Source organism: Cyprinodon tularosa, unplaced genomic scaffold (assembly GCF_016077235.1).
Source record: "Cyprinodon tularosa strain WSP-4 unplaced genomic scaffold, ASM1607723v1 ctg81, whole genome shotgun sequence".
Classification (NCBI taxonomy): Eukaryota; Metazoa; Chordata; class Actinopteri; order Cyprinodontiformes; family Cyprinodontidae; genus Cyprinodon; species Cyprinodon tularosa.
In genome coordinates, this window is record NW_024039574.1 from 1,966,299 (window position 1) to 2,038,387 (window position 72,089).

Here is a 72,089-nt window from a genome sequence, read left to right on the forward strand (position 1 = left end):
TAGAGTATCACCCTCCTTCTTAGCAAACAACACAATAACTTATGTTTTCTTCATGCAGAACTGTAAACACACAACCAAAATGATGAAAGTAATGTTAAAAGTTATAGTAAGGTTTAAGAATAGTCAGGCTACTTTAGGTTATTCAACCTAACTCACTTTGCATCACATTTTAAAAATGGGAGTCACATGATCATTCCATATAGGAAGGTGTTAAAGGGCCTTCATTTAGATTCCAGTTTAAGGGTTTACAGTGTGACAAAGGAAAGTTCAGTCATGGATGTACAAGCTGTGTTTCTTCATGTCTGCATCCATTCCACTCACATTAAAAACAGGTGATTACATGTGGGCAGTTGAGAAGTACATCAACAGTACTTTGTCAACACCGTCAGTCCAGTTCCAGTAAAAAAAAAAAAAAAAAACTATAACAAAACAAATAGTCAGTTGATTTTGTGCAATTCATGTTATAAACAGAATAATCCAGAGATTCCAGGGCTTTTCCCAAACAGCCAGACTTGTGGTTACAGAGCTTCTGTTTATTCCATCAATGCCTCCAATGTTGTAGTTCCTTTTAATTATTCCCGTCTGCCGTCTTATAGAGGAGTGGGCTGACCTCTGCCTGCAAGAAAAGCAAAAGTTTGGTCTCTTTGTGGCGTTGTCTACAGAAATCTTTCAGAAAACAGAAATGGGAGGCTTCAAGAAATCAAATTAGCTCTCACTAAACATTTTTATACCGTGATCCCAAGAGAAGAATAATTACTTTGTAAACTAGAGGCAGTTTGTTGGCATTGTATCAAATGATTCATACAGACTTATATTAAGATATTCAATCATTTATTTGGATCCATCCATCAATAAATATGTGCCAGGACAACAAACACATAAAAAAAAAATCCACCTGTTTTTCCACAGTATTAATGCCTGCAGGGAATTAATTTATAGGTCAAGGTTTATATCCGTGAATATATTTATAGTTTGAGTTGTTGAGAAGTGTTCTCAATCTAACTAGTTGGATTAAAAATAAGATTACATTTCCCTGGTTATGCCACTAGATGGAGCACTTGTCAAATTGAGACCTATAAAGTTTAAGACAGTCGTTAACTGAAAGAACAATGAAGTCTTAAAACTTTAAACATAGAGGCAACAAAAAAAATCCCATAGGAGAAAAATCATATTTTAGCAAAACAAATTGGATCAATTAAACAAGCTGACTGCTGTTAAAGCAGCAACTTCTTCCCCTGTTAGCAGTCGGACTGTCCTTATTTCAGGTAAAACCATTCTCCTGTGTTCAGACGGTCAAGAAAACAGTTTTCCACATAATTGAATGGACATTTTAAAGACAATATTTACTCAGCATAAATCAGATAGCTGCTTTTAACAAACTACACAAATACCAGATTCTTTATACTTTGGGTAAGTGTTTAAATATTTAACCTGCCTTCATGTGGTATCATAGTTATGGTAAATACCAAAAATCAAAATCAAAATTGCACATGAACACCGACCCATGTCATGATTTCTACTGGAGAACTGGAAATAAAATTTGTGATACCCGAGTTGCCAAGATGAGGTAAACTTTAACCTTTTAAACATGGCACAAAGCAGAGAAACTATTCTGGTGATTATTGCATTATTAAGTATTGTCTCTCATTGTCTTTGTATCCTACACGTACCGGTATATATTTTTTTAAATATATCAGCCTCTAAACTTGTAAAAATTTTTAAATGACCATAATTGTTTGCTTTTATCAGATGCTCGCTACAACACAGTCAATACCTGTTCCTGTAGCAGATGAACTAGGAAGTCTATTACTGACTTGTCAAAGCAACTGGTCAGGATAATCTTTTGATCCAACATGTGTCTCTTCTCTACCACAACAAAAGCACTTGAACACAATGTGCTGGTAATTTCCACTTTACAAATGTTAAGGATCATCTTTACCAGACCACATAAAGGCAGCATTAGAGCAATTAAACGTATTAATCGTTTGTTTCTTTAATGAATGATTTCCTACCTCTAGATGCAATGTAGCACTCATAGCAGCTCAACAGTCCATTGCGAATCCTGACGTCAGTCCCTGCCATGGCATCACCCAGCTGTCCTTTGCATACTCCACACTAAAAAAAAAAAAAAAATGCAACAAAAGATGGAAAGGTTATGACTAAAGAAAATAAAATAAATGCAACAAAAGATGGAAAGGTTATGCAATTAATTAATATTATTTTCTGTCACTTCATTAAGGACTTTTATATTTTGGTTATTGAAACCAAAACAAGTAATTTATTGAGTGCAGTCCATTTCCTGTGAAGCTAAATTCCGTAACTCCCCTTGGCATGCATACTAAAAGGTTGGTTATACTCACACAGCAGTGTGTCGCAGTGAGCTTTTCGCAGGTATGACGCAGATATTTTTGATTTATGCCCAATATTGAAGCGTGGTCTGCGCTATGTTATTCCACGCCACAAACGTAAGAGGGACAATCATGAACTAGCTGTGGGTCTAAGTAGGGCAGAGGCGGTGAGGAAGTGGGGGGAAATTTGTGCGACAATGAAGGGAAATGAGGGCAAAAAAGAGCTGGGATCCAGGTGTAAAAAAGGTCCCAGCGTTCTCACAAACCTCGCTCTTCTAGTTGGTTCATTTTCACAAGCCTTAAGCCCTCAGCCCTTGAAACATAGAAATAAGCTATACTGACTGTATCTATAGAGAAGGAAAAACGGTAAGAGGATTTCTAACCGTTTTAAATGTAGGTCATTTTCATTGTAGGCATTTTCAGAAATGCTTTTTCATGTTAAGAATGTGGCTGCATTACTTGACTCATAAATAAAATTAGTAATCAATCATCCTATTTGCATTTGGTAGGTATTTGCTGGGGTACATTTTGAAAAATAAATCTCAAATGTCTTTTTCTTTTTCATTTTAATTAAGTAAAAGGATGAGCAGTGTTAAAGAATAAAATGAAAATGCAACCGGATTATTGATTACTGATTTTATTTATGAGCCAAACAATGCAACCACATTCTTGAAATGAAAAAGCATGTCTAAAAATGCTTTTTCATTTAAAATATGGTAACGATTTGATTCCATACTTTAGAGGGTACTTTCAGGGTGTAGCCAATCTCCCAGTTTTTATCCCCACACTTTTAATTTGACCTTTAGATAGCTGGTTAAATTGTTCCACTAAGATACCAGAAACTCACTTAAAAAGTTAGTTTTTGCTTATAAACATAAATTATGTCAGTATTTTAGAACAAAAACATCCCATATCCCAGTGCAGAGGAAATCTGCTATTATTTATTTCTTTCTTTTTTCGGGTACTATACAATAAATGCTTGTTATATTGAAAATATCTTTTTCTTCTTATATTTGTTACTCTTTGGCAATTCAGAACAGAAACTAGATAAATCTTTGCCTAAATATAATTTTAAATGATCATTCAAATCTATTCAACTTCCAAGTTATTTAAAGAGTGCCAATTTACAACACGTCATCTCAAGGCACTTTACAAAGACAACCACTTTTACCGTGAGTCTGACTTCTACCTTGTCTGATTTCATCCTAAATATCATCGTTCTTATCCTAATATTATTGTCCCAGATGAAAAACCCAGTATGAAAACAGACCCTTCAGACAAAACGCACTCAACTCAATCCAACATCCTAAATGTTACCGAAGCATTATAAATCTTGTTTTTGGGGTCAGATTTTTGACCCTGCATAACGAGGCTAAATGGCAATAATACAAAAAGTTTAACCTAAATCAATAGAGAGTGTTGATGGTTAGATATAACAGCTTAGTAAACATAAACCATTTTGTGAGACAAACATGTCTAAACTACGTTTGTTTCTGATTATGGAGTAAGTATAGTAAATTTAAAACATGAGCGCTGTGGTATCAAACAGACCTTAAAACAGTGCATGTGGAAAAACAGCCCCAAAGTGTCGATGATCATAGCAGCTCCTCTTCCCAGAGGTTTTGAACATCCAGAACAGAGTCGCTTCCCACTGACGCACCTAAAACAATGACAGGAGGAAAAGAGCAGGAATGAGAAACAGACAACCGGATATTTTCAGGTGACTGTTAACATTATTACCTGCTGTGTGACGGAGGCTGGACCGATGAAGGAGAGAGGTCCCGGTTACTCGTTACAGCATCATGTGATCCTGATCTGAATTAAAGGTGAGAAGCAGTATGTTTTCATCGCTGATAAAAGAGGTCTGTATCTCAAATAAATGCCTTTTCTAGCTGTTCTTCATATTTGGTTTGCTTATAAGCTGCAGAGACAGAGGGCTGAAAATGATCCTCTGCTTTATACTGTGATCATTCATCTGCTCTCCTTTTAGTGCTTATAAATCAGTCTGAACATTACAAGTTCAAACAATATATATCTAGATTTAAATAGCTCTATTTGTCTAAATTTACCTGTAGCCATGGTAAAAAAAAAAAGACTCATTTTTGTACTTGAGAATTTTACAAATCAAGCATGATAAAATGGTTCAGGTCTCTTCCAGGTTCTAAGTTTTAACCTCAGTCATTCAAAAACTAACCACGGATTCACCACTGTAATTATATATCAAATATTCAATACATAATAACATACAAAAATGAAACATTTGTAAACATGAACAAATGCCACCTTTAGCAGCTTAAAATTAGTTGGGTAAGAAAGCTCTAGCCAAATGCTGCCAGTGTTCAAGTTGATTAATGGATCACTTTTATAGCCTAGATCGTAATTTAAACATGTTTTAATAACAATGCTAAAGAAAAAAGGCCTCAGCAAAAACATATGAAAAATCAATAATCTGAGAAGCCTTAAAAGGTCACCTTGAAACAATTTTAAGTTATCCAACAGATTATAGCAGGTGATAAAAATTATTAAGTGTTCCCAATTTTTCCAGGAGTGGATGTCCAGGTAAACTTACCCCAAGATCATACCCTAGAATAGTCAGAGAAACAAACAAACAAAAGATCCCTGTAGGATCCCTGGATTAGGATTAGCACATTGAATTTTAAAGTTTAGGACAAAGTTCTTAGATGATATCAAAATAAAAGATGACTGGTCACAAAGCATAGCCCTATGTCTCGAGAGAAACATATGGTATGTAAGCAGTGCCTCATAGGGCTGCAACTAACCAACATTTTGCAAATCGATTAATCTGTCGATTATTTTTTCAATTAATAATCGGATAGCAAAAGGTTCCTTAAAAAATATTTTTTAAGAAATGAAACCAGGTGAAACTAAAACCTTTTCACTTGAGGAGTTCTGGGTAGAGGATATTGACAGACCAAAATATTTTTTACATATTTTTTCTTTTTTTTTTATTTGGTATAATTGCTGCTCTAAGTGGGTTATTTTGTCAGCTAAAGGCATGTCTCTATACTCCAGTTGATGATTAATAGATTACAGAATTATTTGACGATTAGTTCAATAATCGATTCCTTACAATGAATCCGATAAATTGTTTCAGCCCTAGTGCCTCATCAGTGGAGGACAAAGATTTGTGAGGGGGTGACCATCCAGTCTGACATGAGCTTCTCTATATACCAATTTTATTTAAGAGTCACAAGTGAGGCAATAGCTTTGCAACATTTCATGATCCCAAACACAACAGCAAATCTTTAACTAACTGGATGAAAGTGTAAAGAATTAGGGTGCTGTAATAAAGCTGAGAAAGCCTCAGCAAGGCTGAAGTGATAAAAAATACAACAGATAAAATGAAACAGCATTTCTCAGGAGAGTGGAACAAACTTCTCCATAACCATGTGAACAACTGATTAAACAGCTAAAATAGATCGTTATTGCTCCTAAAAGAGGCTCATCAAGCTGTTCAATAATGTCCTGTAATTTTCAGTAGCAGCTTTTAGTCCATTTTCCCAAAGAAATGTTGAAAGTGAGGAAGCTATTGTACATTTTGTTCGTAAAGATCAGATTTAAACACATCTGTTAAAGACCAGACCAGCTGTATTATGTCCTGATGAGCATACTGTGGTGAATTCAGAATGCACCGTATCTTTACCATGACTGCAGGGGAAATGCTGTTAATGGGAAAAATAAAGGCGTCATTCATTTTTCGCTCACCTCCTAACAGCTTGTGTCTGGTTCAGCTGAGGGCCGCGGTCCAGAGATGCCGTCTTCCACATTTCCTGTTTATTTGGAGCCTGATCTTCAAATCCAGAGTCTATCACAAAACAAAACAACCAAATGTTTAACATTAACTGCCCTTTAGACAACTGGACATATCTCTGAGTGTGTTTACTTTATTCTCACCCTGGAAAAAATGCAGCTTGGATGAATGTTGATCCTGACTTCCGGATGGGATTTTCTGTCCATTTTGCTGCAGAGACACATTTTCTCCGTCTGCGGTGTTGTTGTTTTCTTCTGCATAAGAAGTTGTGTTTTCTGACCACTTCTGCATCAAGGCAGAGGGACTGAGAGGTGCAACAGTCTCTTCTAGAATTCGTCTTTCCTGGATGAATTGAGAGGATTGGAAACAGAAGGAGGAAAATCTAAGACAAACAGAGCAAGAACTAAAAAATTCTTTTTGTTTTCGTTTTTTAGGTGAGCGTTCCCACCTCTTCGTTGTGTTTTCTCTCCTCCTCCTCCACCTCCAGCTGGGCCTTTTCCCACTCTTTCTTTAGCTTCTCTTGTTCTTTCTGGTATTGCTCCTATTAGCAGGAACAGTTTATATTAAATAACTAAAAAACAAGGCGAAAACTAACACACGCAAATATAAAACAAAAGCATACAGCTCTGGTTAGATACACTGATCATGGACATCCGTGTCATGGTAATTATAAGTTTTCAAATACCTACACCGTTCTATTCACAATTTACTCTATGAGAGGATCTCATTCCAAGCATAAAATGCAACACCAGATAAATTGGGAAAGAAATTCTGGAAACAGTTCCTCTTATTCATAGCCCTTCAGTTCACAGCCTTGCTTACATCAGGGGTTCCCAGACATTTTAGCCAGGGACATTAGAAAAAGCCAATGCAACTTACTGGTGACACCCTAAAAATACATATAATTACATAATTCTATATCTAATTATACATATAAAATGAATTATATTTAATTTTGAATAAAGTATTTACTCTAAAATCACATTGAAATATTTAATTTGCCATTATAAATGCATTTGAAATATTTAATTGGACATTTTATTGTGCATTTAACAATTTAAGGTTATATTCAATATCTAAATTATGCATTGGATAAATAAATGTTACATCTACTAATTATATTATTATTTTAGTCATATTTAGGTCATCATTATATAGTCATATGAAAAGTTTGGGCACCTCTATTAAACTTAATTATTTTCATTTCTAAATATTTGGGTGTTTGCAACAGCTATTTTAGTTTTAGGTGCAAAGATTTTGGTACCCTCCTCATTTTATTGATTTGAATACTAACTACTTTTCACTGACTTACTGAAACACAAAATTGGTTTTGTAACTTCATTAAGATCTGAACCTCATAGCCAGGTCTATCCAATCATGAGAAAATGTATTTAAGGTGACCAGTTGCAAGTTGTTCTCCTGTTTGAATCTCTGAAGATCATCATGGGCACCGCAAACAACTCTCAGTTGATCTGAAAACAAAGATTGTTCAACGTAATCGTTGAGGGGAAGGTACAAAAAGTTGTCTCAGAGATTTAAACTGACAGTTTAGCCCAGAAGTGGCAGGCCAAGAAAAATATCAGAGAGGCAGAGAAGAAGAATGGTGAGAATGGTCAAGGACAACCCACAGATGGTGTCACTGTGAATCCTTTAACAATTCAGCGTACTTTGCACCAGGAGAAGCTGTATGGGAGAGTGATGAGACAGAAGCCTTTTCTGTAAGCACGCCACAAATAGAATCACTTGAGGTATGTAAATGCACATTTGGATGAGCCAGCTTCATTTTGGAATAAGGTCCTGTGGACTGATGAAACGATTGAGTTGTTTGGTCATAAAAAAAAGGCGTTATGCATGGCGGCAAAAAAACACAGCATTCCAAGATTTGGAAGATTTGAAAATTTGGTGGACGTCCCATCATGCTTTGGGGTTGCAATGCCAATGCTGGCACTGGGAATCTTGTTAAAGTTGAGGGTTGCATGGATTCCACTCAATAATTCTTGAGAGCAAAGTTCAAGAATCAGATATGAAGTTGAATTTATGCCAGTGATGGATCGCTTAGGCCGCTCCAAATCTATTCAGGCATTCATGCAGAGGAATAATTACAATGTTCTGGAATGGCCATACCAATCCCCAGAACTGAATATCATTGAAATTCTGTGGGATGATTTGAAATAGGCTGTCCATGCTCAGAGACCATCAAACTTAACTGAACTGGAATTGTTTTGCAAAGAAGAATGGTCAAAACTCCCTTCATCCTGGATCCAAGAACTCATTAAAAGCTACAGGAAGCGACTACAGGCTGTTGTTTTTGCAAAAGGAGAATCTACTAAATAATAATGTCTCTTTTTTTGCTGAGGTGCCCATATTTTTGCACCTGTCAAATTTTGTTTTAATGCAGACTGCACATTTTCTGTTAGTCCAATAAATCTCAATTCAATAGTGAAATATTACTGTGTCCATCAGTTATTAGATATACGTATCAAACTGAAACAGCTCTACAAACACCCAAATATTTAGAAATAAATATAATTAAAATTAATAGGGGTGCCTAAACTTTTCATATGACTGTATATACCTCAGGAATCACATCCTAATGACTTTTGACCCCCCCTACTTGATGCCCCCCATGGAGCACAACTGAATAACTAGGTACACTGCTTCCAGGAAATTAACAAACCAAGACTGGGTTATCCAAAACAAACAAACAAAAAACAGTATCTGTTTGTCATTTTTAATAATCTATAAACCTGCCTGTTGTTAAAAAAAAGCTCAAATGAATCTCCAAAAGTCCAACATTAGATCAACTTTAAGACCCATGATGAGTGTATATAACCTCCTGAACCGAGCTCTACAAAGAAACATCCAGAACATCTTTACTTTCCAAAGCACCTGCAGAGCCATGCACAAACACAACCTCGGTCTACAGTACCTTTAGGAGGCGCTCCTGCTCCTGCTGCCACCTTTCCAAGCGCTTACGCTCCTCATTGGGGTCCCAGACCCAGTGATTAACACGTTTAGCCAAGTTCAACATGGGGGTCTCAATCTAACCAGACCCGACCGACAACCACACCGACACAAACACACATATATACCAGAGCAAAAGGACAGAAAGAGAGGAAAGGTGAGGACACAAGTCTGCCTACAGCGACCACTGGAGACAAAGGGGTCAGGACGGGGTCAAATCTGAGGATGGAGCAGAAACAGAAAGGAGGAGACAGAGCTGAAACCTTCAGATACTTACGGTCACACTGCTCTCCTCTAGCCCCTCTGTGGAAAGATGGCACGCCATTAGAAAAAGAAAAATACAAAGAGACAGTTGTAAAGGTGAAGGATAAAGAAAAGCAGATTTACCTGACACAGCGGGAGAATATTCGTGCATGCTGGTGGGTGATTGTGCAAGTTCAACTTTCTCTTCCTCTGCTGGCGTCTCCAACTGTTCACTAGTCCCATCCTGAGTTACATTGAAATGAAATAAATCTCAAGAAAAGGAAAACGCACTTATAAACAGGTTGACGCTTGTTAAGATCCAGCAATAAACCACTCAAATCCTTCCTAACCACACTGGTGATCTGTTAAATGGGTTGTTCTTAGTTTAGCTGCTGTTTTTCTGTTCATGTAAATGACCTTTAAAATGGAAATGTTTAAACCCCACTGGAAAAACAATCTAGAAATAAGTAAAAATGTCTTAAATTGAGTGTATTTAACCATAATTTGAGTAGGTAAATAAGATAGTTTGCAAATGAAATGATTATTTTTACTCTTAAAATAAGATATTTAGATAATATGCACTTGAAATAAATTCTTATTTTAAGTATAAATTGTCTCTTTCCATTGGCAAAATGTCTCTTTTGCCTCCTCAGTCCAAGAACAAATGCATTTATTTTAAGAAAAGATTACTTATCTAGATTTAGATTTTTTCCAGTGCAGACACCTGCTTACATTATTTATCCCATACAGAGACGGAACCAAAGCAACTCTTTCCACCCATTTCTTTTCTCTACCTTAGGAGTGTATTAAATAAAACAACAAGATTATTTACATGTTAGTGTTTAGAAATTAAAGAGTAATTCACAGGTTGTGCAGACAGATGAGTCTACAGAGGGTTTTGAAGCATTCAGCCTTTTTGTTAAACAAGGCAGTTAAAACAACTGGGTTTTATAACGCCTTGCAAATGTGTTCATTGAACCTTTCTTTTTTTTTTTTTGCTAGCACAAACAATTGTATGTAACAGATCACCACACAGTACTTGTAAACTGGAGGGGAATAAAAGCTATTTGGTTTTCTGGGTATTTTCTGGAAGGTGTGGTATATATCTGCACCTTTATCAACAGGATAAATCTCTACCAGCTTTGATCTTCACTCTGTTCTAAACCTCCAATAAGCCTCCCATGAGATTTGACAAGCTTCCTGCTTATACACAGCATGAAGCTGCCACCACCATGTGTCACTGTGTGTTTAAAGTCATGTGCAGTGTTCTTTTTTCAGCCACAAAAAAGTTTGTCTGCGATTAAATCAGACCAAGATATGTTATCCAAAACGCTTGCTGTGGAAATATGTGGAAGTAGTTTTAAATTAACTTTTCGCCCTTAGAGAACAACACCAATTCTAGCTCAATGCTATTTCTGAGGACACTACCCTGTGAGTGAAGCATGACAGTAGCATGCATGAATCACAGTGGTCACCATTTGCACAGAGGAAGGAAAACTGCCCAGAATAGGAGAATATCTGAGATGATGAGAAAGACAAAGCATAGCAAATCCTTCCAGTGAGAAATTTCAGTGGAGGAAAGAACCTAAACACATCACAAAGCGGTCTAAAAGTCAATAAGATGTCCTGAAAGTCCAATAAATTATGAAGTCATGAAATATGAATAATCAATGAACCCTAGGAAAGAACTATTAAACCAAATCAATAAAATGCTGTAAAGCCAGTCACTATCAACAACAACAAAATTGTTATAAAGCTTTGTTTATGGATCCAACCTACAAGATGTTCAAAAAAACAAAGTAAAGCTTTAGAAATGTAAAAAAGTAGCTTGATTACCTGTCCGCTGTTCTGGACCTCTGAGTTAAGCGGTTCCACATGGGTCTTTGTAAGCTCTGTCACAATTGTGGTTCTGATGATACAGTTTCTTCCTGCCATCAGGGAGCTGATGGCAGAGCCTGAGGATGGGGCTGACTGTTCCTTCTGCAGTGGTTCCGGCTGCTCTGCAGTTTTTGGACTTTCCACAGTCTCTTCTGGAGGATCGGATTGTTCTGTCTGTTTGCAGGAAACATCTTTGTCTTCCTGTAGTGAGTCCTGAGGGGACGGGAAATCCTCTGTCGTTTCTCCATTTACCCGCACCGGTTCGTCCATCTGAACATGATACAGGACAAAAAACTTTCTGATTTAATAAGCAAGCAGCTAAATATCTTAAATTGTTCTCCCTTCACATTTTGTTGGTTGCTGTGAACACCAGCATGCTCTCTTTAATCGGTCTGGCTCTCTTTATGTACTCATGTGCAACCATGTTGTTGGGTGAGTTGGTATTTGTATCACCAAGCTATTTAAAGGTATAGAGGACGATCTTTTATTTCAGGGTTTATCATCTTAATAAGTGATCCTCCTAATTGTCAATCATTCTGGTTATGTTTACGTAAGGCCGTCCTTCGTGCTCATCCATATAGCAGTATATCCCAGAATGCTTTGCACGGAGAGCTCTCCTCGCAAAGCATCACGAGATTTGCTGTCACCGCAGCCCACTGTGGCCATTGGCTGTTGCTACCTGAAAGCGGCAACTAATAACAAAGATGGTGCATGCACCACGCAGTGGAGGCGCATTTATGTGACCAACGGGGAGCAAAAAGCAGTGATCATCTGTCCGAACGTTACATTTCTTTAGTATTTTTTCACATGAACTTCTTAACAACTCCACTGAGAAACAAACAATCCATTAAAGGAAAACCCTGAACGGGATAATAATCTGTTTCAATTAATGTCCTTTAGGCCTTTAAACTAGTACATTTTTGGGGCACCTTTTGATTTCATTCAACCCTATTTGTTCTAACTATATATTTGATAAATGTCCTCCTAGGTTAACTGGACCCTGTCTCAGGTTAATTAGATCATGATGGTTGACTAAATGCTAACATTGTCTTCAAAACCATTTGATTGCATATCTGTTGACATGTACATAATCTTTGTTACACTTAAGGTAAGAAAAGCTTGGAAACTATTAACCATGGTCTCGTTTTATATGTCGAAGAGATAATTTGACAGAGCAGTTTACTATTCTGAAATCCATGTTGTATTCAGACAGATATATATATAGTTCCTACCGTTTGGACCTGGACAGGTTTGTGTCCAAAGGGAGAGCTCTTGGGCGGGCAGTAGGGCTTTGCTACCAGCAGGGGGAGGGGTCTGGAAGGTGCAGACAGAGGAGAGGGGAGAATCTGATTGGGTTGTGCAGGTTGAGGCTGAGCACACTCGTACTGTGGCTGTGATGCTGCTGTGTCCGACGGTTTTTGAGGCTCAGGCTGTGGCTCTGTCATATGGGAAGGTAGATCAGGAAGTGGTTCTGATTGAGGCTTCTCTATTAGTGAGTTGGTCTCTGGTGTCAAACAACTGGTGTTGATGACACCAAGTTTCTCTTTTTCATGTGTACCCTCTGTGTTTACGTCGGCAGCTAACGAGGGCTCCTGTTTTATTAAAACCTCTGATTCCAGTGTGGTCGTATGGTTCAGTGTCTCTGAGTTATCTACATCTGATGCTGGTTTGTGTTCCAGCTCTGTCTGGTTTCGGTCCTTATTGGGTTTGTTGGTGCTTCTGGGTAGCTTCAGGCTGTCCAGTGTTGCGTCGCTGATGGTGAAACGAAGAGCATAACGTTGCAAAACCAAAGCTGCCTCCTCTGGACTCGCTGCATTTCTGTAGGCTTTGCACAGTTCGGCTTCTCTACGTTCTCTAAAAAGAAGAATAATCAAAACACAGCTTAATTATGCTGACATATGTTGGTGTAATGTTTAAGGCAACAGCAAAGCACTTACTTTTCCTCTACAATCTCCTTGTAGGTCTTAATGCTCTTCCTCTTATTGCTGTCTGATCCATCCTCCTTCATCCTCTTCTCTATTCTCTTCCTTTCCTCTTCTTTTTTAATCAGCTCCTGTGATGCGCTGCGACGGCGACTCTTCCAGCGAGCCAGGTCCTAAGACAATGCACATGCACACTTTCAGACAATTTCAACTCTGCCAACCGCAAAACAGTTATAGAACATGAAGATCCTCACATCCTGCCAGTGGTCCTCCTCTTCCAAAAAAGCGTTACATTGTTGATGCATGCGCTCAGGCCGTGATGGGCTCAGCGAAGGTAAATGTTCCACCTCTTCTTCACTGGCCATGTCACCCATACTCACACTCCTGGAAATTAAAACAATGTAAATATTCAATCTAACTCGGAAAAAAAGATTTTTGAAAAATACATGCACGGGTTTTGCTGCTCACAAAATTGAGAGTAATGATAAAAAATACCTAATGAAACAGCAGCAAACAAAAGAAAAGAAAATAGTAACTTTAAATAAAAATTTTTAGGTGTCTAACTCTTTAACTCTCTTATTACTTGACATTGTTTCCTTCAAGCAGATAAGCTTTCTGTAGCCTTTAACAATAAGACTTTCTGAGAATTTCTCTCAATGTAAATCTGACTAATTTATCATTCATGTGGTGTTACCATTTCATCCCAAAACATTTTTATTTTAAACCATTAAACACACTATTCATACACATTCTACCTAATCACTGTGCAGACGTTTTTTTTTTTTTTTTTTTTTTGGTGGTTTTGCATTTTTTATGAATCAATTATATGACTAACTATTAAAATACATTATGTCACATCTATTAAAGTTGTATATAATTAAAGACAATGTCATATACTGGATTTTGACATGGATCTGATCCATGTACCCATACCACCTCTCACTAAAAGACTGGTAGAAGAAAAAAGCATTTATTTCTACATTGTTTTTAGGTTAATAAGATGAATATGTGTAGCATTGACCTCAGCACTCTGTTCAGTGTTCAGAGGCAGCAAACCATCTCTGTAGTGGCCGCCTGAAAGAAAATTCTTTTTAAAATTCCAGCATGTGTGGGGTCTGCAGAGATGTTTTCTGTTGTTTTCCTGCCTCTAGACATATACATATCAAAAGACTAAGTGAACTTTATTTTTTGAATTATATAATATATATAGCATCACCATTGGCTAGGAGTAGATTTAGAACTGCCCTTTTAAAATTGACTGGTTTTGACAATACTTTGCTATGTTTTAATTAGTACCTAATTTATTTGTTTTATGTCAGCATGCATATGTAATTTATTGTATTGTATTTGTAAACTACTTAAGTGCTTTGTGTCTCTTATATGAAGTTGTCAAAGTCTTGGCAGGGTTATAATTAAAAAAAGAGACATCCCCCTCAATGGATTGTTTTAACCTGGTTAAACAGATGAATAAAATATTAAACAAAAGGGAAAAAGCATCAAACGGTTAAAGAGCACCAGGACCAAAAAAATATATTTAATAAACGGCTTCTAAACCAAACAACCTAGCAAAGAACCAGCTTTAAACTTAACGTTTAAGCATTTTTATTCTTCTGTGGAGAAAAAAATCAAAGATATAATTTAGCACCAGCTATAAGATTTATAAAAACTGTAAGATAAAAATGTGACGATTAACTGAAAAATTATACATCTCTTACATTTGGTTGCGTTTGATCAACTTTAAGGCTATAAATAGTTAATGCTGTACATCATTTGCAAACCTGTAGGACTGATCTTTCTTCTTTTGAGGACTTTCTTTAAATGTTTAGTACAAACTGGATGCCATGCCGTCAGGGTGAGAACGAAAAATTAAAGAACAACTGTTGATCAAAACCAGTCAAAGATAAACAAAAAAAAACAGCTCTAAGAATCCAAATAACATGAATTTTGGGGTCATGAATACATTTAACAAGCATTCGATGGACAAAATGCAAGGTTATGAAGACCAAGTAATGAAACAATGAAATAAGCGATAAAACAATCAGGCCAAGTGGTAAAAATGCACAATGAGATGCCAAACAAAGGCCATGGAAATAGTTCCTTCATGCCTGTATGTTGCAGAGAATTTTGGCAGTTCTTAACTGACATGCAGACATACTTCTTCATGCAGGACCTCAGAAATATTCAGTTGGTAAAACTTACTCAATGTCTAACAGAAAAGCAACACGTCGGCTCACCCTATAACAGCAGCAGAGGAAAGAAAGTAAGGACAAAAGGCTTAAAATGACAAGCTTAAACAGGCAGCTGATGAGGGGGGAAATGAGAGAAGTTTCAAATGTCACCATTATAAATAATAGACAAATATGTATAAAACAGAAATAGACCAGCTTGAATGTCAGCACTACTGTCCTGCTGGTCAAATCAGAGAAATGATTAACAAGCAAACATTCATCTCACATCATTGGAGGAAGATCATCCTCTGTCCAAGATGGTTTCTTTTCCACTTCCAGATTCCCATCACTGTTTTTCTCCTCCTCTCTTCCAGCCTCCAACTCTTCCTCTGCTTTACAGATTTGAGTCGAGGGAATGCTGGGAGGAGGTATGAGTGAAGAGGAGGAGGATGATAATGATGGTTCATTCACTTCGCTCACAGCAGCATTATGGACCATCACAGTTTCTCTCTTTTCTAGCTTTTCCTTCCCTATCAACCCAGGACACCTCAGGCTGGTTGGGGCTTTGAAGGGCGAGGCTTCATGTTCTACTGCCATGGTAACAACGCTGCTGATACAACGAGCCATTGATAGAGCCAGGATTAACAGGGTACACACCAAAATGGTAAATCAGAACTGCTTTCCAAAAAACTGATGACTGATCAGCTCTTCGGAATAAATCCAAGTTTCATTACATTTATTTTCTGTTATCCTATGACCTGTTTGCCAATACTTTATAGAGCAGGTCAACTAATTATGTTAATATGTATGATACACTATTTTCTATCATATCAGAATCTTCTGAGGAAATTTCTATCTTTTTTCTCGAAAAGTTTTTCTAATATTCCACTATGGGTCCATTATGATTTTTTTTCTAAGAATGTTTTATATTTTCTAAAGGTGTCTAAACTCTAGCAGACTCAATTATGAGTTCATATTTGTTTAAATTATTTATTTTATGAATTTACAGAAACACTCATTCTTCTCTAAAGTGGCTTCCCAGCAGTTTCATTTGGATTCAGTTCTGATTTATTCTGAAACGATAAAATCTGACAGATTAATTAGCGGCTGAAACTCAGCAAACAGCCATGCCAACCGAAGCCAAAGTTTGTAATAACAAAAAAGGGGGAAAAAAACAATGCTAGTCTCAACAAGGCATTAACTGAGCCATTCAAGAGGGTGAAAAGAGTGGGTAGGACATATTAATTCAAATGATTAAAAATGATGAGCCTTTTACTAAAGATACATCCACACCAGGAATAATAATATGATTAAACAATCCCGCAGAACCCAAGACAAGTCAATTAATTCAGGACTAGCTTCAGATAGCCAGGATACTACGGATAGAAACTTGTGCTATCAGAAACTTCATTTGAATTTCCCGGATTGAATCTGCATTTATGTAATATGCAATTAAATGCAAACGTTTGAGAAAGACTTTCAGTAAATTAAAACTGAATTTAATTGTTAAAAACTGAATTAATTTCAACTGGTCTGTTTTATTTTTGGGTCTATATTTCAATTTATATTTGAAAGTTATGTTTCATTGTGTTAAGATTTAAGCCACAGAATAATCAAACATTAGCTTGCTAGGTGTCATTAATAATGGGAAATTATCAATCATATTAGCACCATGTAGAAAAGAAAAAAATGATGGCTAACTGTACCAGCTACCTGTGGCTATTAGCTAAATATGCTAAATTAGCATAGCATGTTGCTGGTGTTGTTCTGGGTTTCCCAGTCATGTTTGACATGGTTATGGTATCTACAAAGCTCATGTGTGCTCCAGTGCAAATCTCGGAATCTGTTTGATTAGTCTATGTTAATTATGACACAAAGTAACTGAAATTGAATTTTAGAGCTGAAAGCAAAAAAGAGAAATTTGAATGTTCTATTAAAAAAACGGAATCTTTAAACCAAATGTATTCACATTCAAACCGCTAAATTCAGATTTGATTGAGTGAACTTCCTTTTCTAAATAATGTATTTGATTTCCAATTACTTTAGAACCGATTCAGTCAGGGCAATACAAATGTATTTTCTGATGGTACAAGTTTGTCTGCCCATAGGAAATCTGATGACTTTCCATGCACATGTGGCCACTAGCATTCAAACTTTATCTGCAAATGATTCTAGTGTCACTGACAGGAGGTTACCAAAATAACACCCATGTCTTCATTCCAGCACTGTAAATACCTTTCTCTGCCTGTGTTTTCTGTGAGTTTAGACCCGCTGCATGACTGCTTCCCTGCAGACACTGAGCTGATGTTGCATTTGACCGATCCAGGGACCGGAAGGAACTGATTGCAGCAGGGATTTCCTCTGATCACACCTGGTTTCTGTAACAATCTGGTTCTTCGAGCCATCATGTCATCTTTCTCCGGGTCAGGGCCATGATCCATTGCATCATGCTCGTCTTCGTCTTCACTTTCTGTTTGAGACGTTGCTCTGATCACCGTAGGGTCATTTTGGTGTTGAGGCATTTCTTGGGAAACTCTGAGATGCTGGTTATCCACTCTAAGGTAGAGAAGTCTGTAATTTAAATAACTAATACACCGATGACTAAGCAAGCAACATCAAACTTGTTAGAGGTTTCTGCACCCTGTTAAGCACAGCAAACGCCAACTTTCAGCCCACCTGGTGCTGAGCCCCTCGCTTTTTTCTGCCTGTGCTTCCTTTTTGTTAAAAGAAGCAGCAGCAGTAGCCTCTCCTCGGCTGCACCACTTTGAGCCAGGCAAAGGCAGGAAACGGTTGTAACCTGCTGGTCCGGTTGTTTGTTTCTGGAATATCCCTGTCCTCCTGGCCATCATGTCATCTTTCTGAAGATCAGGGATCCTGTCCTCTTCTTCCTCCTCCTCCTCTTCTTCAGCTCTCTGCTTGTACTGAGCAAAACGAGCATCTATCTCAGCAGGAGTAGGGGAGGACTTCGTGGTCCAGGTTTGGAGATCCACAGAAGGAGGGGTGGCTAGACTGGGAACAGGTCCATCCATGAGACCGCTAGAGTACAGCATTAAGCACAAAGTCAAAGCAACAGAGTTGGGTTACTGATACCTAAAAACCACTGCAATGACAGCGATCAAATGTAAAGATTTTTAGAAGCAGGTTAGAGGAGCAGAAGACAATAATGCCTCTCCAAATCTAAAACAGGCAAATAAACAAAGCAAAAAAAGGAAGCCTAAGAAATTTGCTGACATTAGCAAATAAAGTTAAAGGGATTAGAATATATTTTATTGTCACAAATAAAGAAAGTACTTTCTCTAATTAGACATGCACACGTGAGCAAAGCTCAGAAAGAGACTGAGACATTAAAACTATCTGAATAAGGCATTTGAAGATGGGAGACGTCTAAAACATGCAGAACATGGCAATCGGGAACAGATCGAGGAACCAATGTGCCTCAAGGTTTACCGACCCCTTGAACTTCTGTAACTTAACTTTCAGTGTATTCTTTTAGCATTGTATGTTATAGACCAACACAAAACAACTCATTATCATAAAGAAGAAACAGAATGATACGGTGTTAAAATGGAAAAAGCACGCAAAATCACACAAGAAAGCCATAGAAAGTATGCTCTAAATTTGACACAGGCTACACAACATACAATACAAAACAAATCCATTCCAAACTCTTTGAATGAAGGAAAACCGATGCTGCACATCTTCCCATTCATGTACACATGTTGGTGGCAGTAACATGCTGTGGGCACGCCTTCCTTCTACAGAAAATCGGTTTAAGAGCTGATGGGGAGGTGGACTGAGCTAAACACAGGCCAATACTATGTGAAAAAATGGTAAATGGCTGCATTAGAGTCGAGAAGGGGGCCTTGCTCCAGCAGGACGATGACATGGCTAAGGTTAGAGCACAAGATCTTAGTCCTTTTGAGAGTCTGATGGAAGGATTGATGACCATCAAAGTATTACGCTGGGGACACTCAGTTACATAAATTTTACCAATTCTGAGGTTGTTAAAAACAAACTTGAACAAATCTAAAAGGGTATCAACACTTTAGCAGAGCACTGAGGATAAAAGCATAAAGGCTCTAAAATAGGAAGCGGGTGAGATGAGGCACAGAACTGCAGAATCCATAGCTTATTTCTATTGCTAATTGTTCTTTCAAGCTGTTTCTTTTAAACAGTTCTGAATGAGCCATCCCTGAATGATTTTCAGCTAGTCCATCAGATGTCTGGCTGATTCAATAAGTTCCTCTGGTAATTCTGCATGCATTCGTGCATCTTTACCTTCTAACAAAACTACAAGCAATCAATGCAATGCAGTGCAATGGAGAAAATCTTATACTAGGTAGAGAAGGGAGAATAGCCTTTAGGACCTTGAAACCTGATAAAAATGCAACAAGCAGTTTATTTAACTAACTTGATAAGTAAAGCGACAGAAAAGGGCCTTCTATCGTTAAGAGTAGCACAGACTAGTGGAGGCGATTATGGATTGGGGCCATTACTTTAACTCGTCTGAGCTTTGGCCTCGTCCATACCTGCATTCCCGCTCTGAAAGCTGGGAGGCCAGGCCAGTGGTAGGCATGGCTACTGTTGCCTTGGAAGGGAGTCGTCTAAGCAACTCCGTCTCCTCCCCTCCTCCCGACATGACTTTGTCTGTCGGCTGCTCGATCTCAGTCACGCCCCCAAAGGTCACTACTCTGCTGTGACCTCGTCCAGCTTTAGCTGATTCGCTGACAGGTCTTCCATAAGTTTTCTGCAGACAAGCTTGACACACAGGGGCTGGCCTATCCTCGCTGTGAATCCGGTCTCAAACCAAAGCAAGGAACACAGACGAGCACGGCAGGCAGAAGAGCATGAGACAGAGGAATAGGATGGAAGAGAAATCATGAAAAAGGAGATCGGGCTGTAAAGACAAAAGGTCGTTGAGGTTGAAATGTTTTGTCAGACAGGAAGCAGTGGATGACCAGTGGAGGACAAAGCTTAGGGTTGTCTGTCTGCATCACTTCAGCACACAAGAACGCACTTAGCGTTTTATCTCCTGTACTGTAGGTAGCTACATTTTCCTACTCGCTGCTGCTCTGTTAGAGCACAAAAAACTCTTTATCCTGTTCCTCATGTCGCAATGAGATCAGCACGAAGACAAAAACAAAGCCGGGGCACTGCTTGCAGCCAACTGTTTTGTTTTTGGTCAAACACACATTCACACATCAGCTCTCATACAGAGCAGCCAGTTCCCTGCTCCTTTCCAATGCCAGTTGAACAGGAATAAAGAGAACTCAAGCCCAAATGATAAAGATAATCCAGAACGAGGTGAGAGGGAAAGGGAGAACAGGGAGGTTTAAGGCGTACTCATTCAGAACTACAATTGTTTAACAAGGAGATGTTAGTTCAATCAAATAACAGGTTAAACGTCCAATATTTATATCTTATTTTCATGCTTGGGTTGTTAAAAAGCCACTACAGGCATTACCTCAGGGTTCATAATTTCCAATTTAGACACAGATTAGCACATACAGCCCCCTCACATTTATTGGCACTCCTGGTAAAAATGTGTACAAAGCTCTTAAAAACAATTGATCGCCCAAATACTTGGAATCCCTCAACATTTGTTTGTATGACTGAGTTGCTCTCAGTGAGCTCCAGCATGGTGTTGTGTTAGGAGGCGATATGTCCAACAAGTCAGATTGTAAAATTTCCTTGCCCCTAAATATTTTACCAACAACAGTCAGCAATATTAAAACACAGTGAAACTGATTGGTAATGCCACCAATCCAACCATGAAGTGAAATTAAAAATTATTGAGCGGGGGCAGCAGATGTTGACACGCAGAGTGGGTCAAGATTGCCAACTTTCTGCAGAGTCAATCGCTAAGAACCTCCTTGCTATGGAAACGTTCTCTCCCAGAATGCCATTGTTCATCTCAGTTCTCTAATAGTTAGCTTTGCAGATTGTCCTCTCTGTGTGGAGGAAAGATGGAGTTGGGTGGTTTTAAGGTTTTAATCAATGCGGACTCTGGGTGAAGAACTCTTTTCTCTGTGCGATTTCTTGATATGACAATAAACGTCACACGGCAGAACATTCATCTCCACCAACAACAAATGGACAATATTGTAGGTTTGATTTTTCTAAATACTGTTTGAGAGAGATTAGGTTTCTGTACTCATATGGGATTCATTTTAAGGATTAATTACCTGCTTTTCTTTTTACCAGGGTGCAACATGTGAACGGTCCGTAGAATGATGTTTAAGAAAAACATTATTACCTTGAACTTTTGATTGGCATTCCTTTATTGAGGAATTTGCTATTTTTTAAATAATTTAACACAAAAACAGAAAACAGTCAGATGAAAAAAATAGGACACCCTTTTACAGCCTCTGAGGCTCTCTTCTGGAAACAGAATTAAATATTCCCTAAAAAATACAACAAAAATCGTTAAATCTGCATTTCTGACCCAAACATTCAACTCAGTTTAATAAAACTTTATTGATCCCAACTGTAGATTAAAACTGTTAAATGACAACCTGTCATGGGATCTACAGCAGGTTATCATTGCTGCCGTTATCATTGCTCACTATCACCAATTCACCATCAATTCTACCCTGTTTCAGAGGAAGTTTGAAACAAGAAAACAACTGTGAAAAAACAATTAAAAGTGAACAACGACTAAGCTGCGTAAACTTCTATTGACCCAAAATATACCAGAAAGTATAATAAGGACTGGCTTAGATTAAAGAAATGGAAAGTAATGGGCAGAGTCCAGAGATCTTTACTTCCTTTAAAAGTTGTCAAATAAATGAAGCAAGCTCTAAATGAAACATCTCAGAATTGAAGGTTTGAGACAGTGCTAGATGGTGACAAGAAGCGACTGACTGGGCTTATTTCAGCTAATAAGAGGGGGTCTGCCATTTTTTCTAAACAAACACATTTTTGTTGATCTCTTGTATGTAATGGTGATAACAAGGGAAATATTCAGTGGTTACCTGTAACTACCTCACTGTCTTTACCTGAGACTAACAAAACAAAGGTATCGATGTGCAGGAATTTCTTTTGACAGAATGGATTATTCCATAGGGTGTCCTGTTTTTTCATTTGACATTAAATGTGCATTATAAAGCCTTGCAGCATTCTCAGGCAGGGAGTGTGTTTGGCACCTTGGTTCAGTCATCCTCAGTCTCTCCCATTTCTGCATATCTGCTTGGCTCATGGAGGATGAAACAAAGCTGATTGGTCCGTCCTTCTGAGGGAGGGGCCTAATCTGGCCCCGCCTACGAGCCAGGTCATCCCTCTGCCTGTTAGGCACTGCCTCATCTTTCCCCTCTTCTTCTTCCTCATCCCGATCTACCTTCAGGAAGGGATTCTCTTTACGAGTTATGATGTCAGAGACTGCTTCCTTCTCACTGTCCAATCACCAACCAGAGACAATAAGAGGAGCACATTATCCAGCAGAGCGAAGTGTATGTCACCCAACAAGACAACAACACCCGTAAAGCAACTGAGTAGAAGAAATGTGTAAATGTACTAATAATGATTCCAGGGCTGACCTGAGCTCCTTCTCCTGCAGGGTTTGCTGTGAAGCTCGCCTGATGCCTTCCCAGCGCTCTCTGTCCTTGTTGGTGCACACAGGAGGCGGGACAAACTGGTGAACCCTGGAGTTAGCTGGGCTCCGGTGAACTCGTCGAGACGCTAAATCATCCCTATGAACATCAGGAACCTTCCGCCCCTCCGGTTCCTGCTCCCCCTCAGAGGAGGAGTCGCAGGCCGAATTGTGAGAGCTCAAAAATTCGTTTTCCGAGCGAAGAATAATGTTTGGTGGAGATGGTGACCTCACTTCCTGTTCCTCCATTATGGGAGCGCTGGGGTTGTAAAGGAGGAGGCAGTCAATTTCATAGAAGGGAAATTGAACTTCTGGTAGAATTTATCACTCAGAAGCAGGACTGTGCGGATTACTGCCGACGGTCTAGATGGTTAGTTTATCTTCTGATGCGTTATACATTTTTTTTTAGAAAAGCAGCAGCAGATGACAATAAGGGAGCATGTGACACTTTTAACACAACAGACCACTTTTTCTGGTCAATATACTCTCACAATACCACCATCAAACCCATGATTTAGACACAAACAGCATCATAAAGAATCTTCCATTCCAGAAATCTGCCAACACAATCTGTTAGTGAGTAAACACAAGCAGCAGCTCACATGCTCGTCCACCCTGACCTGTTGTAACGAGCAGCAGCAGGAAGGACTCTGATTCCTGCCTTCTTCAACTTCTCCAACCTCCTCTCCTCCAAAACCTCCAAGTCCGCTTCCTGTTTTACTTGTTCACCTTTGTTTTCCAGTGCCCAAGTCACCATCTTGGGGGTTTTGTGGTGCATTCCCGTTCTTTTGAACTGTTCTGGTGTGGTTTGAAGGTGACTGGGGAACAGTGTGTAATGGCAGGAATGGATGAGTGTTGAAGACCAGACACTTGTGGGTTTTAACCTCTACAGAAAAGCTTTTAGTTTTTTTTTTTTCTTAAAATAAATTACCTCCGTTGCTCTCCCTCTTCAACGTTTTGTTTCCGTCGTGGTGCCGGGATATAACAACTGGCGTTGGTTCGATTTGGAAGGAACTGGTTAAAGGGGACTGGGCATCGGGATTCACTGCTGGCTGTTCTTCTGGCCAACATGTCATCTTTCCGCACATCTGGTTTCCTGCTGGGAGCATCAGCCTCCGAGTCGCTGCCTCGTCCTGGTCATCAAGGAACAAAGAAAATAATTATGTCATATTTATTACATTTGCTATTTACTTCAAAAACCCAATCAATAAATTATCTATAATATATTGCCTGTAATTAGAACAGAATGTCAAAAGATCAGACCTTTCTGGTTGACTTGTAGTTTAAAAAAGTTACAAATAAACAAACTGCACAAAGTGTTACTTGACTGTTGGTATCTGAATTTTCAACAAGACTTTTTCAACTTAAAAAAGGCATAATGTTTAAGGTTTTTTCAAATTAAAAGGGAATTTCTTAAGTTATTAAACCACCAAAAGGATCAACAGGTCTGTAATTAGTTGGGAAAATTGAAAGTCAGATATAATAATTTCTACCCATTCTACCACTTTGTATTTGTTTGACTTACTGTATTCATGGTGTCACTCCAACCATCCATTTCCAGCACATCTCTAAACCACCCTTTACCTCAACTTAATTCACTCCATAGCTCTAATGCTACGTTCAGACCGCACGATGCAGAAGCAGCTGGTTTACATGCAAGGTCAATGGTTGATGCGCATCAAGGCGCAAGCAGGGCTTCACAAGCTTCGGAGCAGCTGATGTGCATGACGCGCTTCAGAAGCAGCCGCAGCTGGAGTTGGAACATTTTTCTTTTTGCTGCACAATGTGCAACATCAGTCAATCAGACACGCTGATTGGGAGCTGGCAGGGAGACAGACACATTACTGCTGATGCAGAGCGCTGTGATCACTCCTCTGAAACAGTTTATTAATACCTTAATTAACTTAAAATGTCGAAACCTGCTGGCAAAATGTGTTTGATTGTGATTTTATTATTCTGATGCCTGCAGTTTGGATTATGTACATGAAAAAGGCCTTCCAGCCATCGCGAACAGTAGCGGAAAACCACGAAGAGGCGATCGGGCCAGAGGCTGCTGTTGAACGGGATTCCCAGTGACAGAGCACTGCCAGTGTACAGAGTGGCTCCGACAGCGAAATAATATTTGAATGCAGGATCGTAATCTTGATGACTGCACAGATGAAGTTTTCTGGTGGACTATTAAAAATTCGTTTTACCCACTTATAACAGCAAATATAGCAAAGCCGCTCTCTGCCATTGAACAGAGGAGAAGCAGAAGAATCGGACACATCTGTACACATTTTACTGACGTCTGTCGGCCCTGATTACAAATGTGTTTCCAGAGAATTAGTGAGTATAACAGAAGAGCTTTTAAATAGTCAGCATAAACATGAACACACACACCCAGGCTATGATGTTCAGCTGTTGTTTGCACTCAGGCTGACTAGTCACCTTATTCCAAGGGTAAACCTAAATAAACATCTGTTTATCTATGGGTTAATAGTTTGGCCTTAACAGGAATAGCTCGGGATTCCTGCTCCTGACTGTTTCTATCCTTTACTTGTGTGATTTTAAAATAACTGCAAACAGGAATAGGACTGCAAGAAGCTGGTTTAGGTCTCTCTAAATGGGATAAAAATACAAAAAAGATTCCTGACCATCACTGTTGCCTCGATTCACAACATCAGGAGAGGGACTGTGCTGGGAGCGTGAACCAAACGAATCCAGACTGTAAAAGTGGGAAATATAAAATATGTATTCTTCAGTAATAGATGTAATAAAAAATAAAAAAAACATCAAAATGTTAATTTAATTTGAATACAAATGCAGACTGGGTGTTGAAAAAGACCTGTCCAGGGAGTTGTCCCGAGTATGTCGTGGCGGAGACAGAGATTCGCTCCTCTCCGAGTCCCAGCAGTCGTAGCCGCTGTCTCGGACGCTGCGTTTTTGGGAGCTGTCACCACAATCATCGCTATCCTATAAAAAAGTAAAATATAAAAAAATAAGTGGAACAGAAAAGCCGTGTAATATCTAATAATAAAACCAGGTCTACCTGTATGTTTTATTTTCCCCCTGCTAAACCAAATTTTCTTTCTCTTTAAATCTTTAAAATGGTTTAAATTATGCAAAGTTTAATGCCCAGAAGCAATAGATACTATTTTTCATAAAGCTGCTATTTCCTCACCCTTTATCTAAAGCCTTATGGCTCCTGATGTTATAGTGACTGAAGTCCACTTTACTCCAACCAAAAAGAAGGGCAAGTGCAGGTTTTTGGAAACATTGCCCAATAACAAAAACACCAAGAACCGTGGCATGGAAACTTCAGAGGTGTCATCACCCATATTATGATAACACTGTTTAAAAATAAAGGTTGGCTAGCTACAAGTAGCACCTGCTAAGCAACTGACTGCAGGCTGTCTACCACAGCACAGCAAAAAATCCGATTGTCATATTAGGTTGCTCATTAAAGGACAGAATGTATTATTCTGCCTAATTTTAGCATCTAGTATAAAACTACAAACACATTTAATTAAAAAATGTCCTAAGGGACTTTATAAAAATGTAATTATTATGACGTTTTTGATCATTTTGTCACATTATTTCATGTTCTCTCTATGCTACTTAACCTCTTACCCACCAGTACCCATCACCCTAAACAGCCCCTTCTCTTCTGCTGTCATTAGTAGTTAGCTGCCTACCATCAGCTAGGCCTGATTAAGGAGCCTGTTTTTACTACACAGCAGTTTTCTTCAAGCTGCTCTAAGTTTGTTCCCATTCAGCCAACTTAAAAGTAGGAAAATGATTTTTTTTTCTAAAATTGTATCTTAAATTTTATTTTTACACAGTTTAGGGAGCAATGGACCCAGTGTCAGTAGTTCACTCACCAGCCTCATTTGTGCAAGAAGGCCTTCAAACTCTCTGAGGTTTAGATTAGGTCCACTGTAGGAGGCACAGCCACTGGCAGCTTTTCCCAGCCAGAAAACAGTGTTCAGCACCTGAAAGGCAAACATTCAATATTTGCTTTCACTTTTCTTGATTGTTTATATATATATATATATATATAAATACATCATATACAAGCGAAGGAAACGTACGGAAATAAATGAAATTAGAGAATACAACTTACATTTTTTAGTTTGCGGGTGCAGTCAGAGTCCCTAAAAGAGTGAAGTATATTAGCTAATATACAATCTAGGATTCAAGCATGCATATATTTACAGTTTTGTAGGGATTAGCTCATTTACTTGAAATTAGCTCGTATGGAAGTGTCCTGTAAATCTCCAGGGTCAAACAGCTGGGAGCCCTTCAAGCCCAACTCCTCACATCCTCGTAGGAAGACTGACAGGTTATCCTGGAAGAAACAGCAGGAAGTTAGCACTTATCAAGACGTTAGTTTATAGGCTGGATATCACACTGTGGGGGTGTCTGCTTACCAGCCCAGCGATGGGGGTGGGCAGTCTGTTGATCTTCTTGACCAGTCCTGGTTTTATTGCACTCAGCAGCCTGTGTAGAAAAGGGGAACAGAAGAGATTTATGGATTCCTGCTGCTAGGTCAGGCATCAGAAACTGAAGAGAGTGATGTCAGGAACCTACTCGCATAACAGGATGCCGTTTTCCAGCGCACTGCGGAAGTCTTTGTTTCCAAAGCTCTTCCCTGTTACAGCCTGCAGAGAGGGGACAGGAAGAGGGACAGGGGATGGATGCAAACAGGAAGACAAAGAGACAGCTGAGTATTTTTCACACAACAGACCAAAAGATAAATACTTCACAAAACATCAAAGAGCCCCTAAGTGGTTCTATCAAGTTTAACACTAAGAGATACTTCAAGGTTTTGGAGTCATCTGTTTGGAGGATAAGTGTTGATTCTTCAATCTCTAAATTAGGTATTTAGCAAAAGAAATGTAAAGATTTTTTTTTTTTTAAAGGAAGCCAGAAGAAGTCAATTATTGATGGTTGCCACACGCCAAATGAGAGACAGATCCAACAAGTGGAAGAAGGTGCTCTTGTCACATGCGATAACTTACTTTTACTTTTTTTTTTACTTTTTTACTTTTTGACTCAGTAAACATATCGCCATATTCCTAAAAGATTTTTTTTTTTTTTTTGCCAAAAATGATATTTTTTTCGTTTATCTTTTCCCACATGATGCTGCTTGTTAAATGGAAAAAATCACCAGTTATGTAAATCCTGCATTTCCACCCCTGCTTTAAAAAGGAAAGAGTTTTTTTTTTTTGTCTACTAAAAAAACCTGAAAAAAATGACATGGGGACATTATTTTAAGAGGACATTGCAATGAAATACTATCCTGTTTTTTCTTGCAATTTTGATGTACGTGTTTTATGGAAACTTCTTAGAAAATTATGAAAAAGTTATTTATATAAACTTGCTGTCACAATCTCATCAGGCAATTAACTAAAAGTTTACAAAGGACAACATTAATGTGAACTGAACAGACAGAGATACATGGTTTCCCGTTGTTTTACTAAAAAAAAAAAAGCAGTGCTGTTTGTAGATTTAGAGAATAGGTTACAGATTCTCCCCTTCCTTTAGGTCTGAACTTGACTTACTGTTGATGACCATTCCTACACATGAAAAATAAAAAATTGTATTGTAGTTCTGTAGGTTTAGTTCAGCTCCTTTATTTAGTTTGCTCCAGCACGTACATTTAACAGCACTTGTAAGTCACACAAAGAGCCTAAATCACAGATGCTACAATACATAGAGTAGGAGCTAAATGGGTAGGGTGGCTGTTCGTCTTATTAAAGTCCCAAAAAAGATGTTGTAGCTGAATGCAAAACTTGTCATGCACAATCCTCTGGTCCTTTAATATATAATTTTTCATTTAACTAAAGAATATCTGTACGTTTAAGTTTAATGTAACCAAATGGTTAATAGTCAATGGGCCTGTTGTTCTCCTCTGTTCTGGTAATACCCTCTGATCAAGCACATTGTCATCATCCCACCCTACTAAATAAGTAATAAAACCCTCTATGATATGTGATGGTGCAGTATTAGGTCAATACTGATATCAGCCAATACTCAAAATTGACCTTAATGAAGAAGTTCTGTCGGGACATTCCTGATTAATGACCGCTTTGGTTAGCCAGCCAGTTACAGCAGCCGCTATGTTTTCATGGGTTTACCGTTGTGCTTTTGTCTTCACATTTATAGATAGGCTGAACTTTGCACCTTTCTCTACAACTTTGTTGAAAAAGAGCAACATGGAGAGGGGATGAGAAGTGCAAAAGTGTTCTGCAGGACAAAACAACAGTTCTTATTTTTACGAACCCTTAATTCACACAAGGAACAAAAACAATCCCTTTTTAAACAATTTAAGATAGTTTGAATTTGATGCTGACAGATAGGGGATCTGCTTCTTCCCTATTCATCCTCCCCCCTCCCGACATTTTGCATCAGTGGTTAGAAACTAAAAGCAATTCCAGGTCAGTGAAACACCACTTCATGTCCTTGTTTCAGTCTTTCTAAAATACCACCACATGCAGCCTCAAATCCCTCAACCTGGACTACATTTGGGATTAATTCTTGTGCTGCAGCAGCAGAGGAAAATCAGCGAACCGACGGCGGTATCCTGCCAGAACACCAACCCACACACTCACACAGAGAAACAGTGAGTCCCAGTGAGATTTCAATGGCTGTTGTGTAACTGGTAGCCAAAGATTAAGGAAAAAGGAGAGAAGGTTGACTGATGGTGTTAAAACGTATAATCCAGATTAGCTCAGATTACAGTTTGAACCTAAACTGTGAACTCGCTGATTCTGATGCTCATTAAGGACGGTGGTCAGCAAACATGAGTTATCAGTAGTTTATGGAATGACCAATAGTACAGACACTTTTTATATCTCAAAAGAAAAGGATTTGACTTTAATCTAAGAGCATAATTTCTCCTCCAACACTCCAATATTTTCATTAATCAGTTCTGTGCTAAGACTTAATTGCTCTTAAGCATATATCTCCTGGCCTGGTTTGAATCCTGCGCCCCAGTATGTAGCCTCCTCACGAGGGATAAACCTGCATTCCTGCGTATGGTTTTCTCTGCCTGCAGATTAGCTTGGCTCCTTCTATGAATGAAGTTGTAACTATGCGTCACCCCAAAGAGGCTACAGCAGAAAGCCCAGGTTTCAGTTATGATCTGAGAAAGTTTGAGAACAAAGCGTACGATCCAAACCAAGGTATTAACTCTATGTTTGTTCAAGTGGCATTTAATCGGAAAATGGCAAAATGTTTTGGAGGAGGAGGAGCTTTTGTAGATTGACAGCTAAATGCTAAAATAACAAAACAAAAAAATCTGAGTTCTTAGGTGTCCTAAAGATGAGCTGGTTGCCCGTCCAGAGACCTGGTAAAGGTTGTAGATTATCTGGTAATGACTATGATTAACTTTCCTTCATGACAACAGAAAAAGGTGCTTTCTAAAATTTGACCCTGGTCATTATTTATTTAATATTCTTGCAAAACATCTGTATGATAAGTGTTGAAAGGACAACACATTTTACCATCTGTGGTGAGAAAAACACAGTATTGTTTTGCTTACATAAGTGATGACCAGATGTTTGTCTCTGGCAGCAGCATTTTTTTTTTTTTACTTGTATCACACAAATTCTGAATGTCTATCTTTCTGGGACCCTATATGCCAAATCTTTAACTCATAATTCAAACAAGATCCAGAAACTTACACCTTTTCTTTCTAGAGACGTATCCTTGCTCCTCAAGTCTGAGACTGACCCTTCCTGTAATGTTTCAGGGAGTCTGGGTCTTTAAAGCATTTAAAGCCTTACCATACATAATTTACACTAGGTAGTGTTTTCATTGTAACTCAAATAGTTATTTATGTTTTGTGATGGTTGTGGGTTAAACATGACTAGGACAGTCAGTAGGAAGTGCAGGTGGTTGTTTGTGCGGAAAACAAAAAAAGCTAATGGGGCTGTTTTGTTTTGTTTTTTGCTGAAGTGCTAAGAGAGTTCTGATCAGAAGGAACAATGGGTTATAATACATGTTCTTAAATGTAAAACTATTTATTTCAAGATACTTTTACATAAAAGATAACAGCTGAAGTCTTACAGGGTATTTTGCAGCCAGTAATAGTAACTTGAGCCTTCTTCGTCTGCAAGTTGCATTGCTCTGTGCAGCCAAGCTGAATGGCAGCAGCAGCAGCTTCCATGCAAGCCTAGAGGGAGATAACCTCTGATACCTCACTGACTTCATCATGTTCAGGAGTTCTTAATAAGATGGGGGGGGGGGGGGGGGGGGGGGGACTGGTCATAATGAACCAGAATTTCCTCTTTTGTTAGGTTTAATGCCCATGTGATTTAAGGAATTTGATTACCGTTGTCCAAAATATTTGAAAATCAAGGGAATGTCCTGATAAACATAGCGAAACAGTCTGTATGTGTATGTAGGCCAACAAAGCTGTAAGTTTACCAGCTCCACAAAAATAGGGAGATTGGGAAGCTACATTAAAAAAAATATGGAAGAAGTGTCTTAAAAGTAGCTGGTGATTAAAAAATAATTGAAAAATCTTCCTGGATGGGAAGCAAAACTTTTTTTTACTTTTTTGTCTTAGATGTAATGAGGAAAACTATGAGTAGGATGAGAGCGTGAAGACATGAAGTGATGTTTGGACAAGGGGTAATCTATTGTCGTCTGTTCAGTGAAAGTGTTCAGAAACACTAACAGACGGGGGGAAAAAAGAAATAATTGATTGTAAATCCTAGTTTTTTCTAGTGTTGTGTGGCACTCCAGTCTTTGTTTTCCCTCTATATCTGCAATGCTAACTGCTATTCAACCAGTATAAAAAAAAAAGGAAAGGGAAGCTCTAACCAAAGTAACTGATGTGCTCTTATGAGTCCTGCTAGATAGTTAGCTTTTCATTTGTTGGCCTAAAGCAGGAAACTGACTGCTTTCTATAAACCCGTACCGAAATCTGAATTTCCTGAAACATTAATTTAATTTTAATCAAAAAAGACACAGCAAAGTGAAATTAAATGTCCTTTTAACACCTATTAAACAAGTTTCTTCAGTGTTGTTAAAGGTGCTGATGGTTGTGGGAAGGAATTTCAAACTCAAAACCTTAGAAAAATCCAACCTTTAGTTTAAGCACAAGCATACCGCATAAACATAAAAACCTACTTTCACCACAAAATTAGTTGTGCCTCAGTTCTTACCAATACCCTAAATTGCTCTTATAATAAATGTTACTTTAGTTTTTTTGGTTGATCAGAGAGATAGGAATTTACTTTACTAAAACCTTGGCACTATGGTTCCCTGTGCATTAAGTTTAATGTGACACAAAGGTAAATTTTTTAGACACCCTGCAAAACAGAAACGATAGGGAAACAGAGCTAAAGTTGATAAATGAAAGATTAAAACAATAAAACTGACAAGCAAGGCTGGGAAAAGACACACGTTTATCCTGTTTGAAGACTAAGGAGAACATTTTAGCAGGCAATCCGAGGAAACTTGATGGAAGGGTACAGTATCCGTGTCTCCATTTGCTAAAGAGAGACACGTTTTATTTTGAGGTGGCTGTTTATCTGCTGATCTTATGGTGTCCAATTGTTCTGCGGGCTTTTAGTGACCAATAAATGTCATACAAAAAAAGAAAGCAGTGACCTTTCTAAAGAGATTTCAGGGGTCTTCTTCATTTTGAGGTCATTGAAAAGACAGGAGACAATGGTGACATTCTGACTGTAGAATTAGGTTTTACCTTTCATGGTCTGTTCCTCTGAGGAATTAAGACTTACAAAAAAAGTGACATACAGATGTACTAAAGAAGACCTAAGGAAGTCTGATGTAATCTTTGTTAATTTCTTTGCACACAGAACTGATGAAGGGTTGCTCGCAGACAAGAGGTGAGATTTTATGTAAGAGAACAATAGCATTCATTTAAGGGATGCAAATAACAATTATTTTACAAATCCATAAATCTTTATTGCTACTATTATTTTTAATACGTTTAATAATCGGATAGCAAAAGGTTCCTTAAAGAAAACTTTTTAAGAAATTCAACCAGGTTCTGAATAGAGCAGATTGAAAGACAAAACTTTGTTTTTTTATCTTAAATGCAAAATGTTTAAATATATATTTTTTTTCAATTTTGATATAATTATTGCTCTAAGGGTGTTGCCCTATCAGATAAAAGCATGTATAAGAGTCTTTATCAGTTAACGATTAATCGATTACTTAATTAGTTGACGATTATTTCAATAATCGATTAATTGTTTCAACCCCAAGTCATTTACAATCATACTGTCTATTGCAGAGATTCAGAGCTAAATAAAAAACACTTCCTTTATCAGAGCAAATGATGAGTGAAAGAATCTTAAATGAGAGTTTAGTTGTGGACGTTACATATGCTTTGGACTGGAATCAATCAAATGATTGGAGCTGAATTTAATTATGAGTGTTACTTTCGTCTATAACCAAAAAAAGACAAAAAAAAAACAAAAAAACATTGATTTTCAACAAACAGGCAAGATTTTTTATTTCCTCCCTCATTCAAGAGGAATTAATGCATTAAAGCTTTTGATGAGTAGTTTTAACATTTACATCCCCGGTAAGTGTTGATAACGGTAGTATTGGTAACTACTTTGGTTTTTACAATCACTGGTTGTATTTTTCAATCCAAGCATACAAAATGCATCAGAGGCAAATTGCAATTCAGTTTCTGCAGTCAAATCTAGATGTGCACTGAGGATCCCAGAAATTATTGATCTGTTCATCAGGTGATATACAATACAAAATGTGATACCTGATGTTTTTAAGACCAAAGCCTCAGCTTATTATATTTAGCCTACAAAACCAAATGAGCTCATTTCTTTAACGTCTCCCCATTGTCTTCTGCAAGGACAGAGTTGATTTTGCATGTTGCCTGTAACTTTCTTACACTTGAGTTTGACTATGAGCAGAGCATATATTTTTACCAAGTCAGCACCACCATTGTTTTACATTCCGTCACTCAGCTCCTGATCCGTGTAAACTCACTGATTCCCAGCTCTCACACTTCTCCTCTCCCATGCACAAACAGCTGGCTGTCTGGGACTACTGGAGTTAATCCTTCCAGGACAGCTGTGACATCTGGCACACACGCTAAGTCAACACACACATTCTTGTCTTTATTCCATTGGTTTTGCCAAAACAAAAGTAATGTGCTGCATGTCAAGTTTAAGCTGGGGTTAAATGCTAAAACTGAATAGAATGAACCCATTTTAAAACAATGGGTCTGCAAACAGTTAGATCTGCAGTCCTCTGGTTATTATCTGGTCAGATAATACATCACTCGTCTGCTTTACTTGCTCCGGAAAACACCTGAGAACCTGTCGCTGTTTTGTTCCCATAGTGACCACTGTCATCCAACCGTGGTGTGTCCGTGGCTGAAATGCTGACTGGTATGTGTGTGTGCACACACTTTGCATAGTTCGCTGAAATGGCACATGGGATCTTTGCAGGGCAGCGTGGTTAACCCTGAATTATCCCCACCTGTGCAGGAGTATAAATACAGCCCTGAAAATAGAGCTGGACTGGAAATAACAGGGGAATTAGGGGGCAGAAAGAGACAAAGCAAAGACACTGTATGGAGGATTAATACTTAGGAGACTGGAATTAACCCAGAGCAGACAGTTCTCACCACCAATAGTACACTTTATTTAGCGTAGACGGAAATCTGTTAATGAGCAAGTTACAAACTATTGGCTTTGTTGTTCCTTGAGTAGGTTACAACTATGATCTGAGAACTAAACTAGGTTCATGCTCAAAGAGATTTAGCTGCTTAAAAGTTAAAGCATATTGAAATTTCTTAAGAGGCTGCATCGAAATTCACTATTTTCTATGACGAAAAGTTTGCTGTGTTTGTAAAATTAAAAATAATATTCCATTATCTTTCCACAAAGAGAAAGAACCGCCCACTCTTTTAAATATATACAAACGATTGGCAACTCGCAACTGAACAACATGCAACATAGCATTCTCGGAAAGAACAACAGAAACTTAGGTTACTGAATTGGAGCTCAGACCCACCTTCTCCACTTTAAAAAGAAAATTACACATGCACAACCCTGTACCTGTTCACGAGAGGGTAAGCCTATTAAACACATGCAAGAGCATGCACAAGCCCATTTCTCCTCGTGCACGCTTTGTTAAAAGTTGCTGTTTGCATCACTCATACAAGCTTACTTTCCAAAAGAAGATTTGCAATTTTTCCACTATGTCAGACTCACCACCGGTAAGTGAAAATGGGGACGAGCATGTAGGACGGCCTAGCATAAACATATCACCAGAATGACTGAGAATTAGGAGGGCCACTTATTTTGATGATCCAACCCGAAAAAGAACATCAGGGGTTGACGTTAAGGATTTTGGCAAGTGACTTTCACATTTCATTTGCCCAGAAACAATTTTTACCTGCCCAGTATAATGTTTGATAAATATAGTTCCTAATATTCATTTTTGTATATATATCAATGAAACATGTTTGTTTTTTAAATGTTTTTTGTAATTCAGTATTTTGTTTATTTTACCGGTTCCTGGTGTGTATATGCATGCGTCAGATAATGAACTCAAGCCTACATTACCGTGTTAACATGCTTTTCAATCTTTCCTGCACATTATTTTCAAACTAAACTTTGCTTTAAACTGTTGTGTGCTTGGGAAAAATACAAATTGTAATGTTAAAAATCTAAAAAAAAAAAAAAACCTGACAGGTTAAAAACTTAAGATAAATCACAAGATAGAAGTCAATGTCACAAATGAATAACTTATTTAAGAGTCCCAGTATGTTTATACAAGATAATACTATTAATATAATGTGACTTTTCTAGAGAATCATTATACAGTTTTTTTATACAGGGTTTCCACAGTCTTACATAATTTCAGAATTCCCTGACTTTTATCTGACTCAGGATTAGTTTTCCCTGACAAAATAAATGCAGCAACAAGACAATAATAATAACAAAACAGGTCACCAATTTAACATGTTTAGCTCTATAACATTTAAATGCCCCTCTCCAATGTCTGAGAGAGAAAAAAAATGAAAATCTTTTAATGTATGACCGCTGTACAGAAGACTGCCATATGATAGCGCTTTCTAGCTTGTTTGTCGTTTTGGTAACTACATCACAATTACCGCTAGGTTGACAAAAATCACCCATCTGGTGGAAAATCTCGCGGCTTTTTCAAATCACGCGTCTTTTTCAAATCACGCGAGAATGTGTACAAAACAACAAAAATGGCGCCGGCTGGGTCGTTTTCAGCTATGTCGAAGATTTTAAAGTAATTTTGAGTGATAAATATTTTTTTTGCGGCCACTGCACTTGCCCGGCGGGCAAATGCAATGAAATTTGTACTCTCCCGACAATAAAAAGAGCTTGCCCGGGGGATCGGGCAATGGTTAACATCAAGCCCTGAACATCCTCCATTATACCTTCAAGCCACACCAACTAAATATTGGACCGGATTCCTGTGTACTTTGGAACTAAGACTTACATAAATCATGTTGACTTTGGTACAGATTGCATGAGAAATTAGGAAAACAGTGCCAAATATATTTTAATTTTTTTGAATCTGCCACCACAACCACCTCCTTTGCCCTAGAGCTTTCTCTCTCGACCAAATCTTACACCAACTATTTTTCCGTCAGAGTACACAGTTTTTTCTTGTTTCAATAAATTTGGTCTAATTGGGACCTTCCAACCCAAAGAATTACACTTCCTCTTCTTAGGGGGCAGGGCTTATGGAAGGTCAGCAAGTGACCATTGATATTTGTTTGGGGCTAGATGTAGATCAATCACAGAAGATTTTCCATCTAAGCGATGTTGTCCCCTGAAGGTACATGGATTTAAATGTTTTCACTGAGAAGTCAAACTTTGAGGCTTGGCTCTTCCCCTCGAGCGTTAATGAAAACTCACCATTTTGATTTATTAGAGAAAAATTTCAACCATAGCAGCTTTCCACGAGGAATGTAGGTGCTTATATTTGAATAACTGGTCTGAAAACGTTACAGAGTACTCCTTTTATATCACAGCTTCATATTTTTCCTATCATGATCATCAGCCCCATTTCCTTACCTAATCTGGGACTTGTTGGATCATCTGCGGGTACAAAATGTAAAATACGACAAAAAAAGCGAGGCTCCCACTTTATATAAGTTATAGTTTGGCTTTTAAAATTTAATTACAACTTAAGTTTTAAAAAATTATTTAAAGAAAAAATTTAGAATTATGTGTGAACTAAACTGATTGGATACAGTGATTTTATATTATCAAGCATTTCTTTATATTTACATAAATGCGAGATTAAGAACATATTTTACCCCATCCTTGTTAAAAATGTGTTAAAAGCTTTAAATAATTTTTCTGTTATTGGACTGACAAAATCTATGAATGAAAATCGAAATCGAAAATTTTAATAAGGTACATCTGAATTGGAAAAGTAAAGGCACATCAAGAAATAGTAGGTTTAAAATAGTACAGTTATCTGACTGCATAGTTTGATTTCAGGGTGTGAAAACACATCTTAAAGGTGTATTACACCTCACCTTGAGGGCTGGACAAGAAGACTCCTTCTTTGGAGAGACGTTTGTTGAGGAATTGTCAGTGAACAATTTTAAAACACTACGTGAGAAGAGCAGGAAATACCATATATTGGCAGTACAATCCATCCATTTTCCATCATGCTTATCCCAAGCGGGATGCTGGTGCCTATCTCTAGTTGTCTACAGGCGAGAGGCGGGGCACACCCTGGACATCTCACCAATGTATCAACACAGAGACGAACAGAACAAACAACCATTCACGCAAACACTCACACCTAAGAAGAATTTAGAGAAGCCAATCAATCTAACAGTCCTTGTTTTGGACTGTGGGAGTACCCAGAGAGAACACATGCATGCTCGGGGAGAACATGCAAACTCCATGCAGAAAGACCCCGGGCCGGGAATCAAACCCGGAACCTTCTTGCTGCAAGGCAGCAATGCTACCCACTGTGCAGCCCATTTGCAGTACCATGGTACACAAAAAAGTGTGAAGATTTTTTTCCCACAAGTTAGTTGTTTTCTTTCAATAGATAAAATGTTATTAAATGACATGCTGGATTTACCAAAAATAAACACAGCAGGAGTCCCAATAAATTCACCTGTCTCTTACAGTGTGCGTATATCAAAAGATCTATCCTTTATATTATTGAAGTATCAATCTTCTCAGAGCCTGTTCTCCTCTGGTTGGTGACAGAGCATCACAGCATCCTGATAAAACTCATTTTATCTCAACCCTCTGGGCTTTTATTCATTAGATCCTAAAGGACAAAGCAGTGATGAGAGTAAAAAGTAAATAGGTCAGAACTCTTCTCCATGAATCACCCCTGAGGCTTATGGAGGGAGGCGGGTTTTTGTATCCAAGCAGATGATGATGGGATGCAGCAAAGCATAAATGATAATCTCATCCGATGCTGGTAGGCAGCCCGGTTTCATAACCATGGCAACCGGAATCCCCTCTTTCTTGGGAGAGGGGCGTTCCTCTGGTTGTTAAGAAAAATGAAGGAATAAAAGCCGATAAATAATGTGTGCTAGCCTTGCTGCTAGGTCAAACTCGGTGCAAAGCGGCGGTTAAAACTTTCCTATCCCAAACGGTAACAGTAGCCTGCGCAGCGCCCCCCAACAGGTGACGCTACGCGGCTGTTGGGGCTTTATTTATATCTCCGTGTGGCCCGTTTCTACCGGGTTTAAATGCTCCCTCTTTACTCACCTCTATCCATTTCTGCGCCTCCAGGCAGGCTGGCTCGGGGTGGCTCTGCTCGGGACTGGCCATGTGAGAGGGGGACGGTGATACTGAGCTGATGTTGGGAAGTCTCTGCTCTGTTTTCTCTCCCCTCTATCGTCCACGCTCGGTCGGTGCAGTGGTGTCACGTAGCCCTCCTGTCGCACTGAGGACCGAAGAGGAGAAGCAGCTTCTGACGCTGCTGCAACACGAAGCAGACGCTAAAAATATCGATTCCGACCCGTAGGAGGGTGACGCTCCTCTCTGCTGCCGCGCGCTTCAAGGGGGAGGCGTGAACGCGCAGGCAGGAATCTCTGTAGGGGGGGTCGAGAGAGGAAGAAAAGCTACTGGAGAGAGATAGAGAGAGGCGGGGGATGGAGGGGCTGCAGAAGATGTCCAGTTATATCATAGTTTATATGGGCCGCTGCTTGTTGGAGGATGCATTATTCTCTCATAACAAAAGCTCAAATCTCTGTTTTCCGAATAAATAATCAAGTTATATCGTTGCATTTAGTCTCTTTTATGCCAATAACCTAATTATCTTTATAAGACACCGGATTGGTCAACAGTCAATTCAATTTCAATTCGGTTTATTTCTATAGCGCCAATTCACATCACATGTCATCTCAAGGCACTTTACAGTTCACCAGATCATACAGTCAAAGATTTCTATCTAAGAAAAAACAATCCCTCACACCAAGCATGCTTGTAGCAGTGGAGAGGAAAAACTCCCTTTTAACAGGAAGAAACCTCCAGCAGAACCAGGCTCAGTGTGAGCGGCCATCTGTCGAGGCCGACTGGGGTTCAAGGAGACAGAAGCGGAGATATAAAAAAACATCTTTAAAAGGCGGCCCTGTCCAGGAAACACAGAGCCAGGCAGATGAGTTCCAAGCAAGCTCCCATGTCAGAGGATGAAGAGAGCACATCCAGCCAGTCACAGTCAGAGAAACAGGACTACACTTAAAAAACAGGCTGATCTCCAACATCTATAAACAATGGTGTTGATGGCAGCTGCACAGCTGATATTTCTCTACCAGATGGTGTCACAGCCAAACAGGAACAGATGAGGCGAAGGTACTATGAGAAAAGGCAGAGAGAGCATAACATTAGAGATTGAATTAACAAATTCTGTAGAGTGGAAAAATAGAGATAGAATGAAGCAAAATTATGAAACAGGGGTCCTATATGCTCTTATGCGTGTGTTTAACAAAGCTTAGTATAAATACAGCTCTTCTACTCAGGGCTAAACAGTTACCAGATCTCAGCAGCAGTTAATCCATCTGAACTTGTAAACGTGCCTACAAATGGCAGTCCACCTAAACTGACAGGCAAAGACAGCTTTAATTCCTAGTTACATTTAGCTTTAGATTAATCTAAATGATTTATTTATCAAACATAAATTAAAAGACATCACTAAGAACAATTTAGCTTTAATAAGAAAGCACTAATTTTGACAATAATTTTCTGACCAATTGGTAGTGGATGAGGCTAGAGCTGCAACACCATGCAAAAGTTTGCTCTTTTATTTCACTGGTTCTGTTTGAATTGAATAATTGTTCTGTTACCACAGATAATGATCGCTACTTATCCTCACAGAATGCACACTGCATAAATGGCAGCTTGATGATAGGTAATAGATAATTAGGTTATATTATCTTTTGAAATTACATTGAAATTACTTTTGACCACTTTGAAAAATAACACATTAGTAGATTGCATAATAATCAGTATTAAACTGCAATCTAAAAGTAGAACTCAACGTAATAGCTGATAACCTCAGATTAAATCAATAAAAAACTTTCAAGGCAATTTATTCACTCAGTATTTTGAGTTTGGGCAACTTATTAAGTTTGCAGCACAAGCTAGCTTTTATATGTAATAATTCCATGCTTGTCATGATTTTTTTATTTACAATTTGACCAGACTGGTTACTGAGGACTCTGGTAATCTTTTTCTGGGTAAATTATTGTTTGTACATCAAGCAACTAGCAGATAACAGTGTTTCAGTGGTATGTTCACACCGATCGCGATTCCAGCATTAGGCGCCATCTTGACGCAACTGTATCTGTCTGCAACCAGCAAGACTGCACGACCCGCCGACTACATGCCAGGTCTCCTAAAGCTCCTAAGATGGTTAGGGTTATGATCACTACAAAGGCTTCCTTCTTGCCTGCAGTTGATGAGCTCCGCTCCTTCTGCTTCACCACATCATTAATTAGAAGTATTTTTCTGCTGCTTGCTTCTTTTAGATCAGCAAGGTGCACCAGACTTTACTGAGTGAGTGACGGCGCTTTATTTATTATGGAAAGCCAAATGGGGACGCTGGCGTCCCGGGGTCCACCAGATCCTCCATGGGTGTTCCCACCTTGAGAAGTCCAGAATCGAGCTGCCGCTGGATCAGTCGTTTTATGAGAGAATAAATTATCCTTAGTCCTAAGTTAAAAAGCAACCACAAACCTCTTAAGGCCATTTCTTACTTCATCTCATGTCAACATTTCTTTAACATCTTCCATTTTGATAAAAGGTTTCAACTGCACCTTATACATCACAGCCACATCCTGTCCCTGATTGGTTGTCACTACGAAATACAACACGTCATTTTTTTGAAACTCCAGTGACCACTACTTTACATTCATCGCAGGTGTGGCATCACTGGAATTACCAAAATTGTGTCTGTTGTGATACTTGTGTCACATCACTCCTGCTGCAGGCCGGAACAGCTGGATAACAAATGTGTCGCTCCAGTTGTTGACGTGTCAATAAGGACAACTCTTTAAAACAAGGGGATAGTGTTTGGGGCATCGTCTTTGACCCCATCAATATGATAAACATTTGTCATCTTCTCTGTGTGAAATTATTAAACATTTGAAATGGAATATATTGACTCATACCTTTGCCATATACATGGGTCCAGATTCCAATTAACTCCTGGACTAAGCATGACTGAGAAGCTGAACAGTCATAACACCATCTTGGCTCATTGTGTCTGGCCACACCCATTGCCAACAAGGTTAAACTGATCTGAACCAGTCCTCACCTCTTTTAGATACTTGAATATTTTAGTTATTTAGCTTTTTGAGAAACAGTTTGAGAAGTTCTGCTCACTCACGGTTAAACTGAATTATGTTTTACAGTGCGTAGGCTATTGGATGTTTGGTAGAATTCATTTCACATCTCCATGAGCAGTTTCCTTTGTGAAACATTGTGAAGCAACATTATGCTAGGGGGGGAGTAAAGGGGGTAGTGGGGGAGGTTGGTTTGGATGAATGGAAGATTGGTGGAGCTAAATGTGAGGACATCCACTATTGCAGCCAGAGCTATGGCTGGCATAGCTGCAGAAAACCCCTGATCTGAATTGGAAATGAGGGTGCAAGACCATTTTCACAGAATCTCAGAGCACGAAACAATTTAAATATCTTCAAATTGAAAATGTTCATGTAAAATGTTGTAGCCCAAGACTTTGCTAAATGTTCATGGTCAATTTCAAACTTTTTGGCATCTGTGAGCTCTTATAGAACTCACAGATAAGGGGTGGGTCTGAATTTGGGGAGAAATAAAGTTTTAAAAAGACTATTTAGTAACAGACTAATAACAGGGAAATTAGAAATCTTTACAGGAGCAAATATTTGGGCATAAAAGGTTATTCTAAACCCATGGAAGTCAGTAAAGACATGATTGCACAAAGTATCTGGACTTAGAAACCACAAGGATTTTTATAAACTCCTTTATAGGTGTAGTGAACAATGTTTTTCCATGAGGATCATCAAAATATGTGGTCGTCCTACTTGTCAATCATTCTGGTGATATGCTTACACAAGGCCGTCCAACGTGCTCGTCCCCATTTTCACTTACCGGTGTTGAGTCTGACAGTGGAAAAATTGCAAATTTAAATAATCACCTTCCCCAATAACCGTTAAATTCAGCCACTGCAGTTGCCACAGTGCAAGTATTCAATGAAAATCAGACTTAAAAAAAAAAAGCACTGATCCAGTTCTCCAACCCAAGTAATGAACCATATATCTTGGCATGTGAGCGAATTCCTTTGCCTAGACAAACCTTGTAAAAGGTACCAGAGATATAAATGCACTTTCCATCTAACGAATGAGCAAAAATAAATAGAAGCCCTGAAAGAGAAAATAAAAAAAAATCTGCTATAACTAAATCATTGAATGATTCATATTTAAATTGTTGCCACATTTCTTACAACCATGTCTAACTTAACTTATATGCACTGACGGACAGCAAGTCTGAGGTTATCTAGGAAACAGTTATGTTGTCCTACAAATAGGCTGAATCACCTCTGCAAATAATTCTGCTCAAAAATACAAGGTTGATATAACCACACGTCATGGCCAATGAATACAGCTTTTGTACCTCATTTTATTTTGCAATAATCCAATTTTATTTCAGACTCTTGAAAACCAGGCCTCTCCAACTATAGTGCTGAAAGTGACTGTTTGTTATGTCAGTGCCTCTAGTGGCAAAATAAATTACAAGGACAAATTCGCTTTTGATTTTCTTTTTCGCTTGCCTTTCAGAGCTTCTGTAGAGCACAGTGAAACTTTTGAATCCATTTTATACAAAGTAAACCACTGAAAGAACTAGCTTCTTGAGTCATTTGAAGCCAGAAAAGTCAAGACATTCAAATCAAGAAAAAGTTGTGAAAGGTATAATTTAAATACTCTGTATTCCTTATAGAGCCAGAAGAAAAAAAAAAAAAAAAAAAAAAAAAAAACAACTACTAGAGAAGCAATATGCTGCTCATGGGTTTGAGAGAAAAAAAAAAAGTTCTTGTAGGTCTTGTTGGGAAAGCTGTGAACTTCAGCTGTATCTGTACCAGATGCACACATGGAGGCATGTAACCAAGTTTGTTTTATTAAATATGCATTGCTAAACACCAGCAAACAGCTTGGAAAGTGCATAAAGGTAAACAATCTGAAAAGTTGAAGCAGTTACCATAAGCTAGCAAACCCAACTTGCAAGAGCACTTGAACTGGTCATTCTTTACTGGATCTCATTTTCACAAGTGCATTCAAAGACTAGAAACTTAGAATATTTGACCTTTAAAGAAATGCGATTGTTAAATGTAGTGTTTCCCTAAACAAGTGCTCAAACATCAGAACATAACAAATTTTTGTAAACCACATGGCAAATAAGGCATGCAGTAAAACAAACCTAAGGTTTCCACTGCATTTTGCTCTTGTTGGCACAAAAGGTGTTAAAGCTGATTAATTTTGACAGATGAATACAAGGAAACATTAGAATGACACGTGCACAGGTGACATTTCACAACCTTTACAGATAAGTGGTGTTCATGAATCACTATTAAGCTTGGATCATCAACTAAAACAGTTTGAGCTATTGCCAACCCATTGCGGTTGAGGGGATGAGGATTATATTGCCTCCAGATGTAGGTGCACAGAGGGTCATTTCTTAACTGATGTAAATGCTCTTGAACTATGTGGCTTACAATTTGCTCCATTCAGTCACATGAAAATCTAAGAACTACAAAGACCCACAGCAGAGAAACGAAGTTCACCTTCCTCTCGTTTCATGAACTCACGGCACACTTTGGCTGCATCCTGCCGACAAGATAGAGACAGACATCTTTAATTTTGACGTCAAGTGAAACTTTAGACAGTTTGAATAGTTTAATACCATCTGTTCATTTCTTTTTAGCAAATATGTTTGGGTAAACTACAGTAATGGAGTATTAAATTATGGCTTAAACTGCATACTGACAGCATCTGGCTTATTGTGTGCAACTACGGTACTAAGTACCTCATTTGAGGTCTATGAGCTTGTATAGTATATTGTGCAAATTTTTTCATTCTCTATTTTCTTAAATAATCTTATGGGGGGAAAAAAAAAAAAAAAAAAAAAAAGGACTGCCTTGTATATTTTAGTGGTAGAAAAAAAACAAAAAAAAAAAAAATAGGGCTTTGTGAATGCTTTTCATGTACGGATCATAAGTGCGTAGATAGAGTGACAGTTTCACTTACAGCAACAAAGGACTCATCCTTGGTTTCCCCATGTTTGATGGGTCCATTCATCATCCCATCTATAATCCAAATGCAGCACTATTAGGAAACAATGTTCAAAGCATGGACACTGAAGTCAAAAGTGACATGCTTACCAAATTCATATAGTTGGTCATCCACATTCACAAAGGCAATAAAGTGGAAGTTTACTTCACTGGCATCTGGCTGTATAAATGAAAACAGATACTCTGGTTTAACATCCAATACCCCAGTTCCTACTCAAGTCGAGTATGTGCCAAACATTACAGTAATTGTTTCTAGTTTAAGAAGAATGAATTCAAATCTTAATGGAGCCAACAACTGGTGAGTTCATATATAGGCCTTACTCGACATTGTCCCTCCTTTGCAGCCTCATTGTGAGCCTCTTTGATTTCCTAGAGGAAATAAAAAGTTGGCAGTTTGACAAAATATTGTGTATAGCTAAATTAAAACAATTCAAGTTGTAGCCTATAGCGCCCTCGTGTGGTGACAAAACTTAAAACTGGCCAAATCCAAGATTAGCTTCAGGCCAGTTTGGAGTTTATCCAAAATGCTCAGCTTGTTCTGTCCATTCAGGAAAGTTGACACTGAAACGAAACCAATTTTACATCCGAGTTTTAACCTTTAATCTCACCTTGTTCCCCTCCAGATGTTTGGCACGATCGTCTGGAGACATGTTTGCCGTCTCATCCAAAAAGGTCTTCAGGACAGAGCTGCTGTCTAAACAAGTTTGTCAATGAAAAGTGTCAGCTAAAGCATTCATAACATTAAGAATGTAATCAAATCCATCCAAGTGTTAATAAGCCAATGATTTAATACCAAGTTTATGCCGAGTTGATCAAGACTAAACCAACGATGAGAATAAAATTCTTTACCAAATCCAAACATACTGTTGAGGCTGCATGGTTTTCATGCAAATTGTCCATTTAAAAAAGGTTTGCTTCCAATAAAAAACAAGCAGCAACATTTTCTGTTAAAAAGGCCAGCATTGGTGCACTCACCAAAAGACATCTTGGCCTTGTTGTTGGCAACGGCGTGCAGGAGGGCAATTGTGCCACAAGAATTAGAGGTCGTCTGTTTCAGGAAATAGACAGGAGAGTTTCCTGAAACCCTGTCTGCTTGCTCATCTCTGAAGGTTTTATGCTGCCATGAACAGACACAGAATGAGTGTTAGTATTGTCTACTCAACAACCTGCAGCCAACTATAATGTACTTGAAGCATTATACTGCTCTTGCATAGCTTCTGTTAAAGGACATTTTTAAGCTCTATTTCTGGGACAGTAAGGTTCCAAATTAAGCAATGGTTTTTAAAGACTAACTTTTAGCCTCTAGGGGAGCTAGACCTGCAACTTTGAGGGGTAGTACCCCTAAAAGCAGCTGGTAAGAGCACTGATCCAAAACTAAATGTATACAAAAATAAAATGAATTTCCCTCAGTTTTGGAATATGATAGATAGCTGGAGGTGGTGTGTGTTGATCAGGAAGTCTGGTCATCTCTGCTTAGTCCGATGCCTCCACGACCCAGCCCCAGATAAAATCAGAATCAGGTTTATTGCCATCGTTAGTGAAGGAGTTCACAAACTAGGAATTGTTTATGGTACAATCATGCAACATGAAACATAATATGGAATAGGTAAATAAACTGAAGAAAATGGATGGAAGGCAGATATTCTCAGGCCAGAAGACTTAAAGTCATGTAGTTACTAAAGATGCCGAAAATATGTTTGATCAAGGAAGTGGAATTTTAGTTTCCCCCACAACTTTTAGCTTCGTTATAGCTCTCATGTTTAAGGGGAGGCAGCACCAACTGCTGTAAAGCAGCCCACACAGCATCAAGGCACACCCATCTGTCAAAAATAAAAATTCAGTACATTTTAAGGCAATGCTGTGGTCAAGTTTACTAGTGCTGCTTTAATCTAGAGAACATACTTAAAGTCTGTCCACTGGCATTCCAGGAAACAAAATGATAGTCTAGTGCATTTAACCCAAGCTTACAGTTTTTAAATCATAAAATTCTAAGTCTCAAATTTTACAGTAAAGATAATTTTGCATCCTTACCATCAGTTGTAATCAGTGATCACTCAAAAAGAGTGCATGCATTTAGAGTTTCAGGATGGCAAAAGTCAGGCTGAGACTCAAAACACATGGCAGCTGCACTGTGAGCTGGTTGGTGCCTGCTGCTCCTCTGCACCAGGCACCAGCCAAGCCCAGCTACGTTTTGGCCTGCAGGGAATTATGGCCCTTTTGAAAATCAGAAATGTAATTTCATCCCATGTAGGTTTGTTTTGAGAATGTGCAATTAACTTTTTGAATGTGTAGCATTATTCAAGTTTTGCTTGTGCATCCATTGATCCATGTAGATAAATTAAATGCAAAGTTTTACAGTAATTAAGAGCATGGTTAAGGATTGCCAACTTGACAGCCTGGCTCACTTCACAAGGATAAACCCACAAAATGTTGATTGCTATAGATGCTGGCTTTACAAGGTGCTGAATCCAAGTATTCTGATAAAGTATGATGATTCTCAGAAAAAAAAACTATTAGAGAAGGAGTTGTTGCAGACAGTCAGTTTGAAAAATAAGTTATCTAATCATTCTCCAAATTAAGATGCTCCTTCAGTGCCATAGAAATCAATCTGAACAGAGAGGAAGACATCTGCTGATTCATTTCCTGATTAGCAGTCTGCTCCATGGACATCAAACTGCGTTTTCTTACCCCTCTACCAACTCATCCCACAGACCTATCCCCCAAAAGATATGAATTACCTTTGGGGTCAAGGGGAAGAGTAGCATTAAGGCACAGCATGGCTTCGGGACTTTGGAAAGATTGTCATCATCCAGATCTAAAATATCCACGAAACGCCAGTCTCCTCTTACACCGAGCTTGCACATAATCTGAAACAGGTAAAACTTTAGAATAAGAAGCAAACAACTTTTCCAACAGGAAGTAAATTGGATGTTATGCCGACAGAGCCGACTAAAAGATGCAAGGTCGTGGTCCAGACCACACCCTGCAGCCTAGACAGGAAGGATGCTAAAACCCTTAAAAAAAAAAAAAAAAACAGGAAATAATCGCATCTTTTGCTCATTGTTGTTTATATTAAGTTAATAATTAGATAACAGTATGAAGTAGACAATACTATACCCCTCTGCCGGAGGCCTACATGCATAATTCATTAGTCCGCGTTAAAGAAAAAACAAAAAGATTACCTTACACTTGGGTTTTAACAGATACCAACTGTCGCCATTAATGATTCTAATGGTTTGATACCCACCTTGTTCAGTATCTGAAATGGAATCAAGACATGGAATTCAGAATTATTTCAGTTTCATTACTGAAAAAAATATTCAAATATTTATAAAGTAGTCAAATTCGCACCACGGGGTTAATTTCCATGGCAGTCCACTCCATTTTCAGAAACGTTTGGCAGTGACTCAGCAAAGAAACCGTTAAACGCAGCGAAGTTGCTCTGATTTTTAACCGTTCTGCTCAAGACTACGGCGCAATCAATTTATAGCCCAAGGATCATACCATTTAACAACAGACATGGGGGAGTTTCGGAATATAACAACCCTTGGTGTGCAGATTTGAATAAAAAAAGGGGTCCCGTTAAGAAACGAGTGATTGTTTGATATGCTTTTAAAAACATTGGCATCAAAAATTAATGCGCTTTTTTTTTTTGTATTTTATTCTTATTTTAAAATTAGACCCCACCGCTCGACACCAGATCACAGTAACTGCATCTCGGAATTTCTAGAAACAATCAGAAACAAACAAATATATGAGATATTGATCACATTTTACCTCAGAGTCTCTCATCTGTATATGGTTAAATGTAAAAAAAAAAAAAAAAAAAAAAAAAAAGTGTAAGAAGGAGAGAATAGTGGTGAATTTAAATAGATCCAACATAGAATCATACATTTCAATCAATCATAAGAATCAATCAATCAGTCAATCAATTCAACCGTTGTTTTTTTTATTGTTGCTGTTTATCTTGAAGAGTAAATAAAACCGAATTCAACCTTTTTTTCTTTCTTTTTTTTAAGAAACAAAAGGAAAATAAAAAAATAAAAACAACTACCATTTTTGCGATATTATTATTTGTTGTTGTTGTGTGTAGTAGGCCTAGGCCTATTGGTTCATTACCCAAACACGCTAGATGGAGAGGTAAGGGTGTAGGCCTTTTATAGGACTAAAGCATTGGCCAATCAATACATTTATGTGGTAGCTGTTGTAATTTCCTTTTTCCAATAAATGAAGCAACCGTCATGCCATGCAGTTTTTTGTTTGTAGTATTTATTTACTTATTTTTTTACTCTTTTATTTAACTGTTTTGTTTAGCCCATCTCTTTAATGCGAATTTTAATTTGTCCTGTAAAATAAATAAAATGTTCTTAGAATAAGAATGATACAGATTCGACCAAACGACCCGACCGGACTGAAAGAAATATCTATTACTGCACAATTTTTGTTCAGCAATGCTTATGCAACGCTTTAATCCAAATGATTCAGCTCCTTTCAGACCTTCATGTCCTGTCCTATAGATGGCGCTGTAACTAAAGATAAAAGAGATTGCTGCTTACACGCTGAATTTGCAATCCTTTTTTTTTACATATAGCTTTTAAGCACAAAGTGCTTGCCCAATATTTCTGTTATTAGAATATTTACCCTTTTTTCAAATTATGCTTATTTTCTTAGTTGTATCTATATCTGATATATATGCAGCGATAATGTCTGGTTATTTTAACACCTATTTCCGTTTTAGATAGCACCTATGCTGGGCAATTTATTCATAGCTTTTCTGGTCAAGTTTTTACTCTTTAACAAAGCAAACAAAGTAAATAATACATAATCAAAAACATGTTATTTGATCATATCCGTTATTTTAAAACCATATTAATTTAATAGTGAAGGAATCTTACAAAGGGTCAAAAGTTGAAAATAGTTCAGAATAATGCATGTTTTGAATGAATGTTTACCAAAAAACAAAACGATGTCTCTCTTTGCATAACTTTTAACCTTTTACTCTTCTTAAACCCCTATTTTTCTTATAATTAAATCTAGCTGTTGTTAATGGGACATTATATTGGCCCATTTTAGCTCTGTGACTATAGGTTAATATTTACACAGTGATGTCATTCACAATTTCATGCTTAGATACAGTTTCTTTCCCAAAATGAGGAAATTCTGGTGTTACAGCAGCAGAAAGATTATAGAAAAAAATTTCACACAAATGTTGACCTTAAAAATGTATAAGAATAACATAATAGTGAAGAGTTAAAGGATAAACAATCAAATACTGTACTGTAAAGTGTTTTAACAATATAAAACTGTGCGCCTGGAGAACAAACAACCAATATACAGCTATGGACATTTTTACAGTAATGGATATTTGGAAATAGCAGCAACATCAGAGATGTGAAAAATGACAGCATCATGTTATTTAGCTGACTAAGGTAGGAACTGTGCAAAATCTGCATGAACGTAACAACTTATGAAGGTCGTTGGGAACAGTGGTTATAAAGTCTTACAGCTGCTGGGAGGAAGGATCTGTAATAACACCCCCTTTTGCATTAAGGGTTCAGCAGTCTGTCACTGAAGGAGCTCTCCAGTTCTGCAACAGCTTCATGCATGGAGCGGGAGACATTATCCAACAGAGATTTTAATTTAGTTAGGATCCTTTTGTTTCCCACCTCCTGCACTGATTCCAGAGGGTCTCCAATCACAGAGTTGGCCTTCCTGATCAGCTTATCCAGCTGCTTTCTCTCAGCAACAGATAAAGCACTGCTCCAACAGACGGCTCCATAGGAGATGGCTGCTGTCACAACAGAGAAGGTCTTTAGGAGCATCCCCTGCACTCCAAAAGACCTCAGTCTCCTCAGCAGGAAGAGTCTGCTCTGATCTTTCTTGTGAGTCCAGTCAAGTTTGTTATTCAAATGAACATCTAGGTACATATAAGAGTCCACTATCTCAATGTCCATTCCCTGGATGTTCACCGGTGTCAGAAGGTGGATCTCCTTGGTTTTCCCGGCATTAATCAAGAAGTAGTTCTGCTGGCACCAAGCCACAGAGTTCTGGGTCCCCTGTCTGTACTCCAAGTCATTCCCACCTGGGATAAGGCCAACTATGGAGAAAATCGTTGGAGAACTTGTGGGGATGGCAGCATGGGGAGTTGTCAGGAATGGTTGTCAGGAAGAGTGTCAGCACTGTTCCCTGTGGGACCCCATTACTGCAGACCAACCTATCTGAGTTTAGCCCTTTGCCCTCAGATACTGTGGGCGGCCAGTGAGGTAGTTCAGAATCCACTTTGAACACTCCGCTATTTTGCAAGTTCTCCCACTAAGAATTTTGTCCCCAGTATTTTATTGTCATTACACTGTCACAAGTATAGAGCAACGAAATTAACTCTGCATTTTACCCATCCCCTTGGGGAACGGTGGGCTGCCATTGTGCAGTGCCCAGGGAGCAGTGTGGGGTTAAAGGTCTTTGTTCAGGGAACCAGAGTGGCAGTCTGTTGGAGTGGGGCTCAAACTCAGAACCTCAGGATTCCAAGCTCTATGCCCTAACCACTAGGCTGTCACATCCCCTTAAATCATGGAGGGGTCAGAAATTATCATTGTTAGTGCATTTCCACTGTAAGAGACATACTCTAAAAAAAAATACAGTCCAGAAATTACAATGTATGATTTTTTTAAAAACTATTTAAACTATTTTTTTAAAACTATTTATGTGTATGATGCAGCTGCAAATAAGTATTTGAACACCTCAGAAAATCAATGTTAACCAAGGAGAGCAACTCCTTGGTTATCCTGGCTGAGTGCTTCGGGTCATTGTCTTGTTGGAAGACCCAACCTCAACCCATCTTGAATGCTCCAACAGAGGGAAGGAGGTTGTTCCCCAAATTCATGATAACCAGGGCATTACATGGGCCTGGTCATCCCCTTTCTTAACACAGTGCAGTCGTCCTCTGCCATGTGCAGAAAAACACCCCAAAGCATGATGCTACCACCCCATGCTTTACAATAGGGGTGGTGTTCTTGGGATGGCACTCATCATTCTTCTTCCTCCAAACACAGTTAGTGGAATTATGACTTAAAAGTTATACTTTGGTTTTATCTGACTATATTAATATCTCCCATGACTCCTCTGGATCATCCAAATGGTCACTGGCAAACTTGACATGTCTTGGTTTAAGCAGGGGAATCTTCCGTGCCATGCATGATTTCAAACCATGACGTCTTAGTATTACCAACAGTAACCATGGAAATGTTGGTCCCAGCTCTTTTCAGGTCATTGACCAGCTCCTCCCGTGAAGTTTTGTGCTGATTTATTACCTTTCTCAGGATCATTGAGACCCAACGAGGTGAGATCTTGCATGGAGCCCCAGTCCAAGAGAGATTGACAGTCATGTTTAGCTTCTTCCATTTTCTAATGATTGCTAGACAGGTATTCAAATATCGTATTTTCACGACCATAAGGCGCACCGGACTAAAAGGCGCACTCTCAGTTATGTGTCCCATTTCTGTATTTAACACACACATAAGGCGCACCGGACTATAGGGCGCGTTTTTTATATACAGGTACATGTCCTCTACTACCTTTAAATACCTCTACTGCGTATTTAAAAATACAGCGGGGGCAAAACTGAGTATGATTGTGCTTTATTCATGTATTTATTACAAAGTATTAATCAAACCTGGCAGCTGGCCGTGAGACAGACGGTGAGGCTGCTGTTGAAGGGATTTACTGTCGGCGCACCGCTGGTATGTGGGGGTCTGAGCGGCTCCGACAGAAATAGATAATCTGGATGAACTGACTGCAATTATTAAGTTTTCAGGTGGACTTTCTCACTTAAAAACATATTAAAACTACTTTATTCCCACTGATCACAGTAAATATAGCTGCAAGATTTAGATTATTTAGATGAAAAAACACCTGCCAGCCACCGCGCTGAAGAGGAGGAGACGCGCCCAGAGGCTGCTGTTGAATTAAGTTTTCAGGGAGAAAAATACAGCGGGGGCAAAACTGAGAATGACTGTGCTTTATTCATGTATTTATTACAAAGTATTAATCAAACCTGGCAGCTGGCCGTGAGACAGACACATCGCAGATGACACAGCGCTGTGATCACTCCTAAATTAACTTAAAATCCTGAAACCTGCCGACGGAATATGTTCGCTTTTATTACCGGTATCCTGGTGCCTGCAGCTAAAATTATTTAGATGAAAAACACCTGCCAGCCGCCGCGGTGAGGCTGCTGTTGGAGGGATTTACTGTCGGTGCACCGCTGGTATGTGGGGGTCTGAGCGGCTCCGACAGAAATAGATAATCTGGATGAACTGACTGCAATTATTAAGTTTTCAGGTGGACTTTCTCACTTAAAAACATATTAAAACTACTTTATTCCCACTGATCACAGCAAATATAGCTGCAAGATTTAGATTATTTAGATGAAAAAACACCTGCCAGCCACCGCGCTGAAGAGGAGGAGACCCGCCCAGAGGCTGCTGTTGAATTAAGTTTTCAGGGAGAAAAATACAGCGGGAGCAAAACTGAGTATGTTTGTGCTTTATTCATGTATTTATTACAAAGTATTAATCGAACCCATCAAAGTCATCATCCTCTGTTTCTGAATTAAACAGCTGCGCTAAATCAGACATGCCAATTTCCCCTTCTTCGCTGTCAGTCACTTTCCGTGCAGCGAGGCTCCTGAGAAATAATGCCGGCTTTTGCAAAAGCTTGAACAACAGAGCCAGCAGACACTTTAGTCCAAGCATCTACAATCCATCCGCAAACGGTGGCGTAACTTGCCCGGCGCTGCCTTCCACTTATCCTGAAACTGTGGTCTCCGTCTGTCATCCATCGCTCCCACGCCGCTCGCAGCCTTACTTTGAACCCCCGGGATAACGGCGAGCACAGCGTTCATATAATATAATATTCATTTAATATCATATGTCATCAGAGCGCTGTGTCTGTCTCGCTGTCAGCTCCCAGATCTGCTTCTCTGATTGGTTGATGCGGCGCGTCCAGCAGCAAAACTTCAATTTTTCCATCTCGAGCAGCAGCAGCGCGTTGGCGGCGCTTCAGATGCTTAAACGCTCCCGACGTGCTGCACCAAAACGCGCTGCGGGACCTTTTGCTGCACCTATTCGCGCGTCAACCATTGACTTTGCGTGTAAACTCGCTGCTTCTGCTGCACCTGCTGGGTCCGGTTCACACCGATGTCGAGCGGTTGAACAGCGAGCACAGCGTTAATTTGTTTCCCCATGTTTTTCACATCAGCTGTGAGATGGGCACGCATGGAGTCACATATTAACAGCGATGGTGAGGGGTGGAAAAAAAAACACCTGGTCTCCTTACATTCAGCCACTCTTTCATCATCTCCTCAATGAGGTGGTCTCAAAAGTCGCAGTTACAACACACATAGGGCGCACCGCACCATAGGGCGCACTGCACATTTTGAGGGGAAAAAAAGACGTTTAAGTGCGCCTTATAGTCGTGAAAATACGGTACTTATTTGCAGCTGTATCATATAAATAGATAGTAAATGAATAAATCATATATTGTTTTTCCTGGATTTTTTGTTTTAGATTATGTCTCTTACAGTGGACATGGATCACGATGACAATTTCAGACCCCTCCTTCATTTCTAAGAGGGAGAACTTGCAAAAAAGCAGGGTGTTCAGATACTTATTTTCCTCAATGTAGCTACTTTTACGAATGACCCACTACTTAGATCAATGCATATAGTTGTGGTTTTGAATGTCCTAGTCAAATCCAGACTTTAATTCATTTTAGAATCTGTGATACAGCTTAAAATTTGGTGTTCAAGTTTTCTCTTCATCAAATTTTAAAGGAATAGTCTGTCCATATTCAGAATTCAAAGTTCTGAAAGTACTATAAATATAAATTGATTACATACTGTTCAATAAATGATAATTGCTTTTAATTAAGAATAAATTTCATTTGAATGTGCTTTACTGGAGACATCCATGTTTGTCAAAGAACGCTACTGCCACCTACCGGTGCGGTGCGGTATCGGCTGTTAAGCAAGTCCCAGTGCTGTATCTGGTGTTTGTCACTACACGCTATTATCCAAGTCATCTTGAAAACATTCTTATTTGAAATGTTAGCTACATATTACGCGTTTTTTCTCTGGCCAGAAGTTCAATGGCAAATCCTCCCTCTTCAAGTTGGCAATCCGACGACAAACCTATTTATTGCAACATCCCACTCCCATGCACGTGGGCATTGTCAGGTTAATTATAGCTCTCACAAGTTTCAGTGGTGAATTCCTCTGGAAATCTTAAGTAATTGTTGTTGATTGCAGATGTTTCTAGTAGCTCCCCAATGATTTGGCTTGTAATGCGGGAGAATGACACTAGGCATACCGCACCGTGACGTCACTGCCAGAAGATTTCAGGAGTGAGGTGTTATTATATTTTGGGCCCCTCCCGGATCAGTGATCGCTACAAAAATTATTACATTTATTTATTTACTGATTAATGCTAAATTCATTAAATCACTGCGAACATATTAGTTTAAGGTAAAAATAATGATGCATTGTCACTCCTTACTGACTGGACTTTTCCTTTAAACCTTTTAGATGTTCAATTAATGCAAAGCTGTTAGTAACTGAATAAAAAAAATCCTCAGTGCTATTACAGGACATTCCAGACTTTTCACAAAATGTATTGTCAAAATAACAAAACAAAGGAAAGTGAAAAAGTAGGTTTCCCTTCTTACAGCTTGAGTTGGACGGTCACAATAAATCCCAATAAAATGTATAAACAATCAACAAGTCACACTGGATCTCCAGGTATTTACTCATAAGTGTTGCTTTTTGTTTAAATGGTGACCTATCATCAGCATGAGGATTTTTAGCATGCCTGGTCAAGAAGGCAATAGAATGAATAGTGGTTCCTTTAACAAAGCCAATCAATGTAGTCTGTTTCCATGGTGATAGGATCTACATAACAGCACCTATACAAGGTTACGTTTTTTTTACCTTAATCGAACCTGTAGCTATGAGTTAGCATTACTTTTATTTCACAAATATGATCTACATTTGCGTCTTTTGAATGCAACATTAAATGTGATTCTTCTAAATGTTTCCTGGGTGTCCTCTTATCTAATTATGTTTAAACATTATAAATATCTGAAGGTTTAGTAGGGATCAGGTGTCTATACATCGGCTTTAGGAGTATTTTTCTTTCGGGTCTTGTTTTATATTTGGCATCAAAACACAAACTGCAATAAAATAAATAAATAATAACCTGCAAATATCTTGTTTCCATTTCATAAATTTTTCAGCACCTAAGTTGTTTTGCAATATGAAACCTTTTTTCTTCTTCTGCCCTCACAACAATGTGCCTCATCCATTACATGAGACATGGGAAGTACAGGGATATATTATAGCTGCATTAAAACAAAAAAGAATTTGTTTAGGAAATCAACAAATATTAGGATGAACATTTATCAGGTGGTGAGGAAAAATATATTCCAAGCTAAATTAATCTTCATGTTTCTCCAACACTCTGCTGGATTAATGTGCCACTGTCTGGGTGTATTTTAGACATAACAACATTAATTACTTTTCAGGGTCAAAATTATGTTTCCACTAGCCACATCAAAGAAATCAAAAACAGACTCTATTTGCTTCCAGCTTTACAATTAAATACCAGTTAATGTTAAATTAAACATATGAAATAACAACATAAACACTTTAATTTGTTAAATGGAGTCAAATATATATATATATATATATATAGACCTAGAAATCAAGTAGCTATTTGAAAGTGATATAGTTGCCTTTTCCACGCAACTTATTGGAACTTATAAAACAATCTTTGAAAGATGTACCTTAGGTAAAAATTGAAAAATAATGTCTAGAAGTAAAAAATAAAGAAATAAAGGTTTTAAGCAGCTCTTGTATGCAAACAACATTTCCCATAATGCTTCAGGAGCAGCTGCCTGGCGTCATGGGACGCCCCGGGGTGTGGTCCGTACGTCACAGAGAGTTTATGTTGGTGGGTTTCCTCTCCTTCTCCTTCTCTCCTCTTTGCTCCTCTCTCTGCAGCTCCAGCTCAGCGGTAAGTTTCCCGCAGACGCCGATCCCATCAAGGCGGTCCACTTAAAAAAATATTTTATGCGCATCAGAGAGGAGCCAGAAAACAGCCTGTTTGGATAAACTAGAGGAACATAGATCTAAAAGTGAGACAGCTGCCACAATTTAGAGCAGATAGACCAGGAAGCATGAGAAAAAAAGATGAAATGACTGTAAAAAGTCAATGTTTAACTAAAAGTTTGGTGTAAACTTTTTTTTTCTTACAGACTTTCTTCTACCTTTTGAAAACCCATCGAATATCTTCAGAATGGTGAGTTATTCCAAAGCTCTTCATCAGGTTTTATAACAGTGTAAGACAAAGAGCCTAGAACTAAATCCGTTATTCATGTAAATATGTGACTCTTTGGTTCTGAACTTGTGGCCACGCCCTCTGCTCTCCTTGTATAATTGTCAGAATCTTTTCCTCCTTCGTTGACCGTGAAATAAATGCAGCTGCAACGCTTTGAAACGTCTTTCAATCTTAAACTTTTCAGAAAATCAAAGTGTCATTTAAATGTATGTGTAATGAAGGGTGTGTACGCGCATGCTCCAATGGCAGCACATAGAGGTTAGTTTGGGGAAGTTTGGTGCATGACTCACTGGTGTGGGCCCCTGTTTTCCACTGGGTGGGCCCCTGGATCTGTCTGTCCTCTAAATATGCTCATTTCCACGTTTGCAGCCTCCCTCCCTCTCTTTTTAAAGGCACATCAGCTGGCTCTCTCCTCCAGACAGGGTGGAGACTGTATGTTACAGTCCAATAACATAGCCAGATGAAACGCAACAATATTTTATTATTATTTATTCTTTTTTTTTTCCTCAAGGGTCTTAAGATAGAGAACCTCTCCCTCCTTAGGTGGGAAAAAAAAACATTGCAAAATGACAGTTTTAACTTGCCACATTTGTTTTCACAACTAAAACCACTTAATTTCAATGTTACACTTTGGAGTTGCTATGGGTGTCTACAAACAGAGTAGAACTAAACAAAATTTACTGTCATTTAGCTGTAAAATTGACATGTCCCCCAAAAAAATGAAAGCATATGATCAGGGTAAAATGCATAACCAGAAATATCTACAGACTATGCAGTATAATTTTAAACACAGGGAAAACATAACAGCTACAAGTTTCTATCAATCAGAAAATAAGTGTGCTGTTAAGTAGGGGGATCTTAAGAAAAGTGGAAAATGTGTGTTAACAGTTATGCATTAAAAATCCATCAGACTACACCCAACAATGACAACGACTGGGAAAACTATTGTATATGAAACAGTGCCTGTATTGGTAGCGATGATGGTAATATTGTCTAAGAGGTGTACGGAGGAAAAATCTTCTATACTGCTCCTTTTTGGCTTTATGAATTTATTACTGAAGGATCCACAACTTTCTGTTTCCTAGAGAATTAATTTATAAAATAAAGGACCTTTAGACCTAGCCACCCTTCATCATAGTACATACAAGTATAACATGTAGTGTAAGCAAAACAGCTGTGTATTCATTTCCTGCTTTAATATTATAAATCAGGAAATGGCTTCTCATCTGATCTTACCTCATGCGCTGGATATAGAGATAAACATGCGTCCAAAGCTGATTGTTAGTGAATTACATCAAAGACAGTCAACTTCTAAGGTCACCAATCCACCCTAAAAACATTTGGGAGTAATCTACATGGGACTGATGCAAGAACAAGCCATCTGCTAGTAATACATAAACTTTAATTTAAACTTTGTTTTTTTTTTTCTAACAAGATTGAAATTGAACATTTTTAGGAAACAAACACTATATATAGATCTGAATTAAAGTAAAAAAAAAAAAAAAAAAACATTGGGGAAAAAAAATCAAATGCTAGAATATTAGCTATGGTAATGAATCTAGGACGCGATGGCCTGCCTTTTACCAAACTCCATTGGCACCCTACTATTGAGCATACATATATGAAATAACATATCTGAACTAAGTGTTTTACAATTTTAAAAGGGTTAAAAGTCTCCTTTGAAAACAGTTTGCATTAACCATTGATGACTGCAGGCAGAACAGACTGGTAGCAAGCCTGAGGAGGCAGATGAAGGCAGAATCTGCTGGTGACAGGCTGAACCAGCTGACTTTAGACCTGAGAAGGCAGACAATGACTGAGCAGACTGGATGCTACAGTTATCTATAAATGATGTTTTAATAATTACACACTGACGCTCTCTCTTCATCTATCCATGGCTACATAGAAAGTTTCTATAACAGCCTAAGTTGAATGGAGGAGAGACGTGAACCTATGATTTAGCAGCTATATGGAGGCTCCGTATGTCACCATGTCTAAACTTGCTCAGCAGACTTTGCCACAAATACCAGACGAAACATTCGACGTTGTTCAATTATCCTAAAGATCAGCTGTGTGCCTGAGCAGCCAGATTTAATTTAACTCCTGATTCTGAGTGTGTTGATAGAGAAAGTGAGGCTTATTGACATGTTGGAATTCCTACCTGCTGAAACGGACACAGTCCTCCACCCAGTCTTTCTCCTCCATGTTTTCAGGGTCAGAATTCCAGAAGCATTCCAGTGGGGGTTTTTTTCCTCTGCAAACATCTGTCACTCTTCTTCCCTCCAAGGAAGAAAAAGCTAATTTATTACAGATGTTTCACATTCTAAACTAATCTGATGGGAACAGTCTTTATATAATTTGATAGACTTTAGTTTCAGTTTTTTGCCTGTTTTCTTGATTGAATAAAAAAAGGCAATTGTTCTAAATGCATAAAGATGCAGAAACGAGCATCAAGTCCAGCAGATGTGAGTAGTTGGCGCCTCTCTCTCCATCTGATTACAGAGAATAAGATAGAGAGCGCCTGCCATTACAGGACTGCAGACCATCATCCATGTTATCAGGGAAGAGCTGTCTTAGGAATGCTGGTTCTAGCTGACATGCAAATGTTTAGAAATGCACCACTGCAGGATGTGAAAGCTTCTGGTAAAAAGATTTGATTAAAGTTCAGAAACTCTGAGATCCCCTCAATAGTTGCATGCTGTCACTGCTCATATGTGCTGCAGAGATTTGTCCTCCATTGTCAGAACAATGTTTTTGCTTTCTTTAACTACATCCTGTTTTTTCTACTTTTCCCCTGAGTGGTGGCTTTGATCTTACATGTGAGTAACAGGAAATGTTTCCCAAGATAAAAAAAAAGTGTCGCGCTCGCTGTAAAAGAGCACAAATTCCGGCTTTAGGGACATTAAAGGCTTTTATTTTAGCAACACCTGCTGTGCAACAGGTTACCAACCCACACTTTTTATTTCACTGTCAAAAATACCACTGATTAGGATGAATCTTGCCAATTTGGATTAACACACTGAATTAAGATAAATAGAAAAAGTCTGCTAGAAAAACTAAAGAAAAAAAAAACTGCTTTTGTGATGGAATTATTTTATGAGTAATGTTCTCCATAAAGCAATATAGAGCGGGATCACTTCTACTTTTCATGAATTTCCTGATTTTATTTTTTTGTCAAACCAGCTAACTGCTTCTATCATTCTCCTTTATCTGCAATAAGTTAAAGCACTACCTTTTAGATAGCAAAAAAAAAAAAAAATAAGTTCCTTGATAACCTATCAGTAGTGGTCTTCTACAGTAAAAAACATCTTCCTCTAGCCTTAAATTGTATAAATATTAATATTGATGGCAAAGGTAGCTTCAATGGATAAAAAAGCTTTAGATGTCTGATTAAATGAAATATCTTCAGCTTTTATCTAGGCATCATTTACTATTTTAATATGTTGTCCTGCTGCTTTTCTTGCCATCCTATCATTTGAATATATGTTTAAATATTTTAACTAGTTGGTTTAGACCCATTTGGTAGCATATTACCTTATGCCTATTGTACTTTTTCTATTCTGTTCTATCCTAGAAGCACGGCGGGAATCTACTGGCTTTTAGTAAAATATCCCTTTCATTTGTCCATAATTTCCTTGTTTCAGGCCAGCAGAGGAACTGTTAAAGCCAGTGCCAACTTCAATGCAAGTGAAGATGCAGAGGTTCTGCATAAAGCCATGAAAGGACTCGGTAATCTTCTTGTCTATTATCAGAAATTGAGCTAAAACTGTAGAAGAACAGTTTAATGTCTGTCAGGAGTTCCTCTTTAAATCAACCCCAGTGTAGTAAGCGATGGTCTCCACCCACACAGCCAGCACTGAGTCATCAACACGTGACCAACTGAGGGTAACATGATACTCCTCTGTGGGTACAAGCAGACCAGCAGACTTTGACTCTATGCTGCGTTTATGGGATAAACTGATCCAGCCAAGAATCCACCATACAGAGTGTGCTTGTTGTTCTTGTTACGTAACACAGATAATCATGTGAGACTTGTTATCTCAGCTCTGCGGAGTAACCATAGTGCTTGTTGCCATAGGGACTGACGAAGATGCTATCCTGCAGCTGCTGACTGCTCGCAGCAACGGTCAGCGGCAGGAGATCAAGGCCGCCTACAAGACTCTGTTTGGGAAGGTCAGACTGCATGTTTCTCCAACTGATCAGCACAGCTGGGTTCCACCTTTAAACTAGTATCAAATGTTTCCACGTGGTTTATCATGAATTTAAGTCTGTATAAAAATGAATGAAAGTATAAAAAAAAACCCACAAACATTTCTAATTTATATTTACTGCAGGGGCTTAGATGGAAACTTTGGTTTAAATCTTAATGAGCCGATAAAATTAGTTTATATTTAAAGCAACAGTGTTTCCCCTCCTTAAATATGGTGAAGAAGAGAAGAGGAGAGGAAGAAGATTAGAAAACTGACAGGAAGAAGAATGAATAAGAGGAAAATGGGGAAACAGAACAGTTTAAGAGAGGGAAGAAAAATCTACTTAGAAAAGTAAAACAGAGAGCAGGAAAAAAAATATATGTTTTTCAATTTTTAATATGTATAAAAGGGTTTAATTTTAATTTTTTTTGTATTAAAAAAGAGGGACATTCCGAAAGACTGTATTAATGCAAACACAATGTTATGTTGCTCACAAGGGAAGAAGACAGAGAAGACTGAATGACCGGATGGCACTAATAAACACAACAGATTGATTAATTTTATTAATCTTAGGACATTGAAGAGGCGCATACCTGGATTTCACACTTGAAATTTTATTTAAATATTAATAAATATGTAAAAATGGATGAAAGCAGCACTGTCCCCATTTCCTATTTTAATTTTCATGAAATGTATTTATTTCTATCTACGAGCTGGAAATGTCCCCAGATTAGATTGCAGAAATCTGGTCACCTTACCACAGTGTTTTTATTCAAATATACTAAATCTTAATTTCTAACATATAATCTGAGCATTTCAGCAGCAATATTTAAATAGATTTTGTAACCAGTCATGAAATAAAATGTCATATTCAGAGAGAAATTAAAATTACAATTCTACAGCCATTTAAAATCCCCCTGATGGCATCACTGCTGCCCCCTTCTGGTGTAGAGTAGAACTGCTTCTTCCAGAGGTGGTAAATTACATGGCAGTGAGAAGATCCACCTCTACAGATCAGGAACTTGTCTAAACAATTTGTTTGACTGGCAGTATAAAAAAATATGCTTTCAAAAATATCTTTAAATTGTTATTTTCCTTCTTGTCAGGACCTGGTGGATGACCTCAAGGGAGAGCTTGGTGGTAAATTTGAGACACTGATTGTGGCTCTTATGACCCTGCCTCTTACTTATGATGTGACATGCCTTCGAAATGCTATCAAGGTAACAGACATGAAGCTGATAAAAGATTTCAGCGACTCTCACATCAATGTCAGTTTTTTTTTTACATTTCCACCTTTGTCCCTATAGGGGGCAGGAACAGATGAGAAGGTTCTGGTGGAGATACTTGCTTCAAGAACAGCTCAGCAGGTGAAGGACATTGTTGCTGCTTATAGACAAGGTAAGACACCCAGAGAAATGCTCTGCCTTCCTCCTAAAGCAAAACCTGGGTTAAACCTTAACCTGACATCAATAACAGTTCAGCATCCTGGTATTTCCCTCATTAGTTTGCTGTTTTTGGAAAGTGCACTTTTTTAGGACTGTTTGTTGATTTGCCTGAAGTATATGTTTGTGCAGAGAAAGCTAGTTTCATCACAACATTTTTTATGAACAGAAAGTATACAGAAAAATAATAAGTAGAGGTCAGGTGCCTTGACCAGAGCATCAATAGTCATACACAATCAGATCAAGCATAAGATTATGACTATCACTGAAGCTCCAGCATCCCTTCATGTCTTCGTAACATAGCTTATAAACTGACGTGCTTAAAAAATGCCTTTGGATTTCAGGTTTTCTGTTTTGGTCTGTGTGCTTTGAGCCTGCTTCTCTCAGCTGGTGTCAGACAGTTGAGACCACTAAACCCTAATTAGGGCGAGAATCGAGATGAACATAAACATCTATTAGGAGTTTTCAACCAAAGCACTTCTAGAACTAGACCAAGACTTTCTGCTGGTTTGGTTTCTGCTGCGTTACAGCACTAAAACATCTGTTCTAATAAATGCCTCAGTCTTTGTGTTGTAGTCTGCATTTTTCCATTAGCTCACCCTGCAGAGAATTGGTACATTTATCCACATCAAAGTATTCCGGCTTTATGAGCACTGAGAGACATTACTTGACTGATGTCAGAAGGTCCAACATAAAGTTATTGTAATGCTTGAACTACCAATCCTTTCTCGCAATCACTGCTTGATACTATTAATGCCTATGGGGGGGGGGGCATTAAGTGTATTTTCATTATCTTGATACAGAAGAAGTTTGAATTATTGTTACAACGATAAATAATTAGTGTTAGCAAGTAAAATGTAGCTGAACCATCCAAATAACTTTTACCGTACTTGTTTTGTCCACTTTTCGTTTCAGACAGTAAAGCATTAAAAATGTACTAAATCTGAGCTACTGTGTGCATCAGGAAGACTATTTGAGATGGTCGTCTTTATGTAGAGCTGTGGGCGTGACTGTGGGGCTGAGATGGCTGTTTGCAGTCACAGCCATACATTTACCAAAAAACCCACAATTTTATTTTATTTTTTTAAATATAATTACCTCTATTGTTATGATATTATCATAAAATATTGTTATTCCTGATTCCACCATCATGAATTGAACAAGTGGCCATAATGTTATGGGTGGTTTAAAAGTAGCTGTTTCTAGCTTTATAATTGTGCTTATTGAACATATGTAAGAACATCCTATTCTGGATAGCTGTTGGCTTCATAAGGACACCGTGTTTAGGATCAAAGGGGCTCTTTGCTTAATGAAAGTGACTCTTGGGTTGTTTTGACCCAAATTATAAGAAAAAGGAAAAGGGTTTGACAGTGGTTTTGTTTCTGTGTACCTAAGAGTACGACGATGACTTGGAGGAGGATGTATGTGGGGACACTTCAGGTCACTTCAAGAGACTCTTAGTTATTCTGCTTCAGGTCAGTCTGAGCATTTCCTCTTTTTTTTTTTCTCCCCTTCTCTTTTAAACAGTATTTTCTTTAATCTCTCACCAGGCAAGCCGTCAGACGGGTATCCAGGAGGGAAACATCGAGAGTGATGCTCAGGTATGTCCTTTTTTCATTTCCTTTTTTTGGGTTTATCTTTAATGGTAGTATAACCTACTCTAAAGTACTGTGAAAAACGTTCCTAAAGGAATATAACTCAGTGCTGGGTTGCAGTGTTTCTTAGAAACAATATGCAGTGACTGTTTCATATTTCTAGCTCCCTCTCTCTTTCTCCTTACTGTAACATAAGAGCAATCCATAAATATAATATGATGCCTCCAAACAAATTAAAGATTTAACAGATAGAGAACAGTTGTTAATATGAGGGAAACGGGACATCCTGCCTCTGGAAGCCAGGTCAAAAAAAAAAAACATGTGTGCAATGTTTTTTTTGAATGTATGCTTTAAACATAATCCTTTCTGACAAAAAAAATACTAGTCTAATTACTCTCTTTATGTGATACTATAATAATGATTCATTATATATATTAACTTTATTATTACCGATTATTGGTAATAAATCTTTACTGAGAGGTGTAATTATATGGTGTCATTGTTCATTTTTTCTGTATTTATTATTAAAAATCAAATTAAAACAACAAAAATAGGTGTGACAAAGCTAGCAAAAACAGGAAAAGACCACATTTTTGAAAATTAACTCAAACAGGTGAACATCAACATTTCCTCTGTCCAAGTTCAATTTTATGTTGGTATAAATGTGGATTAGGTTAAAAGAGCAACTTATGAACAGGGATTGCCTTCATGGCTGAACAGAAATAATCGGGGGAACCACCAAAATAAACTCCCAACAACTGCTGCTCATTTAGATCCTTTATTGGGAGGTTTAAAAACTCTTCCATTCATGCATCAGTTTTTATCTTACATTGTGCCTTTTTTTACCCTCTTTGAGAAAACAAACCTTTTTGAATAGTAAATGGACCACAACTGTACCCATAGAGCCACAGTTGTGCATAACCAAACCTCTCCGCATTTTCCTCATGGTTAAATGCAAGGAAATGTGGTCATATGACTTCAAAGAAAATATGTACCAGTAGGAGGCAGTCTAGAGCCAGTTAGGTTTGATCAACAGGATGAATATAGACAGAAGCTTGAATGAAATTCACAAGCTTTAGATTGAAAGATGTTTGTGTATATTGTGTATAGTAGAAACTTTAAAAAAGACTAAATATATGGAATACATGAGATCTTTTGTTTTTTCATCTTGCAGGCTCTGTTTAAAGCAGGAGAGGAGAAGTTTGGAACCGATGAACAATCATTTGTCACCATTCTGGGAAATCGAAGCGCACAACACCTGAGGAAAGGTATGTTTTTCCCATGGATGGAGGACATAGTCAACAGAACATAGTTGGATGACTTTGTGGACCAGCTGTTTTTAATTTCTTTGGGAAACCCGCATAAAAAGATAAGAATGAAATAAAAGTTGTTTTTAGTCAACCTTTGTTGACCCTCTTCAGTTTTTTTGAAATGTTGAGCTTTATTTCAGTGTTCGATGCCTACATGAAACTGTCTGGATTTGAGATGGAGGAGAGCATTCAGAGGGAAACATCTGGAGGCTTGAGGGACCTGCTATTAGCAGTAGGTAAGAAAACGCACATTTCTTACCCACTGTATTTCTATACCCTCTCTTTTCCAATGACTGTCTGCTTTAATTTTCCTTTAAAGTGAAGTGTGCCAGAAGTGTTCCAGCCTATTTTGCTGAGACTCTTTACTATGCTATGAAGGTAAGGCAACACAAAATTGCAGCATCTGGATACAGTTTTTATTTTTTTTTTTCACAATATATTTTTTTATTCATATTTATTTCTTAATTTATTTAAGTCTATATTAACATATATTTGTTATTCAGGTGTAGAATGGCCAAGTTTTTGTGACCTTTACCTTGTATCAATTAGGTCCATGGTTTGAATCCCTGCCTTGGCATTTTTTGGTGGAGGTTGCATGGTTTACATCTGCAAGCATGGGTTCTCACTAGGTTCCCCAGCTTTCTGCAGTTAAAAAAGGAAAACTGTTTTTGGTTTATTGGCCTAGCTAAATTCTTTTAGCTTATGTTTGTGAGTATGGATATTAGTTCTTCCTATGCTGCCCTGATTTTCACCTGCCATCTCTCAGTTTTTGAGACCTTCAATTATCTTTTAAAGCAGGTAGGATTGTGATGTCTTGGATGAATCTCCACCGTTGGTGCCTATATCCGGTCGTCTATACCTTCAGTCTGGCTTTGCTTAGATGCAGCTCTTCTCAAGCGTACCCCTATCAAACTTCCCTCCTTAGCAAGCTATTCAGCTCTGCAGAGGCCCGGTGACAAGAAAACAATTTTACTCAAATAGGTTCGAAGAAGTGCATCTAAAAGGTTGTGTGTGGCAGCTCTGGACTTGTTTGACTCACAAATAACCATAAAAACCAGTGCAGCGAATTCAAATGACCCTCATTACTGATTTGATTGGTATCCTTAATCTCAGTAGCATTACAGTATTTATGTGCACAATACTGAAATTCTCAAATGTTGGATAAGGATGAAATGTCTAGTGGGCTTTAGCATTTCAGCTGCCATGCATGCATACATTGCGTTCTACAGTAATATGTGGTTTGCTGGATGAACTTTCACCATCCCTAGTGTCCATGTAAAAATTCTAGTAACCAAGATCCTCACTGACAGAGTGCAGACAAAAGGTATGTTGACAGAGAAGAGTAGAGAGCTGCATGAGGGGTTAGCAGTGTTCAGTATGGGTTTTACATACTGAGATTGTTTCTTTATATTGTTTATCCTCAGGGTCTCCCGTAGCAAAAAAACAGATAAGAGCTACGCTGCAGTATCTAAATGCAAGGTTCAACAATAATGCAGAGAATCATCTAAAGCTCTAACGTTATAATGTTTGTTTCAGGGTGCAGGTACTGACGATAACACTCTAATTAGAGTGATGGTGACTCGCAGTGAAGTCGACATGTTGGACATCCGGGCCGAGTTCAGGAAGATGTTTGCTTGTTCTTTGCACTCAATGATCAAGGTACATAAACCGAGAAATAAAGCCCTGCTGCACAAAAACATGTTGGACGTACAATAATGTCTGCAATGATTGCTGTTTGTGTTTGATACAGGGAGATACTGGCGGTGACTACAGGAAGGCTTTACTGATGCTCTGTGGTGGAGATGATGCATAACTTCATCGGTTATTGATATTAACTCACCTGAAGTGCCTCATCATTTAAAATTCTGTTCTTTTTGTTTGTATATCCATCAGGTCTTTTTAATCCAAATATTGTTTTTGAATGGTAGCTAACATTTTGTTCACATTATTGCAGCTTTTTCTACTAATATGATTCATTTATTACGCCGAAGGACCAGATAACAGTTGTTTTCTTTGCACTTTGTATGTCAGAACAATTTCTGCAACATTAAATGTTTCACTTGATGAAGCTCAACTGAGTTTATTGATTCTTTTTCATATTAGCCACACTTGTGGAAGATATTTAATACTGTTATTGACCAAGAGGGGGAGAGAGAGAGCTATTTGGGTAAAAATGCAGTTCCTCTGCATGGGGCCGTGGTGCTCATAGCACTTTTTAGGACAAATGTCTTAAAATCACTGCTTCAAAACAGATGGTTGTATTTTACTTTTGTTTTCTCACTATGGTGGTTGTAAAAATGGCATCTTGCTTTTTTCCAGCTTATGAAGCTGGTATTGGATGTTTGAAGGATTTCCTCTTCAATTGTCACCCAGGCTTTGGAAACTCTTGAGGATATTACTTATTCTTCATAGGCTAGATGGGAATTTTGGTCCAGAAAACCATCAAAAGACATTCTGATCAGATGACTGAACCTTAATTCACCCCTTGTTAATTTCCTCCCAGGGGTTAAGATGACAATGAATGTTTTTATTTTAAAATAACAATTTTTCATTTTCAGTCAGTCAGTTGATAAATAATTAAATCAATCAATCATTTTCCCCCAAATGATAAAACGTGCAGCAGAGGAAGCAGCAACATCAAATACACATGTAGAACATGCATACAATTTAGAGACATAAAAAACATGCATGAAGAAAGGGGGGGAGGAAAATCACTCAATAACACTGACTTTAAAACAACTTTACTCCAAAACCTAATATCTTTATAATTGATTTCATCAGAGGAAAACCTTCTTTTAAATTTTAATGAGTGATAATATTTAGATATTTTTGCATTCTTTTTGGTTTTCTAAATCCACACAAATGAATTGTTGTCAGACAAAACATGCTCAAATTTCAAAGGCAAGAATCATTCTTATTGAAACATATCTTAAAACTTGAAAACTTAGGAAGGACCAGTTTTAAACAGGGTTTTTAGGGTGTTGTTAGTTGCTGCTGTCATAAGAACATATTTTTTCTGTTTTATTGTATTAAATGTAAAAAGAAATATCAAAGACAAGAATTTAACAGGACTTTATTTGAAGTTAAAGAGAATTTGAGGCTCTTGCATAGCATTACATCCGATTTACCTTTTTTCTGTGTTTTTCCCTTTTGATTCTTTGCTTTCTCTAGTGCTAAAGAAAAGCAGATAATCCTCACTGCTTAAGCTTTAAATACAGGACCTAAGATATATTCTTCCCATTTTGTCTTTTTGTTCCTCTCTGTCTGTCTTTGGATTTTGTCGCCTTTCCAACACTCTTTGCTCATATTTTATATTGTGCTCCTGATTGTTTCCATAGAGACAAATAGCCAATGAGGTCGTCCGAGCCACAGGTTGTAAGGTGGGACCACCTCAGGCCACAGGAAGACAACACCCCTAGCTCCTCCCACATTGCACGTTGGTGGATGCATGAGACTTTGCTGCTGGTGGGGATTCATTCATGCAGCTTTGTAAGTCAGATTAATGTTGAGCTCTGTTTTGTTTTGATGGGTCTTTCTTTCAGCCCCTCCACACCCAGTCTACTACATCCCAGAGTCTGATGCATTGAAAAGCAAAAACCACAAATTTACACTTAGATGCCTTTCTTTTACCAGCACAGACACATTGTTGCATTACAGCTGTCCTAACATAGGATCTTTCTGTAGATATGTCTGTCTTTCCGTTCTGTATTAAACACCTCATACTTTTCCTTCATTTTATGTTTTTATCTTAAGAGATTTAAAAGCTATCCAAATCAACCAAGCTTGATATGAAAAAGTAATTACTTCCCTTCATTAAGGCCCCATTCTTAGTGTTCATAAGTAAAAAAACAGAGAGTGGGGAAACATGACATCTAGGAGCTTGTTTCACGGCAAAGATGACTGCAAACAAAATGAAAGATTTTCGGAGTAAAATATTCTTTCTGTCGATGAGAGAAAAGAGGCCCTTAGAAGTGAACGAGTAACCCATTACATCTGGAATAAAGCATCCAGAAAAAGAACATCATTCCAAGTGTTCAATGAAGAGGTGATAATATGAGCACATTGGGTAGCTTGAGGAACGGGATAGTTTCCAAAATTAATGGAATCGTTAGTTACGCTCTTTACCAAAAACATCATGAATGAGAATATCAAGCCATCAGTTCCTCGTTATATATAATCTGCTTGGTTGGTGAGCACTTTTTCCCCCAAATATGCAAATCTTTACATGATGATGGAACAATTCTTTTTGAGAGAAAAGTCTCTCTTATAGAAACCCTTTCAAACAAGCCTGTTCAGTATTCCTCTTACTGTCATAAACTTTAACAAGCTATTGGAGGACTGTAGAGTCCTGAATACAATTCAGTTTATTCATATAGCACCAATTTACAACACATCATCTCTAGGCACTTTACAGAGACAATACAACCAGATCATGCAGTCAGATTGGTTCAGTTTTCCATCTAAGGAAAACCAGCTGATTGTATTGACTCTTCAGCAATCCCTCACACCAAGCATGCATGTAGCAACAGTGGACAGGAAAATTCGGAGGGAACCTTTAGAAGGACTAGGCTCAGTGTGAACGGCCGTCTGTTGAGGCCGACTGGGGATTAAGGACAAAGAAGCAGAGTCCAGGAAGGACACAACCAGGCAGAGGAGCTCCAGGCCAGCTGCCATGTCAGAGAAAAAAGAGAGCACATACAGTTAGTCACAGTAACGGGACTACACTGAAAAACAGGCCAAGCTCCAACATCTGTAAACAAAGCATTGATGGCAGCAGCACAACTGATATTTCTTTCCAGGATGATGTCACAGCCAGACAGGAACAGACCAGATGAAGCTACTATTAGAAAAAGCAGAGAGAGCATAATGTTAGAGACTGAACTATAAAATACTGCAGAATGGGAGAATAGTTATAGAATTAAGCAAAATGATAAAAGTCTAAGCCTATAGCAGCATAATTAATCTTTGTTTTGTAGTGAATTTGCAGGAAAGTCCATTTTGTTTTTCTGTTTTTCACTATTTGTGAATAATAATTTTCTTTGTAGCACGATTAACATTTGGAAATGGCCTGATAACCAAAACTGAAGGCATGATAGATAGATAGATAGATAGATAGATAGATAGATAGATAGATAGATAGATAGATAGATAGATAGATAGATAGATAGACAACAGGTTAATAAGTTTAGTAGTATGCCATCAATTATTTTAGCAAACACTTTCAAATGTTTGTGTTTGAACTCTTAGAAAGATTCAATGGTTGATGATCTGTCAGGGAGGCCCTTGTTGACACAGTTTTCTTATAGTCTTTCACAGGGTGACAACAACATTACAGGTTTTTGTTCACAAAACAAACCCCAGAAATTATCTTTCTTTTTACAAAGAGTTCTACAGGAGGCTGACACCATTTGGCACCATCTGCCTATTTAAATCAAGTAAACAAGATAAGACCTGAAAGATGAATCAAGTAACATACCTTAACATGACTCAGTTGGGATTATGATAATTATATACCATAATGGGTTCCCTTCAGGCTTTATTTCCCTCCCTTTTAAGACACTGCAAAAGTTTGAGAGCTTTTGAAAAGATCTGTTCTGACAGGACTTACATTCTGTATGCTACGATAAATCTGTGGGAGAATCACTTAGATATTCTGGCAAAACATATTACTGTCTTAACTGGTATTCAGAATATCTGGGAAAAGGATTATAAAGCTTGGAGTGCTCCTAGATCCTTAACTCCAGAATAACCAACTTTATTCGCCATTGCAAATGCATTACAATGAAATTTGTCTTTTAACCAATCCATTGGGGAGCAGCGGGCAGCTTGCAGAGTGGCAGTCTGTGGTATTTGAAGTAATCACCAAAGTTATTTGTTTTAATCAGAAGATATCCAGGATTTTCAAATTATGCGCATTTATATCAAATTCTGAAATATCAACTATTCATGCATGAAGGTGGGCTCAAAGATATCCACCAAAGTGTTTGCACTTTTAAATATTAAATAGCTTTGTTACCGAAGGCTTGTTAAAAACACATAACATGTTTTTATGTATGGCACACAAACCTATAAAAATATTATAGAAAAATGCTCGAAAACAAGGTTAATGATTAACTTAATAATTAATGTTCTCTAAAGGAGGATGGCTGGGCCTTGTATTTGCTGGAAGGTTTAAATCTGTTCATGTGTATGACTTGGAGATCACTTAGACGTTTTTAAAGTCTTTATCTTCACTCTTTTATCACTAAAAAATGTGAAACTTTAGGATTTTTTTCCCCCTTTAGTTTAGGACTTCAACTCAACCATTTAGGTTTTGCTTCTGAGTTTTCCAAACCTTAAATTTTATGTTACTGTAACTTGGAATCCAGATTTATCCCAATTTATGTGAAACATAAATCAAAATTAAACTTATTATTTAGTGCATGTTGTCCCTCAGAATCATCTACATAATGTTTTTTTGTTCCAGGGACAGAAACAGTCTGAGCTAAAAACCA

General features: G+C 38.2%; 3 protein-coding genes across 4 annotated transcripts; 1 reads left to right on the top strand and 2 right to left on the bottom strand.

Moving 5' to 3' along the window:
- Positions 1–573: 573 nt before the first annotated feature.
- LOC119774344 (LIM and calponin homology domains-containing protein 1-like) lies at positions 574–38,888 on the bottom strand. The gene is made up of 31 exons (XM_038271798.1): positions 38,612–38,888; positions 27,456–27,526; positions 27,296–27,365; positions 27,107–27,213; positions 26,989–27,019; positions 26,747–26,857; positions 25,711–25,838; positions 25,520–25,590; positions 23,815–24,016; positions 23,504–23,701; positions 22,831–23,142; positions 22,441–22,686; positions 19,825–20,082; positions 17,972–18,331; positions 17,531–17,866; positions 15,582–15,905; positions 15,327–15,362; positions 13,382–13,511; positions 13,143–13,300; positions 12,438–13,059; positions 11,156–11,475; positions 9,472–9,599; positions 9,362–9,387; positions 9,050–9,163; positions 6,569–6,661; positions 6,264–6,462; positions 6,075–6,174; positions 4,089–4,163; positions 3,900–4,008; positions 2,013–2,115; positions 574–616 (listed from the first exon to the last, which is right to left on the bottom strand). Exons 1-31 carry the CDS (start codon positions 38,672–38,674, stop codon positions 591–593), a joined length of 5,127 nt encoding a protein of 1,708 aa, XP_038127726.1. The 5' UTR covers positions 38,675–38,888; the 3' UTR covers positions 574–590.
- Positions 38,889–43,476: 4,588 nt separating this feature from the next.
- On the bottom strand, positions 43,477–48,155 carry uchl1 (ubiquitin carboxyl-terminal esterase L1 (ubiquitin thiolesterase)). Of its 2 annotated transcripts, XM_038271767.1 has the most exons (9): positions 48,021–48,155; positions 47,917–47,928; positions 47,408–47,536; positions 45,645–45,786; positions 45,278–45,363; positions 44,991–45,038; positions 44,760–44,829; positions 44,626–44,684; positions 43,477–44,205 (listed from the first exon to the last, which is right to left on the bottom strand). In XM_038271767.1, exons 1-9 carry the CDS (start codon positions 48,051–48,053, stop codon positions 44,122–44,124), a joined length of 663 nt encoding a protein of 220 aa, XP_038127695.1. In that variant the 5' UTR covers positions 48,054–48,155; the 3' UTR covers positions 43,477–44,121. The 2 variants fall into 2 exon arrangements, with proteins under 2 accessions (XP_038127695.1, XP_038127696.1); XM_038271768.1 differs by lacking the exon at positions 47,408–47,536.
- Positions 48,156–56,880: 8,725 nt separating this feature from the next.
- anxa5b (annexin A5b) lies at positions 56,881–67,664 on the top strand. The gene is made up of 12 exons (XM_038271902.1): positions 56,881–57,019; positions 60,703–60,787; positions 61,137–61,231; positions 62,355–62,468; positions 62,556–62,646; positions 64,086–64,165; positions 64,241–64,291; positions 65,460–65,553; positions 65,736–65,831; positions 65,915–65,973; positions 67,132–67,254; positions 67,346–67,664. Exons 1-12 carry the CDS (start codon positions 57,017–57,019, stop codon positions 67,406–67,408), a joined length of 954 nt encoding a protein of 317 aa, XP_038127830.1. The 5' UTR covers positions 56,881–57,016; the 3' UTR covers positions 67,409–67,664.
- Positions 67,665–72,089: the final 4,425 nt, after the last annotated feature.

Excerpts from the sequence above, each read along its gene's own strand:
- LOC119774344 (XM_038271798.1), bottom strand. The coding sequence starts at position 38,674 with ATGGCCAGTCCCGAGCAGAGCCACCCCGAGCCAGCCTGCCTGGAGGCG. Across the intron at positions 26,858-26,988 it reads GCACCCGCAAACTAAAAAAT|GTGCTGAACACTGTTTTCTG; the intron begins GTAAGTTGTATT and ends TTTGCCTTTCAG. Across the intron at positions 23,702-23,814 it reads GAAGAGGGAGAGCAACGGAG|TCACCTTCAAACCACACCAG; the intron begins GTAATTTATTTT and ends ACTGTTCCCCAG.
- uchl1 (XM_038271767.1), bottom strand. The coding sequence starts at position 48,053 with ATGGAGTGGACTGCCATGGAAATTAACCCCGTG. Across the intron at positions 44,830-44,990 it reads CAAAGGAGGGACAATGTCGA|CCAGATGCCAGTGAAGTAAA; the intron begins GTAAGGCCTATA and ends TCATTTATACAG. Across the intron at positions 44,685-44,759 it reads TGACCAACTATATGAATTTG|ATGGGATGATGAATGGACCC; the intron begins GTAAGCATGTCA and ends TTTGGATTATAG.
- anxa5b (XM_038271902.1), top strand. Across the intron at positions 61,232-62,354 it reads ACAAGACTCTGTTTGGGAAG|GACCTGGTGGATGACCTCAA; the intron begins GTCAGACTGCAT and ends CCTTCTTGTCAG. Across the intron at positions 64,292-65,459 it reads ACATCGAGAGTGATGCTCAG|GCTCTGTTTAAAGCAGGAGA; the intron begins GTATGTCCTTTT and ends TTCATCTTGCAG.